Source organism: Pleurodeles waltl, chromosome 6, assembly GCF_031143425.1.
Source record: "Pleurodeles waltl isolate 20211129_DDA chromosome 6, aPleWal1.hap1.20221129, whole genome shotgun sequence".
NCBI lineage: Eukaryota > Metazoa > Chordata > Amphibia > Caudata > Salamandridae > Pleurodeles > Pleurodeles waltl.
This window is the reverse complement of record NC_090445.1, coordinates 194,022,698-194,094,786: the sequence shown is the minus strand read 5'-3', so window position 1 is coordinate 194,094,786 and position 72,089 is coordinate 194,022,698.

Sequence of the window (72,089 nt, the reverse complement as noted above, 5' to 3'; positions counted from 1 at the left end):
GGGACAGTTGAGTCCCACCAGAATGTAGTTACCCCGCCTATGGCCCATGCCCCTGGTACCACCCTTGCCGAGCCCCCACAGTTAGGAGCGTACCCCAATACCATGCTTGTGGTGCTGACTGAGATTAAGCAGTCATTAAAGCAACTCACCCATCAGAGAAATGGTGATTCAGCAGGGCAGTCAGGGTCAGGGACTGGTGCTTCAAAGGTGGGGGAGAGCGACTTGTGGGGTGACGGCCTCAGATAGCGCAGTCAGAGCTGGGGGTCAGTTCAGGGTTGCAGGCAGATCCGTCCTTGGGAGTTCTGTCCTCAGTTTCAGCCTTCTTGTTCCAGCTGGCGAATCCGGCAAATGTGGGCCAGTAAGGCAGCGGTTTGACAGCCCCATGGGCCCCTTCTCCTCCTGTGTTGTCCACCATATCAGAGTTACAGAAACAGGTTGAGGACCTGGTCAAAGCGCGCAGTGGAACTGGGATTGATTTTGGAACCTGGAAGGAGGGTCCAGATGGTACAGTCGGGAGTGTTGGTGCTACAGCATCAGGTAAATTACCAGACGGTGCAGTGAAGGATTCGGGCTCCACAATCAAATTGTGGGGTAGGCAGGACACTTTGCTCTCCAAGCCGGGAAAGATGACTTCGCATGCACCGGTTGAGGTCAAAGAGAAGATCTGGAGAGGGGAATTTGTGGATACTTTCTCACTGATTAGGCCTAAGAGGTGGGAGGGGGGGATGAAGGAAAAGGATGGTAAGGACACCTCCTCTAAAGAGAAGAAGCCTAGAGTGGAAGAGTCCATTACTAATTGGTTGTTTGGCTTTAACATTTTCATTATGGTAATGTTGAAAAGGAAGCCTGAGTTGGCTGCACCCATGATTTTTAATGCAAATAAGATTCTGAAGGCTCACCAGACATATGGCAGGACAGCTTGGTTGGACTATGATAGGGATTTTAGGTGAGCTAAGATGGAAGATCCGAATATTGGGTGGGACCAGACAGAGATCAACGTTTGGCTGGAGAGTATGAATAGCAAGACACCCCTTTAACAACCTTTTCATCCGCAAGGGGGTGGTGGAGACAAAAAAGTGTCATGCTGGACTTTCAACAGAAAATTGTGTACTCGGCCAGCAGAGTTCTGTAAATTGACACATGTGTGCTCATTCTGCGGGCACCTCTCCCATCCAGACTTTAGTTATGTTAGAAAATCTAAAGAGAGAGGAAAGGGCTCTTCTAATCCTGCCGGTCAGTAGGTCATTACCTACCCAGGTCTGGTTGGATAAGCTTCTCCCTTGGCTGAGTCTCTACTCCAATAGGAAGGCTGCTTTGTTGTTATATCAAATTTTTTCTATTGGTTTCCGCATCCCAGCTTCTGGGGTGGTGCCTGTCCCACACTGTGCCAATTTGTTGTCGGTTCAAGCGCATCCTGGGGTAGTCATTTAGAAACTGGAGAAAGAAAGCTCTCTGGCTAGGATTGCTGGTCCCTTTGTCAAAGCACCTTGGTCTAACTTCGTGTGTTCCACCTTGGGTGTGGTACAAAAAAAAAGAGCCTGGTCAGTACTAGCTGATCCATAATCTTTCCACATCAAAGGGCTTATCTGTCAATGACTCAATCGTCTCGAAGCTCTGTACAATGACTTATGCTTCTGTTGACATGGATTTAGCTAGACTATGAAAACTGGGCCTTGGGGCACTCTTGGCGAAGATGGATGTTGAATCCGCTTTCAGGCTGTTAATGGTGCACCCGGTTGATTACCATCCACTGGGTTTTCAATATGGTGGCCAGTATTTCTATGACAAGTGCCTGCCTATGGGCTGCTCAGTTTCTTGTAATTATTTTGAGCAGTTCAGCTCTATGTTGAAATGGTTATTTATTTGCAAGACTGGCCACCATGACATCATTCATTACCTTGATGACTTCCTGCATATAGGTCCACCTGACTCCCAGACTTGCTCCTACGCTTTGGGGGAGCTGATCTCTTTATTCTGAGAATTTGGGGTTTCTCTTGCACCAGACAAGACAGTGGGCCCTACCACATGTTTGTCTTTCCTGGACATTGAAATTGATACTGTGGCTGGCGAGTGCAGATTACCCAAGGAGAAAGTCCAGGCCTTCACTCAGGCTATTGATCTCACTCTTTCGAGAAAGAAGAGAACCTTGCGTCAATTACAGGTTTTAGTGGGGCAACTTAGTTTTGCACTACACATAATCCCCATGGGTCACCCTTTCTCTAGGTCAGTTGCCAGAGCAATGGTTGGCCTTACACACAAACACCATCATGTCAGACTGCACGCTGAGGTGAAGGATGACTTAATGGTTTGTCATGAATATCTCCAGCAATTCAATGGAGCAGTGGTCTGGCCTGCGCCACCCATTTCTGGTGAGTCTTTAGGCTTGTTTACTGATGTGGCTGGCAGTGTTGGTTTGGAGCCATTTTTGGGACAGGGTTGTGCAGGGCAGACTGGCTGGTTCAATGGCATGATGCAGGCCTAACCAGGAATGTGGCATTTCTGGAGTTATTTCCTATTGTGGTGGCAGTCACCATTTGGTCACCTATTTTTCAGAATAGGTCAGTTATATCCTGGTCTGACAATATGGCGGTCGTTGAGGCAATCAACAGCCAAGGAGCGTCTTGCAAACAGGTCCTGAGGTTATTGAAATATCTTGTCTTGCTTTGCTTAAAGCTAAATGTTCACTACAAGGCCAGGCGCGTACCATGGGGCTATAACCAGACAGCTGACGCTTTATCTCGCTCAAAGTTGCAGGAGTTCCAGGAGTGTCACCCACAAGCGGTAGAGCTGATGACTGAGTGTCCAACATCACTGTGGAAGATTCAAGCCCCGCATTTCAGATTTAGTGGCAGCATCCTTAGCCAGGTGTATGCAGGGTGCATACCAGAAATGCTTTGGGACTTTCAGAGCCTTGTTGCTAGGGCTGGGGGTTGTTCAACCATTTTCACATACTTCCATTTTCTTATTCTTAGCATCTTTTAGGTCATAGGGCAGGCCTGTCTCTTACGCAAGGGCACACTTGGCGGCCATCAACTTCTTCGTGAGTGAGTTGAGTCCTCTAAACCCGATTTTGAGGGTGGTCTGCAATGGGCAGATGTGCAGTTGTACCGAAACAAGCTGACCCTTAGGCTAAGGAGGTCCAAAACTGACCAGGCCGGTAAGGGAGCCATAGTAGGACTCAGGGTGGCACATGGGTTGGACCTGTGTCTGGTATTGCGTATGCAGGCATATCTGGCGGTCAGGCCAAGGGTGTAATCCTCCGCACTTTTCTTTCACGCCAAAGGAGAATGCTTGTCTCTGCACCAGTTTTTAATGGTTTTTCGCACTGCACTCACTAGCATTGTATGGACCCCAAGGGATACTGTGTGCATTCCTTCAGGATTGGGGCTGCAACTGTGGCAGCGTTAGCAGGTTTGTCGTCCTCTGAGATCAAGTAAATCGGGTGCTGGTCTTCATCTTGTTTTCAGCGCTACATCCACTCAAGTTGCTGTGATTCTCCCCTCTTGCATTGTTTGCGCTTTTGTGTGTTCTGCTGTTTATTCTCAATTTTTCTCTTTCAGTGTGCCATCCAAGGTTGTATGGGCCCTCAGTTACTTTTTTGTGCGGTGTACTGCATACCGTTTGCAACTACATCGTAGGCAGAAGCCTGTATGACGTCCTGTTTCAATGGTGTGGAGTTGGGGGCCTCAAGATCACCGAGCTATGTCAAACCGTGGAGGACATGATGGGTTGCGCGGGACTGCAGTTCCCGGATCTGATTATTATCTATAATGGTGGTAACGACACGGTGAACCTGTGGCGTAGGGCGGTCAGGGAAGCACTATTGTGGGAGTTTGGGTGGCTGGGTAGGACTTTCCCCAACGTGATTATTACATGGCTGCATATGTTACCGTGGCGTAATTGGGGTCCAGGCATGCGGGCTAGGGCCCTGAATGTGTCAGGCCAGTGCATCAATGCCGAGATGGCCAAGATTTGTCCAGTCCGAAGTCGGCTTGGGAACATCCCTCACAGGTTGATCGGGGTGACCAAATGTTTCATCAAGACGGGGTTCACTTGTCAGATCTTGGGACTGACTTGTTTATTGGTGGCATCTGGGCCTTTACTCAACAACTGTTCTCTGTTGGAGGGGGCGAAGGACTGGTATGCCCTGGTGGCACGGAAGGGAACCAATGAAGCACCCTATAACAGCGTGGGGGGAGTCCTACAACTACTGCAACTAATTCCCAAGGGCAGCATTGAAGAGGGAAGGGGAGGCAGCAATCTGAATCCTGAGAAGTGATGGATGTAAAAATGGCTGGGGCGCAAGGGCGCACCGTTAGAAGGAGAGGGCATGGGGCTCCAGCCCCAGGTCTCGGTTGTGGACCCCTGTGTGCAGCTTGGTGTTGGAGGGGTGGCCCCTGGGTGCACAGTCAAGGTTACCAGAAGGTGGGACCACCCTTCAAGGAATGCAGGGGGAGTCACTTGTGTGGTCCTTCAGGGATGGATGAAGGCCGGCTGGGCCTTGGTGCTGGAAGGCGGTTTCAGAGTGGGATCTGATCGTGGTGGGCGTGGTTCATGTAAATGTCATCAAGTCAGTACAAATGACAATTTTGTATTTCTTTTATTTAAGATTTCTGCAATTTGTAATGTAACTGAGAACTCAGATTGGATTAATCTTCTTTGTTTTGATTGGATTTGTATTCTTAGTGATAAAAATGTCATGTTTAACTGTTGTTATTTGTAAATAAACATGGCCTTCTTCCTAAAGACAAATCACGTTGCCTTGCCCTCGTTGACTCATGGATTTGGGAGGGGGTGCAGCCAGAGGATTGGGGGGCTCTGGATCCTATAAGTGCCAGTGCCCGCACCAGAAACCACCGGCTCAAATTAAGCACTGATTTCACCTTATTAATATCAGCCTGACACGGAAATGCAACAAAAAGCAACAGAAAGATGACCAGTCAAACTTTACGAAGGGCCATCCACTGGGCAGCAATATGTGTTTAGTAACTTTTGATCTGTTATAGCTAGAAGCATTTATTATTAAAATCTGAGATTGTGCCGCAGATAATGGATTATGTAGCAACTGCAGCAAATACATAATTATGGAGGAAATGCTACAAAATCGCACATTTCCAGTGACGCTAGATATAGCACCAACCCTCACACGTTTAGTGTATCATTTTCTGCTATAATTCTGAAATGGGAAAGCCAGAGATAAAAAATGTAACCACCTCACACCAAGCCATCCACATATTTGCAAAGAATAGGTTCTGCAACGATGAAAGCCTGGAAAAGTACAAAAAAGCAGTCCCATCCTGCATTTTAAAAACGTTTTATTTTTATTTGTGGTTCAATGTTTCGCCATTTGCTTTGTGACCCCTCAGAGGCCAGATACAGCCTTAGTGTTGACATCTGGCCACAATTGTATCAACATGGCTGTTATTTTTATATTAAAGGCGGTTAAAAAATTAGGAGAAATCAGCACAAGCGAGTATATTTTCCCTGACCGAATTCTAAGTCTTTAGGTAATTGTGCTACGCTGTGTACTGTTATTCTTGCGTTCTTTGCAGAGTTACATCACATGTAGTTTTCCTCACTCAAGGAAGGTCGCCACACATGAATTATTCAATCTCAGGTGTGTGTGACCTCCTGACATCTTGCCTGTTGGTTGTAGCTGGACATGGTGCAGGAACTCTTCTCAGCTGGACCCATTCACCTCATTACTGTTTGTCGCTCCCTAACATTGCGGATTACCGCATGACTTCTGGTGTGTTGATCCAGAATTCACTTCTGCAGGAGGATATCTGTCATTCTTCGTCATGTTTAAGGGCTCGTAAATGTTCACTGATCCTAGTCCTAAGGGGGCGAATCGTTCTCCCCACATAGATGCAGTCATAATTGCATATTATAATGTATACAACAAAAGTCGTGTTACAATTGATATTTGATTCAATTTTAAATAAACGGTACTGTAAATCTATGTGGATATCCGATTGTGATACATATGAGAACTTGTCGGGCACAAGTAGCTAATAAATCATTTAACTTTTATGGCATTGAACATTTACCAAGACATCCTAGCGGTGCCAATAGAGAACTGGCCCTGAAGAGAAAGGAATCGTTATGGATCATGCGTCTCAGGGCAGTCGAGGATGGTCTGAATACAGATCATGAATTGGAATACTTTTTGAGTAATTAAGATTTTGTAAAATATAGGAGTGGGGGATGGTTTTGACTATTATGGGTGATTATATATGTGATAATTACTATGTACATTTGCCCATCATTGTAGAAACTATATACCTTTTAATGTATACTAAATATGCTCACACATGTATTGTAACAAACATGGGACTATTTGAAGTAATTGATTACTTTTATCATACTTATAGTGCGTTCTATATTCTTTCTACAAATATCATTCGGGAAGTGTTAGCGAACCGAATATGTATCATTTCAATCTTAACTTTATTTTTACTAATTATGTGAGCGTGTATGAACCCAAGATGGTGGCGATACTGGCATTACGGTCAGTCCTCTTCTGTTTCCACAAAATTACATTACAACATCTTCCGGGAGGTGTTAGTAAACAGAACACTAACTTTTTCGATTGTACTGAATATGTGAGCATGTATGAACCCAAGATGGCAGCGATATTAACATCAGAGTTGGCCCTTTTTTCATTTCCAGGAACACTATTTGGGACTCATTGGTATAACTAGATATAATATGTGAACGCATAGGAGTAGGATCTATGATTTGGGATTACACTTCAAATACAGTTGAGGATTTGGATATAGATATCACACACATGTTTAGTACTTGATTTCGGTGACAATCGATCAGCGGATAACTCGCAGTGAGAATTCAAAGATGGTGGCCATTTGAGGACATATGTTTAGTCCTTTTTTGTTTTTTATGATGATATATTCATGCAGTTAGCCGTCAGTGTACTCGTGGCGTGTCCCTTTGCTACACGAGTATACATATTATATGCTGATAGTACTCTTCAGGTGAGCAAGTTTTTGTGTGACATTACGAGTAATGGGAATTTCTGGCTTAGATTCTAGTAATACCGTTTATCCCCAAGTACTTTTCATCTTTAGTGTTTTGTGATTGTGACCACTACTTTGTGGGTTTTGGATAGTGGAGGCCAATGTTACTCTATGGGCTGAATTAGGTGTGTTTAGTCTACATATTAGTAAGTACTGGGTGATTTGTTTCTTAAGCGTTTTTGTGACATGGTTGGCTGTATGAGATAGGAATAATTTATCTTTATTTTGACAGCTTATATGACATTTGGATGTGTGACAATATTTATATAACGGAGGTGACTGGACCCGATATTATATAGTTTTGGCAATTATCAGGTATAGCTCTTGGATATTGTTCTCTACTTTTTAAATTCACTTTTCATTTTCCTACTATCACCTAATGAGTTCCATGTCTTGTTCCACATATGTGCATGGTGTGTCATAAGTTCACATGGAAGGTGGTGTGCCTTATATAACACAGACAATATATGTGGATGTTGTAGTACACAGGTTGCACTACTTTGCAGCTCTCCAAGTGGTATATTGGCTATGATGTTATTTCTGTATATAGTGATGCACTTTGATATTATTTTCACTTGTGAATCAACTATAGAGGAATTTGAAAATGTTTTGGTTTCCATACCCACGGTGTTTGGTGTAGGAAAATGATATTGTTATATTTGGGATTACTGATTTTGTAAAAGGATTGTTTTCTTCTGATGATGTTTTCAGCCCTGATGAAGTTGATGAGTTACTTCCCAAGACGAAACATGTGATGTCTGAGTCAAAATTGAGAGTATCATCTGGAACATACAGAAGGACTGGAATTTTGTTTGGCTGGATTAAATTGAAAAATTGGCTGAACCACATACAAGGACTGGAGTGTGGTACTTCAAGATGCTACAATATTGAACTCAATTAGGACATGTGAATTTGGATTTTGAGTCTTTGGCCCTCATTACGAGCCTGGCGGTCTGTGACCGCCAGGCTCGCGGTTGGCGGGAGCACCGCCGACAGCCCGGCGGTGCCCCGCAGGTCATTCTGACCGCGGCGCTTTGGCCGCGGTCAGTGCAGGAAAACCGGCGGTCTCCCGCCGGTTTTCCGCTGCCCGTTGGAATCCTCCAAGGCGGCGCAGCTTGCTGCGCCACCTTGGGGATTCTGACACCCCGTACCGCCATCCTGTTCCTGGCGGTTCGCCCGCCAGGAACAGGATGGCGGTAGGGGGTGTCGCGGGGCCCCTGGGGGCCCCTGCAGTGCCCATGCCAATGGCATGGGCACTGCAGGGGCCCCCGTAAGAGGGCCCCGCTTGTATTTCACTGTCTGCATAGCAGACAGTGAAATACGCGAAGGGTGCAGTAGCACCCGTCGCACCTTCCCACTCCGCCGGCTCGATTACGAGCCGGCTTCATGGTGGGAAGGTCGTTTTCCCCTGGGCTGGCGGGCGGCCTTTCGGCGGCCGCCCGCCAGCCCAGGGGAAAACTTGGAATACCCTCCGCGGTCTCTGGACCGCGGAGCGGTATTCCTGACGCGCAACATTGACGGGCGGCCTCCGCCGCCCGTCAATGTTGGAATGAGGGCCTTTTTCTGAGTGAAACAAATATATACATATTGAGAATTTGTAATGTAAGAAAAATATGTTTTTACTATACTCTTTAAGAGTGTGCCTTAATGTGGATAGCTGGGGAAGGGTGGCTATCTGCTCGAATTGCAGGGGATAAATTAGACTTGTAAGTCCCCTCATGTTTACCAGGTTCCTGGCGGGGGTCACACGTTCTCAAGAGTAGTAGAAGTCTTTGCTCCAAGCATAGTCAAGAATCACCAACACACTGATGGATTTTTACCACTCATCATCTGCTTCTCCAAAAGGTGCGCACCTGACACCTCATAATACGATTAGAAACCCTGTTCCTGTTGCTCCTGCTGTTCCTGGAGGTCAACCTTTGGAGATGACTGCTGAACAACTTGAGGCATTAATTTGATTTGGTACCAGCTGTACTGTACAAACAACTACTTGCTTCTCCTGACCTTAGGTGGCAAGGCTTGAGAGGGAAACAGAGCCTATGGCCAAGTATGACAATATGGATGGTCCTCTAGAGGTGGATCTGTGGAAAACATGTCAGGGGTGAGGCGCTTGCTGAAGTTATAGTTCATATTCAGAGTAATCTTACATGGCATAAAAATGATCCCGGGTTCTCTACCTATGCAGCACGTGCTATAGTAACTGATGATTCCATTAGCAGATACCATCCTGCCTGTGTTCCCAGCCTTCCTCCTTTGCTGAGAATCCACACCTTGGTGCTTAAGGAAGGTTCTGAGCTGCAAAAAATGGTGGTACCATATTGGTGGCTGGCTGTACCTTCTGTTTATTGATGAGGTTTTGATGAGGGCTTCCATAACACCTTGAATGTGTATTCTCTTCTGCCAGACTGATGGAGAATGCTGCCATTTCCAGTTTCATTGATAAACAAGCATTTGCAATGCAACAGCTCTCGCAGTAGAGCTATTAGCGGTGTAAACTCCTAACCAGACTTTTCTTGCCACATTAAATGAAAAGAAAAAACGAGTGCGATCGCGCTGCGAAATAAAGAGAAAAGTAGTACAGAAACCATACGGAAAACATGGAGCCTCGTATGTTTCCAGTAGTTTACCAGTGCTCTTGAGGAGGGCTAAACACCAGAAAAGGCATGATGTATGCATGCCTTTCACGAATGAAAACAAGCAAATTTTAAAAAGCAAGCCCACAAGCCAATGAAAGTGACTGACGTAACGTGGGCGTGGTTAAAATCTCCCTAAAGAGAGATTAGAAGAGGGATAGAGCGATTTGCGCTCGCCGCTAAAAAGGTAGCATTTCTGAAGAGAATTTACTCTGCTGTGGAGTCTGTGACTTCATGATACATAGGGGATGCTCATGGTGCAGCCACAGCTCTAAGACTTTGTGACATTCTTGTCACCTAAGAGGGGAGGGGACTGAGGATATTGGAGTTCACGAACAAACAGCCTCATCTGTCATATGATGTGATATTCTTTGGCTTTAAGGCAATTGATCTGACGGTGATGTGTGACCTGTTGGAAGCAATGGTTGCACTTTCTGTCATTGAGGCTGCAAGAATAAAGAGCTTTCATCTTCATGTAGTCTTTGTGTTGCTAAAACGTCTGAATAGCACACAGAAGCAACAGTTGTCTTGTTGAAAGGCCAGTAGATGGAGGAGAAAACCAAGTAGGATGACCAACCTTCAGGCAGGTAGGAGTATCCACGATTAACAATAGTAGACACAGCTGGCACTTACAAACCCCTGACCTGATTCTGCCGGACAGGATTCTTTGTAATGAGGTTGGAGAAATTCGCTTACGAGTACCCTAGCCCCAAAGACAGGCAAAACAGTAAACAAAAAGTATCCAGCAGGGTAAACCCGCTGCCACGTTTGTGATGCTTGACACCGATGATTTCAGCTCCATAGATAGGGAAAAAGCATGAAGTGAGAGAAGAAGCAGAATTTGAAATACAGATGTTGCTCAGCCTTAACAGATTGTGAAAAGGACTGTTGCAACCCAGGTGTGGAAGCCATGAAAAATTGGGTAAGACAAAATTGTCACTTCCTATTCCGGAAAAGTAGACAACTAGGAAATGAGCCATTTTGTGCAGAGTCCATGGATCACCAAAAGTTTCAGATAAGGTGATATAAGCAAGATGTGTGTTAAGTGATATTTTACAGAGACAGAGTTAGAGGTGGGAGAGCGTGTCACTCTCCCCTACAAATAGCTTCCAAAGAGAACATACAAATGAGAGGGTCTAAGTTTGTTCAAGCCTGAACTTGCACTGTAGTGTTCTTCTCCAAACAGAGAAAAGCCAACACCAGTCTCTTGCTGGAAAGAGCAGACTGTTGGTTAGAATACCCCAATGCCCCAAGTCCATAGAGCATTGGTAGACCAACTGAGAGTGTGTTGACATACCACTGTGTCTGTGTGACAGCCTGCAGACAATATTGGATGGTGTCTTGTAAGGGTGACGCCTTGCAAAAGATACAGTAGCAGGTCCTATTAGTTGTTCACAACCTTTCCTCATCCGAGGAGCCCAGGCATGCCTTTATCTGTCAGCCTCATTAAATATGTAGGACACTTTTGATATAGACACCTGGGTGTTTGCAGTGTTAGATGTGGGCGGAAACTAGGATTATCATTGTACACTCTGGACACACACACACTGCTCTCAGCCCAGTGACAGTGTGGAAGAAATCTTTTGCCATTGTGTGATTACCCAAAACAGGTAGGGTTGGTCCCAGGAACTTTTATCCCATTGGTAAGGGCATGTTCAGGAGTCAGTCCCACCCACTAGCTCGTGCCAGGTATAAATGTGCCACCTCCAGGCTCCCACTTCAGCCTGGAGGTGGCACATTTCCGCGAGGAAGTACAGAAGAGGACTAGACCTGCTGTCTGTGACCTGAGAGGATCTCTGAAGGACTGGACCTGTTCCGTCTTGTACCCAGAACAAAGAAGTGGACACCAAGGGTCAGTTGGCTGACCTCCTATTTAAGTAACAAGAATACAACAAGCTACAAGAGGCCTTTCCAGTGGCAAATGGACTTGGACTAGACCTTGCTGTTGGCCTCTGTCTCACCCCCTGTCGTCCTGGATGGCTTTAGAAATGTATTCCTGTGGTGGATTGTGGCTTAAAGGACTGTGGGGGTCATTTTGACCCTCGCGGTCCGAGACCGCCAGGGCTAAAAGGACGGAAGCACTGCCAACAGGCTGGCGGTGCTTCCAGCCCTATTACGACCGCGGCGGTTTCCCGTTTCCCGTTTTAGCCCCGGCGGTGATAATCCGCCAGGGCAGCGCTGCAAGCAGCGCTGCCCTAGGGATTATGACACCCCTACCGCCAGCCTGTTTCTGGCGGTTTGCACCACTGGCATGGGCAGTGCAGGGGCCCCCTAACAGGGCCCCGGCCAGCTTTTCACTGTCTGCATAGCAGACACTGAAAAGCGCGACGGGTGCAACTGCACCCGTCGCACGGCTGCAACACCGCCGGCTCCATTAGGAGCCGGCTCCTATGTTGCGGCCTCATCCCCGCTGGGCCGGCGGGCGCAAACTTAGTTTGCGCCCGCCGGCCCAGCGGGAATGTCATAATGGGGGCCGCGTGAGTGCGGCCGCGTTGGCGGCCGCATGGCGGTTACCGCCGCCTGCCAAGGTCGTAATGACCCCCTATGTCAGAAGGTAAAATCTTTCACTAGGACGACCCTGGTTTGGGTATCCGACTCATGCTGCATTGCGGTCAGCCTCAAACTTTGCCTAGGTCCCGATATACTCCATCCATTCACTATCATTAGTACTTTATGTTTCTTGATACCATTTCAAATTAAAACTTTTAAAATGTATATGTTCAGTTACCCTTATTTGATATTTATCATTATGGTGTCATTTTTTTATTACACTTTAGTCTAGTTTTATAATTGGGTTTGGGATTTTTATTGTTTTTTATTTCAAGTTTATTACTGTTTTGGTACTGCATAAATGCCCTATGATAAGCCTCTCTGCTTTGTGCCATAGATTCCAGGGGATTGAACTCAGGTTACTTTGGTGACTTTGAGAGTTTACCCTGATAAAGGTTGTGGTTATTTCTTGAGGTGGGTAGCCACCCACTACAAATAATAATAGATTCTTACATAAGGTATGAGATTGCACTTCATTTTCTTCTTCTGCACAAAGTTAAAGGTGCCTCCCTCCCTAAAATCATTCTGAAGGACAGAAATTCTTTCATAAAGGACATCTTCCCAAGGCTGGCATAAAGACAGCTTAGCTGTCTCCATAGCCTCATGTTATTAAAAAAATAATAAATAAAAACTATATGTGTATATACATACGTACATAACTTGCAACAATTGTTTTGCAAACAAAAAATAGTACCTCATTGTCCATTGGAAGTAATTAGTATTACCACGGCTCTCCCAACTCGGGGGCCTCCGATATGGCGGGAAGCTGGGGGCCATCCTGAGGAAGTGAGGATTGGCCGTCTGGCCATTGTCCCAGGAGCACAAGCAGGTCTCTTGATTCCTGTTCTCCGCGGAAGTTGCGGCACTCCTGGTTTTGACACTCCCCAGACCCCGGAAGGAGCACAGATGCATGCACCTCATACGCCGAGGCCTCGGCTCTGCCTGCACCATTACCACACCCCAGCCCTTGGGAGCTGCACTGACGGAGATCTGGTTATGTGCTTGCCTGACCCTGTAGATTTCTCTGGTTTGCTTGGCTCTCCGTGATGGCCTCTGAGGGCGCAAGGGCAGGAGGTGCTGTGAGGCCTGGTTTTCAGGTTGGTGGTTGCCTGGTTCCGTGAATACAATTTGTGACCATGGTGCAAAGAGTCCCGTCTGCCCTTATGTCTGTGGGATTCGGTCTCCTTTGTGCCTTTCAGGCAGGATGGGTGTGGGTGTGAATGCACTAGTGCAAAATAGTGGTATGTGGGCTAGTGGCGGGGAGACATTGGTGTTGGTCGTTGGGTCGCTGCTTATTGTGTGGGGAATTGCCGATGGAACTGTATCGGTTCTAGAATTGCTCTGTTGTGCTGTCTTGTTTGCTTTCCCGAATTTGTGGCATTGGGGGTGCAGAGTGAGTGGCCAAGAGTTCACTTTGATTTTATCTCGGACAGGCACCCGAACTTCCCCCTTCGGCTGATGGTGCGCAAGGACAGGAGAGGTGTCACAATTTTTGTGTCCGTGTTTCAGAAAAAGTGCGAGCCGAAGTGGGTGAATCTCCCGCAAGACATGAGGATTGAAAGAAGATGCTTTCTCAGTAACAGGAGTTGGGTAATAAAACTAAAACGTGTTCGCAGAGGGCCTGCAGGATTTTTTGAGTTTGGTGATTATGATCAGAAAGACAACATGCAGTAGTACAGCGAGTGGATGTCCTGTTCAAAGGTCCCTTATAATGAAATAGAGCATTATGGGGGTCATTCCAACCCTGGCGGTCGGTGTTAAAGCGGCGGTCAAACCGGCAACAGGCTGGCGGTAAAAAAAATGCAATTCCGACCCTGGCGGAAACCGCCAACAGAGACCGCCACTTTAACACACCGCCCGCCACGGCGGGACAAACCAACAGCGCGGCGGTCACCGCCAACAGACAGGCGGGAGACAATGTACCGCCCACCCTATCACAACCCACCAATCCGCCACCTTTTCCGGGGCGGTAGCCCCGCCGATAAAAACATGGCGGAAACAGCCATTTCAAACGGAAAACGCTCACCTCCATACACCCCACGAGGAATCTGGACAGCATGGAACCCAAACTACACATCCTACCAGCCATTGTCTTCCTGCTCCTCTACCAGGAGCACGAACGCCGGCGCAGAAGACAACGTGAGTACTGCACCTACGACACAGGGGAGGGGGAGGGAAAAAATTACGGGGACACACATATGCGACACACCCACCCTCACCCTCATCCACTACAACACACACATCAATTCATAGCAACACATCACAGTTACACCCCCAAACCCCCCAGAAGAATGCAAAGGCAAAAGGAAATTATTATAAATATAGAATTATATTGTAAGACTGAGTATAAAATATATCACACATCAATAATTTTATATACATAAATTGTCCAGTCCGATATGTCTATCAGCCATTGTTCGTGGGCCACTGGGCCAAAACACATGGGCAAAGCCCACACAGGATACTTGCCTCCAACGGAGAGAACACTGCAGGGGCATCAGATAGGAAAACTACAGGCACCTCAGGGGGAAGGGAAGGGAGGGCACCTCAGCCAGATGAATCCACGACGCCAGATCCATGAGGGGCCTCCATGGCCACTGTGCAATCCTGGGGAGTGCAAAGCCACAGTCTCACAAGTCTCTACAGTGGGTGGCTTGCCCACTGTGCCATCCTGGGGAGTGCAAAGCCACAGTCTCTCAAGTCTCTACAGTGGGTGGCTTGCCCACAGCCATATCCTGGGGAGTGCAAAGCCACAGTCTCTCAAGTCTCTACAGTGGGTGGGTTGCCCACTGTGCCATCCTGGGGAGTGCAAAGCCACAGTCTCTCAAGTCTCTACAGTGGGTGGCTTGCCCACAGCCATATCCTGGGGAGTGCAAAGCCACAGTCTCTCAAGTCTCTCCAGTGGGTGGGTTGCCGCCTGTGCCATCCTGGGGAGTGCAAAGCCACAGTCTCTCAAGTGGATAACAGTCTCTACTGGTACTGGAGGGGGACTAGTGCCCAGAGTGCTTCGTGCAGCCCTGCCCGACACAGATGCGGGCCTGCCCCTTCCGCCAATGGGCCAGCGGTGCTTGAGATGAAGGGCCCAGTTCAGCGGTGCTTGAGATGAAGGGCCCAGTTCAGCGGTGCTTGAGACGGCGGTGCCCAGCGGAGCGGTGCTTGAGATGAAGGGCCCAGTTCAGCGGTGCTTGAGATGGCGGTGCCCTGTTCAGCGGTGCTTGAGATGAAGGGCCCAGTTCAGCGGTGCTTGAGATGGCGGTGCCCAGCGGAGCAGTGCTTGAGATGAAGGGCCCAGTTCAGCGGTGCTTGAGACGGCGGTGCCCTGTTCAGCGGTGCTTGAGATGAAGGGCCCAGTTCAGCGGTGCTTGAGATGAAGGGCCCAGTTCAGCGGTGCTTGAGACGGCGGTGCCCAGCGGAGCGGTGCTTGAGATGAAGGGCCCAGCGGAGCGGTGCTTGAGATGAAGGGCCCAGCGGAGCGGTGTTTGAGATGAAGGGCCCAGTTCAGCGGTGCTTGAGACGGCAGTGCCCTTTTCAGCGGTGCTTGAGATGAAGGGCCCAGTTCAGCGGTGCTTGAGACGGCAGTGCCCAGCGGAGCGATGCTTGAGATGAAGAGCCCAGTTCAGCGGTGCTTGAGACGGCGGTGCCCTGTTCAGCGGTGCTTGAGACGGCGGTGCCCAGCGGAGCAGTGCTTGAGATGAAGGGCCCAGTTCAGCGGTGCTTGAGACGGAGGTGCCCAGCAGAGCAGTGCTTGAGATGAAGGGCCCAGTTTAGCGGTGCTTGAGACGGCGGTGCCCAGCGGAGCGGTGCTTGAGATGAAGGGCCCAGCGGAGCGGTGCTTGAGATGAAGGGCCCAGCGGAGCGGTGCTTGAGATGAAGGGCCCAGTTCAGCGGTGATTGAGATGGCGGTGTCCTGTTCAGCGGTGCTTGAGACGGCGGTGCCCAGCGGAGCAGTGCTTGAAATGAAGGGCCCAGTTCAGCGGTGCTTGAGACGGCGGTGCCCAGCGGAGCAGTGCTTGAGATGAAGGGCCCAGTTCAGCGGTGCTTGAGACGGCGGTGCCCAGCGGAGCGGTGCTTGAGATGAAGGGCCCAGCGGAGCGGTGCTTGAGATGAAGGGCCCAGTTCAGCGGTGCTTGAGACGGCGGTGCCCAGCGGAGCGGTGCTTGAGATGAAGGGCCCAGTTCAGCGGTGCTTGAGACGGCGGTGCCCTGTTCAGCGGTGCTTGAGACGGCGGTGCCCAGCGGAGCAGTGCTTGAGATGAAGGGCCCTGTTCAGCGGTGCTTGAGACGGCGGTGCCCAGCGGAGCGGTGCTTGAGATGAAGGGCCCTGTTCAGCGGTGCTTGAGACGGCGGTGCCCAGCGGAGCGGTGCTTGAGATGAAGGGCCCAGTTCAGCGGTGCTTGAGACGGCGGTGCCCAGTTCAGCGGTGCTTGAGACGGCGGTGCCCAGCGGAGCGGTGCTTGAGATGAAGGGCCCAGTTCAGCGGTGCTTGAGACGGCGGTGCCCTGTTCAGCGGTGCTTGAGACGGCGGTGCCCAGCGGAGCAGTGCTTGAGATGAAGGGCCCTGTTCAGTGGTGCTTGAGACGGCGGTGCCCAGCGGAGCGGTGCTTGAGATGAAGGGCCCTGTTCAGCGGTGCTTGAGACGGCGGTGCCCAGCGGAGCAGTGCTTGAGATGAAGGGCCCTGTTCAGCGGTGCTTGAGACGGCGGTGCCCAGCGGAGCGGTGCTTGAGATGAAGGGCCCTGTTCAGCGGTGCTTGAGACGGCGGTGCCCAGCGGAGCGGTGCTTGAGATGAAGGGCCCAGTTCAGCGGTGCTTGAGACGGCGGTGCCCTGTTCAGCGGTGCTTGAGATGAAGGGCCCAGTTCAGTGGTGCTTGAGACGGCGGTGCCCTGTTCAGCGGTGCTTGAGATGAGTGTCCTGGTCAGCGGATCCGGCCCAGGCATGGATGTCACTCGCCACCTGACATGTGGCTGGCGGGGCCTTCCTGCCCATCTGTCTGGTGGCTTGCGGGGCCCTCCTGGGCTGCAGTTCTTGGCCTGTGGGTGTCCTCCTGCCCACCTGGGACGTGGCTTGCGGGGCCCTCCTGGGCTGCAGTACCTGGCCTGTGTGTGTCCTCCTGCACACCTGGGATGGGGCTGGTGGGGCCCTCCTGGCCAGCTGGCCTGCTGCCGGACTTGTCGGGCGTGCTGCCCTTCCCACCCTTCCCTGCACGCTTGTGGCCCTTTCCCACCTTTGGCGGTGTGCCAGGTGGCACCCCACTTCCTGACGGAGCCAATGTAGGGATTTTTGTCCCTGGGGTCTTTGGTCGCTCGCGCCGGGCACTGGCAATCTTAGGATGCTTTTCCGGGGTGGGCTGGCCGTGCCTTGGCTCCTAGCTGAACTGGATGCCCCTGAGGGTGGGGGACTCCACAGTCCATGGACAACAGTCTTCACAGGTCCCGGTTTTGTGGTGGTGGAGGTGCTGATTGGAGTCTTATGAGATGGAGGGGGTGGGGGAGTTGTTGGAAAGAGGTTAAGGTTTGCTAATAAAAGCAATTTGGAAAGAGAGGGACGGGTAGGTGTAGTGGGTATGGGAGTGGAGGAAGAGGATGTGGTTGTAGGAGTGTGAAGTCTGGTGTCTTTGGGTGCAGGTGCTTGGGCTGGAGGCTGTCGTGAGGTGGATGGCTGTTGGGTGGGTGACGGCCTGCGTTTGTGTAGTTTGGAGGAGGGGGTGACAGACACACTTGGAGAGGACACAGGGGACGTGTAAATGGTAGTGGGGGTGGTGACTGCACGTGTGCGGAGTGTTCTGGTGGGTGTGCTGGTGATGGACGTAGTGGCTGAAGATGTTGTGCATGCAAGTGTGAGTGGAGACGTCACAGGGAGGGAGGAGGGAGACGAGGAGAAGGGGGACGCAGTGGAGGCAGTGGCTGTTGGTATGTCTGCATGTGGATGTTGCTTGTGTGAATGCTTGTGTGATGTGTGGTGCTTATGTCTGGATGAGCTTCCCTTGGGTGTTGAGGTGTGTGCAGGCTGGTCTGTAGGTGTGTCTGGGATAGGCAGAGGTACAGGGGATTGGGTCTGGGTGGAGGAAGTTGGAGGGGGGAGGCTAGAGACAGGGACAATTGCTGCCGTCAGTGCTGAGGCCAGAGAGTTGAACGATCGCTGATGGGCAGCCTGACCCGAATGAATGCCCTCCAGGTATGCATTACTCTGGTGCACCTCTCTTTGTACACCCTGGATGGCATTCAAAAGGGTAGACTGCCCAACAATGATGGTCCTTAGGAGGTCAATGACCTCCTCACTGAGGGCAGCAGGGGTGACAGGTGCAGGGCATGAGGTGCCTGGGGTGAAGGAGATGCCCACCTTCCTGGGTGAGCGGGCAGGGGGCAAACGCTGAGGGGCTGCTGGGAGGGCGGTGGTGGTGCGCAAGGTGGCGGCTGTACCTGTTGTTGCGGGGGGCACGGATGTTGCCGCCACCACAAGGGAGCTCCCTTCAGAGGACGAGTCGCTGTCACTGACATCAGCACGAGTCCCCGCTGTGGAGCTCCCCTCGCCCTCCGTCTCACTGGTGAAATCCGAGTCAGTTGCATGGCCCGCCATGGCCATGTGAGATGCAGCTCCCTCGTGCTCCGATGCCACTTCTCCTCCGCCTGATGATGCTAATGCACACATGAACTGGAAGACCACAAAAAAGGGGGGGAGGAGAAATAAAGACATGTTGAGTGCATGGATTACCGCTACCGTTGACGGACAAGACAGACACAGAAGCCCCCTGCACTATGCCGCGCACTTGGGGTCCACTACGCAATCCGTGCTACATGGCCTACAAGCCTATGGACGACAACTGCACACATAGATGACACAGGGCCATGGATACCTGTACTTGGCAACCTACAGAGGTGGGGGGCGGGGGCACAGGGCCATGCCTTACGGAGGGGCCTAGCCTACAGAAATCGCCCTGGCCTAGGGATACCCACAGCCCTCCTCCCCCACCCAGACACCTCCACTGCGCGCAAAGTCAGCAGAATGTATTTGTACTCACCCCCTTGTGTCTGCTGTGATGTCCTTACGCGCCCATCCAAATCGGGGTAGGCCACCGCCAGGATCCGGGACATCAGGGGGGTCAAATGACGACTGGCACCCCTCCTACGTTGGGAGGCCATCCCCAGCTGAGCCTCCGCCGTCTTCCTGCTCCAGCGTCGGATGTCCTCCCACCTCTTCCGGCAGTGGGTGCCCCGTCTGTTGTGGACCCCCAGGGTCCGGACGTCCTTGGCGATGGCACGCCAAATCGCGACTTTCTGGTGCGCGCTGACCTATGTGACATGTACAGGGAGAGAAAAATTGTCATCACCTTCTGCATGCTCGATGTGAGTGGCCCCCCATCCCCACCCTTGCCATGTGGCACATGCTCTCATCTGTCGTTTGATGCATGCCTCAATCGCTCCCCTCCCCACCATCTTTCATCCACCCGACTCAACCCAGACATTGCCCACTAAGCATGGTCCCAGTGTACTTACCTGTTGGTCTGGAGGACCGTAGAGTAGCGCATACTGGGGGAGGACCCCATCCACAAGTTTCTCCAACTCCTCCGCAGTGAAGGCAGGGGCCCTTTCCCCAGTCGCATGAGCCATTGTCTCTTCCAGACCGAGGTCACAGCAGCACTTGCAGTGTAGGTCCTCTCCTGTCGAAGATCAGGTATCGAGTGATTAAGCAGAGAGAAAATGGCAGTCACGCCCGCGGCGGTGCGTACCGCGACCGCCGGCGCACATCGTCATTGGCTCCTGAACCCATAGGGTTCAATGTTAACCAATGCGGCTTAGCGCCGCAGTCTTCGACCGCCTACCGCCGCGGTGTGCCACGCCAGCGCATTGACCTCACATCCCACTGTCGCACTTCACAGGTCAGGCAGCCGCCATTTCAAGGGCCCACATGGCCTAATTACCAACTGCGTCACACATACCTAGGCCTTGCACCAACACTCATACAAACCATTCAATGCATTGGGAATCGTGTTATGTGGAAGCTGTGGTTACGTACCTGTGGGTTGCTTGACTCTGTGCTCGCTGTTGTCCTTCAGAGGCACCGTCCGCTGGGACATGTGAGGAGATGGAGGAATCTTCCCGTGTACAGACCGCTGGTGGACCTGTCGACAATGGAGGAACGACATGTCATACTGACATACAGGCTTGACCGAGCCACTATACAGGAACTGTGTGCCCAGCTGGAGCCAGACCTGATGTCACCCATCCGCCAACCCACAGGGATCCCCCCTCTAGTGCAGGTGCTGTCAGTACTCCATTTCTTAGCAAGTGGGTCATTTCAAACAACAGTGGCCATATCATCAGGGATGTCCCAGCCTATGTTTTCCAAGGTGTTGTCCAGAGTGTTGTCTGCCCTGCTGAAACACATGCAGAGCTACATCGTTTTCCCTGAGGTGGGGGTTTTGCCTACAGTGAAGGGCGATTTCTATGCCCTTGGACATATCCCCAACATCATAGGTGCCATTGATGGGACACATGTTCCTTTGGTCCCCCCCAGCAGGAGTGAACAGGTGTACAGGAACCGGAAGAGTTATCATTCCATGAATGTACAGATGGTGTGTTTGGCTGACCAGTACATCTCCCATGTTAATGCCAAGTTCCCTGGGTCAGTGCATGACGCCTACATCCTGCGGAATAGCAGCATCCCGTATGTGATGGGTCAACTCCAGAGGCACCGGGTGTGGCTATTAGGGGACTCTGGTTACCCCAACCTGTCCTGGCTACTGACCCCAGTGAGGAATCCCAGGACAAGGGCAGAGGAACGGTACAATGAGGCCCATGGGCGGACTAGGAGGGTGGTCGGGCGAACCTTTGGCCTCCTGAAGGCCAGGTTCAGGTGCCTCCATATGACAGGTGGATCCCTAATGTACTCACCAAAGAAGGTGTGCCAGATCATCGTGGCCTGCTGTATGCTTCACAACCTGCCTTTGCGCCGCCAGGTGCCTTTTCTGCAGGAGGATGGTCCGGATGGTGGTGTTGTAGCAGCTGTGGAGCCTGTGGAGAGTGAAGAGTAGGAAGCCGAAGAGGACGACATAGAGAACAGGAACACAGTAATACAGCAGTATTTTCAGTGACACACAGGTAAGAGTAGACACCGGCATATTACATTTACTTAATGACTCCTACCTCTCTACTGTCTGACTTTTTCCCCCAGTGTATGGTAACTGTGTTATGACTTTCCCTTCCGTTTTCAGAGATGTGGGCCCCACTGCGTGACATCTGCTTTGTTTCCCCATGGACTACAGCTGTGTGACAGTGGTTTGTTAGCATCACAATGTGAATGAACATATTGGCACGGTCATGTCTAATACATTTGTTCTAAATCACAGCCAGACTCCAGATTGTTTTGTGCAATAAGTGTTTTTATTCAAGTGCTCTAAATTGGATGGGTGGTTGCAAATCGGTGAGGGGTGATGGTGGAGGATTGTCCATGGCAGAGTCCAGACTATCAGTTTCACAGGTGCATTGCCCAAATGCCTGTGGGAAGTGGAGCAGGGGCAGTTTAAGGTTGGACAGGGTGACAATGTGGGACAGTGGGATGACAATCAGGGCGGTATCCTTTGCTGGCGGGGGTCTTGACATCTTACTCTGTCTTCTTCCTGGATCTCAGGGCCCGCTTGCGGGGTGGTTCTCCTTCTGCAGGGGGTGGGGTTCTGGTGGCCTGTTGGTCTTGTGTCGGGGCCTCCTGTCCACTAGCGCCGGCGGAGGTGGTAGGCAGTTCTTGGTGCATGCTAGTGTCAGGGGCCCTTTGAGGTGCCACAGTGTCCCGCAATGTCATGACTACCTCATTCAGGGCCACTACGATGGTACCCATGGCGGAACTGATGTTTCTTAGTTCCTCCCTGAACCCCATATACTGTTGCTCCTGCAGAAGCTGGATCTCCTGAAACCTGGCCAGGACCGTCGCCATCGTCTCCTGGGAGCGGTGGTATGCTCCCATGATGGAGGAGAGTGGGTTCCCTGGGCCTGTCCCCCCCCTGTCGCACAGCAGCCCTCCCAGTTCCCCTGTTTCCCTGGGCCTCTGTCCCCTGGACCGTGTGCCCACTACCACTGCCCCCAGGTCCCTGTTGTTGTTGGGGTGGTGGGTTAGCCTGGGTTCCCTGTAGTGGTGGACACACCGCTGATTGACGTGTCCTGGGGACAGAGGTATGGGCCCGCTGGGTGGGTGCTGTGCTGGTATTCCCAGAGGGGGGAAGGTCTACTGTGGCCTGTGGCTGTGTGAGGGGAACCGACTGTCCCGAGGTCCCCGATGGACTGGGCTGGTCATCTAGATCCAGGGAGACAGTGCTGCTGTCCTCACTGTGGGCCTCTTCTGGGGGTGGAGGGGACATTTGTGGACCCTCCTGCGCGGTGACGTAGCGTTCGGGTCCTGCAGGGGTATAAAAGTATGGTTATTGCTTCTGTGTGTGTCATAGCGTGCAATGGGTGGGTGCCTGTGTACCCCACTGCTGGCATTCCTTTGTGGGGGCTGTTGTGACGGTGGTTGGGGGGGGGTTGTATGTGTATGTGCAGTGGGCATGCTTAGGTGATGGGTGTCCATGCTTTGTGGACGCATGCAGGGCTAGGTGTTGGGATGGGTGGGTTGTGATGGTGAGACAGTTGCAAGGAGTAGGATGTGATGGGGTGAGGGTGAGGGTGGGGGTATGAGTTGGCATGCAGGTGGGGTGGGGTGAAGAAGTAGTTAAGATTTGCCTTACCAGAGTCCATTCCTCCGCCTACTCCTGCGAGGCCCTCAGGATGCAGGATGTTCAAGACTTGCTCCTCCCATGTTGTAAATTCGGGGGGAGGAGGTGGGGGTCCGCCGCAAGTCTTCTGCACCGCGATGTTGTGCCTGGATACCATGGAACGCACCTTCCCCCGTAGGTCGTTCCACCTCTTCCTGATGTCGTCCCTATTTCTTGGGTGCTGTCCCACAGCGTTGACCCTGTCGACTATTCTGCTCCATAGCTCCATCTTCCTGGCAATGGTGGTGTGCTGCACCTGTGCCCCGAACAGCTGTGGCTCTACTCGTACAATTTCCTCCACCATGACCCTGAGTTCATCATCAGAGAACCTGGGGTGTCTTTGCGGTGCCATGGGGTGGTGTGGGTGATGTGTGGGGTGGATTGTGTGGTGCTAAGTGTGGTGATGTGTATTGTTGTGTTGTGTGAAGTGCGTGCAAATATTGCTGGGTGACAGTGAATTGGGCGTCTGGGTGCTCGGATGTCTTTTCTCGGTGCGTGTTCACGAATCTCTAGGAGTGGAGGTTTGTGGGTGATGTGGGTGTGTATTTTATATTTAATTGGGTGTGTGGGAGTGGTGTGTGTATGTGTCTCAGGTGTGTGTATTTTGAATTGTCCAATGTGGTTGTATTTTGTAAGTGTGTGTGTATTTTGAGCGCGGCGGTGTGTACCGCCAATGGAATACCGCGGTTGAAAGACCGTCGCGTGGATTCGTGTGTCGTGATAGTGTGGGCGTATTTCTGTTGGCGTGACGGTGGAGGTTTGGTCATCGCCAGTTTCTCGCTGCCCTTTGGTATGGCGGACTTTTGTGGATGTCTGTATTTTGGCGGTTTGCCTGTTGTGGGTAAGAATGACCGTGGCGGTTTACTGCGGCCGCGGCAGTGTTATGGCGGTCTTCTGAACGGCGGTAAGCGCCTTTTACCGCCGAGGTTGGAATGACCACCTATATGTACCATGCATTTGCAAGAGATTGCAGGGGAGAATAATGCACTCCAATTCTGTTTCATAAGAATAGCTTAGTGGCTAATTATGCTAATTGTTCACTAGTCATTTTTTGAAAGATATGCTGCATGTCGATTTATCCAAATGCTGTATATAACTGCTGGGACTGGCAGCTGCAGTTCCAATGCATTTTACATTACACTTTATTCTTGTTTGACTTTGTTTTCAGCTTGCTATTATTAGCGCACATTGAAGGGCCCCGTGGAGAGATGGACGCAGTCCTGGCTGTCCACCGGAAGCTTCGGGACGGAAGGAGACGGCTGAGGACAGAATAGGCTGGGGGGGGCAAGGGGAGGGAGCTAGGGAATATTTTTAAGGAGAGTCGAGAGTGGGGATCGGCCTCTTCCGCAGCTTGTTGCGCTGCAGCAAGGTTGGAGCTGATCCCCGGGGGAATAGATTTAGCGGTAAGGGATGGGTGCGGCGCATGACGCGGCGGCCATACAAGCCGCACTTCACGTTCTAGGCGAAGCCGGCTGTAGCAACCTCCTCAGGCCTAGTGTACTCAACCAGGCCTGGGTGGGGATGCAGCGCGTGATGCGCGCTGCCACATATGGCGTTGCAGCGCAAGCTGCCACCTGCCGCTCGCCAGCCGGGGGGGAGAAACAAATCAAGGGGGGGTCAGGGACGCTGCACCACCACCCTTCCCGGGGCCCAAAATAGTTGGTGAGGCACTGGGGGAGCATGAGGCCCGGCAGGAGCAGGTGGGGTGGGACAACCAGAGGAGGTAGCTGGGGAGGCAGTGGACATTGACGCCAGGATACAGGAGCAGAGGAAGCTAGTGGTGGAGACAGAGGAGCAATGGGTGCTGCTATGTAGAGAAAGGGGTGAGGCGGAGGGGCGGGCCAGGTAGGCAAATCAAAAGTCGTGGGGGGGTCAGTGAGGTACCCAGGGGGCGTAGTTTGGGGCTCGGAAATTGGGTGTGGGTCGTTGCTGAAGAACAGAGCAGGAGGGGGGTGCGGATGGTGGTGCAGGCAGCGCGACAGGCCCACATGGCGCATATGGCCAGGTGTCACGTGGGAAGTCAACGCCAGCAACAGAGGTTGGCAGAAAGGTGGCAAAGCCAACGGGGTGCATCACGGCCCCTGGATGTTGGTCCGAAGCAATAGAGGGGGTTTCGGGGGCCTTCTCAACATTGCGGGACCGCACGAAGTACGCAGATGGCAGACACCATGGGGGCCACGGGATGGTCTGCGAACGTGACGCGGTGGATGCTGAGGGTGAGAATGATGAATGAAGTATGGACGAGGAAGATGTGGTTGAGCTGGACTATTATGAGGAGCTGGATGAATGGGAAGAAGGGGAGATACGCGACAAGGAGGTGAGTGGGGTGGGGGCGTGGCTGGAGGTCACGCAAGATGGCCATTGCTCTTTAGAGCTCCGTGAGGCTTCAGCACTTCCTGGAAAGAAGGAGATGTTTTCACATCAAAATGATTAATTTCTTCAGCAATTTTGAGCACTGGAGCTCTGCCGCTGCATAAATATGCCTTTATCTTACAGAGACATCAAGTTTTGAAGTCATTTCAGAGACTTCATGTGAGGGCCTGAAGTAATTATTTATCTGCGTCATTTGCGTCATTTGCGTTTCACTCCATAAGCCTCTGCACAAATCTAAACTTTCACAGAGATGTTTCTATTTGACTTTTAACTGCTTGCCTTGATGTCATTCTACAAATCTAATTTCCTCTGCAATGGAATATTTATTACCTTCTGACAGCAAGCTGAACTTTTGACCTCTCTCTTCAAACACATTTAGCTGAGGTTTTCAACTTTCAGTATTCACTGGCAGCTTTTGTTGTCAAGGAGCTCTTTCAAATTGCTCTCCATAACATTGTAAATGCTTTCCTTTGACGGAGGGGATTTTTCCTTTTCAGAAGGTTCCCTTAAAACTAGTCACCAATTGTTTGACTATGTACAGTAAAGTGCTTTGCTCTTGTGGTATTCTGTCATGCCTGTTATGAGAGAATAATTTAGGATTTTCTATTTATATATTTTTTATTATATTTTGCTCTGTTGTTGGAAACTTCTCGCAGCAGCTTCTCATCGTAATATAATTTCATCAACACCTCACATTGCTGGCTTCCTATTACCAAATTGCTGCTGGCTTTTATGGGGAGACCACATAATTCTCAGAGCAGACAGTCATCATCTTCCTCCAAGTCTAATAATCGTCTTCGAGTGGTGCACAAACATATAACTAAATCTTATCTACCATCAGCTTTAACAATGGATAGTACTACAGTCTTTTTAAAGGATAGCGCCTCTTCATCTCATGCTGCTGGCGCAATTGCAAAAAAAAATCTGACACCTCCTCCGTCAAGCGCCCAAAAAAGACCTTGATTCTCCCTCAAAATCACCTACACATCTTACTCTAGATGATTTCATGGAGGAATTGCGTGCATTAAAGCCCTTTATGATGGACACTAATGCCTCTTTGCAACGTATTGAGGAGCAATGGTCCCAACATGAACAACAAATTTGTACTCTGGAAAAGAGAGTCAGAAACCTTGAAGATTGTAACACTGTCAAACCTCAGATCTCCAAGGACATAGCTCAACTTAAAAGGCTTACTGAAAACTTAGAAAATAGAAATAGGAGAAATAATCTTCGCCTTTTTGGGATTCCAGAAGGTTCGGAAGGCTCTAACATGATTGCATTCCTTCAAACAGCAATACCTTCAATTCTTAGCTTGCCTTCTACTTCTCCCCTCTCTATCCAACGGGCACATCGTTTAGGTCCACAGACTTCAACTGGCCCTCGTGCACATCCTAGAGGCATTATTATTCTCTTTCTCCAATTTACTGACTTGATGCAAATACTATCGGAAGCCAAAAAGATGGGCTCTTTGCTATGGTCAGGTCATAAAGTGTTTTTCACACAAGACTTCTCTCCTGCTACAGCTGCACGTCGCAAACAGTTTTTGGACTTACGTCCACAACTCAAATCCTTGAATATTCAATATGGTCTTCTTCACCCATGCCTTTTCAAAATTACATTCAAGGACAAATCTTACTCGTTTGAGGAACCTTCAGCACTACAAACTTTTATTAACCAACACAAAACAGAAACAATGGAACTAGGAGCATCTGCAATTACTTGAAGATATAATTTAATTTGTCTTTAATGTCCTTTTTTTGGGGGGGGGGGACAGTTTAATAGTAATGGTTATGTTTGATATTTATATCCATGGTTTTCCTTCTCTGCATCTTCTTATTTTCTTATTTTTCTTTTTTTTAGATAGTGTTCTTTGTGCAATCCTCATGTTCCTTTCCCAACCGTATCCCTTTCTCACCATCCAAATTGTTCTCCTACACGTTCCACTGGTAAACTTTGATTTTTATTGTTCTTCATGTCACACTCCTTTACTGTAGTTATTACGTTATTTGGTCTCCTGAATGGTAAATTTTTCGTTTGTATGTTTTTTTTTCTTCCATGAAACTTACCTTCATATGTTTTAATATCTAATATCACTTTTCCTGTGCTGAAGCCACTCTTGCCTGTCTTTTCAGGTTCTCCGTTTCTCTCTACCTTTCGGGGTATTCACTTTCTATCTTGTCTTCTTTAGCTTTCGTGGACTTTAGTCCTTGTATTGCCACATCCATGTATATACAACTTCTGGAGGTCATCTTCCTCCTTTTCTTTTTCTTTACTATCTTGTTTCTTTCCCATTTCTTTGCTTTTGCAAAATCAATATGCCTAGTTTTTCCTTGTTACAGCAGTTGTTTATTAATACTTCTTGTTATGCAACTTAGAACTGTTACTTGGAATGTTAAGGGTCTTAAACACCCCATTAAATGTCAGCGTGTCTTATCTCACCTAGCTAGTTTGAAATGCCACATTGCTTTGTTGCAAGAGACTCATCTTAACGACTCTGAAGCAATTAAGCTTAAAAAACAATGGGTGGCGGACATTTTCTACTCCCCTTCCACCACAAACAAAAATGGGGTAATTATACTCTGTCATAAATCTCTCAAACCTACCATAATTTCACAGCATCAAGATACAGAAGGTGGCTGGGTACTTGTTAGATATACAATTGACAATATTTCTCTTACTATCCTAAATATATACGGCCCCACACATCCGTATCCACATTTTTGGAAGAATCTTTCACATATTGGGGGTCATTCCAACATTGGCGGTAAAAGCAGCTTACCGCCGTGCAGAAGACCGCCAATACACCGCCGCGACCGTGGAAATCCGCCACAGCTATTATGACCCACATCTCGGAATCCGCCGAAATTCAGACACCCACACAAGTCCGCCACACCAAAGGTCAGTGATAAACTGGTGAAAACAAAACCTCCACCGTCACGCCAACAGAAACACGCCCATGCTATCACGACCCACGAATCCACGCGACGGTCTTTCAACCGCGGTATTCCATTGGGGGTACACACCGCTGCGCTCAAAATACACACACATCTCCAAAACACCGCCACATTGGACAATTCGAAATACACACACCTGATACACATACAAACACCACTCCCACACAATCAATACTATATAAAACACACACCAACATCATCCACAAACCCCTACGACCAAAAATGTAGACGAAGGCCAGAGAGACTGCACAGCATAGACAACCCCACCACACAGAGGCACACAACACCATCACCCAAACAACATCCACGCACAAAACAACACACACCACTACACATCACCACACTCATCACCACATACACCACCCCACACATCTCCTACACCACCCCATGGCACGGCAAAGACACCCTAGGTTCTCGGAGGAGGAGTTCAGGGTCATGGTGGAGAAAATCGTACGGGAGAGCCACAGCTATTTGGATCACAGGTGCAGCACACCTCCATAGCTAGGAAGATGGAGCTATGGCGAAGAATAGTCGACAGGGTCAACGCAGTGGGACAACACCCAAGAAATCGGGAGGACATCAGGAAGAGGTGGAACGATCTACGGGGGAAGGTGCGTTCTGTGGTCTCCAGACACAACATCGCAGTACAGCGGACTGGCGGCGGACCCCCACCTCGTCCCCCACAACTAACAACATGGGAGGAGCAGGTCTTGACCATTATGCATCCTGAGGGCCTCGGAGGAGTCGGTGGAGGGATGGACTCTGGTAAGTCAAATCTTAACTATCATATCCCCCACCCTACCTGCATGCTATCACAGACCCCCACCCTCACCCCCTCCCCTATCACTCCAACTCCTCACTAATGTACTAATAACACAAACCACCCATCCCAACCCCAAGCCCTGCATGACACAACAAAGCATGGACATCCATCACTAAAGCATGCCCACTGCACATACCCATAACACCCCCCAACCATCATCACACAAGCCCCCACACAGGAATGCTAGCACCGGGGTACACGCTCACCCACCCATTGCACACCATGACACACACATATGCAATAATCATGCTTTTACACCCCTGCAGGACCACTACCCAACGTCACCAGACAGGAGGGTCCAGACATCTCCACTCCACCCACAGAAGAGGCCCACAGTGATGACAGCAGCTCTGGCCAACTGGATCCAGATGACCAGCCCAGACCGTCGTGGGCTTCGGGGCAGTCGGTTCCCCTCACACAGGCACAGCCCACCACAGACCTTCCACCCTCTGGTAACACCAGCACAGCACCCACCCAGCGGGCCCATACCTCCGTCCCCAGGACACGTCAATCAGCTGTGTATCTACCACTACAGGGAACCCAGGATAACCAATCACCCCAACAACAACAGGGACCTTGGGGCAGTGGTAGTGGGCACACGGTCCAGGGGACGGAGGCCCAGGAACACAGGGGAACTGGGAGGGCTGCTGTGCGACAGGGGGGCGGACAGGCCAAGGGAACCCACTCTCCACGAGGCCCTCTCCTCCATCATGGGAGCCTACCACCACTCCCAGGAGACGATGGCCATGGTCCTGGCCAAGTTTCAGGAGACCCAGCGCCTGCAGGAGGAACAGTATTTGGGGTTCAGGGAGGAACTCAGAACCATAAGCTCCGCCCTGGGCACCATCGTAGGGGTGCTGAAGGAGATACTGAACACCAGGAGGGACACCGTGGCACTCCAAGGGGCCCCTGACACTAACATGGACGATGAACTGCCCACCACCTCCGCCGGCGCTAGTGGACAGGAGGCACCGCCACAGGACCACCACACCAGCACCCCACCCCCTGCAGACGGAGAACCACCCCGCAAGCGGTCCCTGAGATCCAGGAACAGAACAGAGCACGATGGCAAGACCCCCGCCAAGAAATGAGACCACCCTGATTGTCATCCCACTGTCCCACTTTGTAACCCTGTCCATATTGGAACTGCCCCAGCTCCACTTCCTATGCCCAGATGGGCAGTGCACCTGTGAGACTAATAGACTGGACTCTGCCATGGACATTCCTCCACCATCACCCCTCACCATTTTACCACCCCCCTCCAATATTTAGCACTTCAATAAACACCCTTGAAGCACAAAACAATCTGGAGTCAGTCTGTGATTTTGAAAATGTGTATTAGCAATGACAGTGACAAACTGCGTTCTCAAATGTAATGTCTACATACCTATGTCACACATCACAAGTCCATGAGGAATGTAAGCAGATGACACACGTTGGTAACCACACCTGTGAAACCGTAATGGAAATGTACAACTCAGTTACCATATACTGGTTGAAATTGACAGACAGGATAGAGTTAGAAGTGTGAAAGTACTTGTAGTAGGCAGGAATGTGTCCTCACCTGTGTGTCACTGGAAATATTGCTGGCTAACCGAGTCCCTGTTGTCAATGTCTTCTTCCTCTGCTTCCTCCTCATCACTGTCCACAGGCTCCACAGCTGCCACAACACCGTCATCTGGACCATCCTCCTGCAGAAAAGGCACCTGGCGTCGCAAAGCCAGATTGTGAAGCATACAGCAGGCAATGATGATCTGGCACACCTTCCTTGGTGAGTAGAATAGTGAACCACCTGTCATATGGAGGCACCTGAACCTGGCCTTCAGGAGGCCGAAGGTGCGTTCGATCACCCTCCTAGTCCGCCCATGGGCCTCATTGTAGCGTTCCTCTGCCCTGGTCCTGGGATTCCTCACTGGGGTCAGTAGCCATGACAGGTTGGGGTAACCAGAGTCCCCTAATAGCCACACACGGTGCCTCTGGAGTTGACCCATCACATAAGGGATGCTGCTATTCCGCAGGATGTAGGCGTCATGCACTGAGCCAGGGAACATAGCATTTACCTGGGAGATGTACTGGTCTGCCAAACATACCAGCTGTACATTCATCGAATGATAACTCTTCAGGTTCCTGTACACCTGTTCACTCCTGTGGGGGGGGACCAGAGCTACATGGGTCCCATCAATGGCACCTATGATGTTGGGGATATGTCCAAGGGCATAAAAGTAACCTTTAAGTGTAGCCAAATCCTCCACCTGAGGGAAAACGATGTAGCTCTGCATGTGTTTCAGCAGGGCAGATAACACTCTGGACAACACGTTGGAAAACATAGGCTGGGACATCCCTGATGCCATGGCCACTGTTGTTTGAGAAGACCCACTTGCAAGGAAATGGAGCACTGATAGCACCTGCACTTGAGGGGGGATCCCTGTGGGATGGCGGATAGCTGACATCAGGTCAGGCTCCAACTGGGTACACAGTTCCTGGATTGTGGCACGGTCAAACCTGTAGGTGATGATTAAATGTCGCTCCTCCATTGTCAACAGGTCCACCAGCGGTCGGTACACAGGAGGATTCCGCCATCTCCTCACATGTCCCAGCTGACGGTGCCTAGGAAGGACAACAGCGACCACAGAGTCAAACAACTCAGAGGTATATATCCACAGTCTACACAGAACACGAAAGATAATCCAAAAAGTTGTCTGTATGTGTGTTGAGTCCAGGCCTAGGTATGTGTGAAGCAGTTGAAAATAAGGCCATGTGGGCCCCTGAAATGGCGGCTGCCTGACCTCTAAACTGGGACAATGGGATGTGAGGTAACTGCGCTGGCGTTGTACACCGTCGCGGTAGGCGGTCGAAGACCGCAGCGCAATGCTGCATTGGTTAACTTTGGACCCTATGGGTCCCAGGAGCCAATGACGAAGTGCGCCGGCGGTGATGATACGCACCGCAGCGGACGTGACCGCCACTTTCTATCTGTTGAATCACTCGATACCTGATCTTCGACAGGAGAGGACCTACACTGCAAGTGCTGCTGTGACCTCGGTCTGGAAGAGACAATGACTTGTGCGTCTGGGGAAAGGGCCCCTGCCTTCACTGCACAGGAGTTGGAGAAGCTCGTGGATGGGTTCCTCCCCCAGTACATGCTACTCTACGGTCCTCCAGACCAACAGGTGAGTACACAGGGAGCAAGTTGTATGGGCTATGCCTGTGTGGAGAGGGCTGGTTGTAAGAAGGAAGGGGGCACAGTTCTGCGTGCATGAAGGACTGTGAATGCATGTGCCACATGGCAAGAGTAGGGATGTGGGCCACTCACTTTGACGGTGCAGTTGGTAATGACTTCTCTTCTTCCCCTGTACATGTCATGTAGGTCAGCGCCCACCAGAAGAAGGACATTTGGCGTGCCATCGCCAAGGACGTCCGGGCCCTGGGGGTCCACCAGAGACGGAGCACCCACTGCCGTAAAAGATGGGAGGACATTCGCCGCTGGAGCAAGAAGACGGCGGAGGCTCAGCTGGGGATGGCCTCCCAACGTGGGAGGGGTGCCCGTCGCACCATGACCCCCCTGATGTTCCGGGTCCTGGCGGTGGCCTACCCTGAGTTGGATGGGCGCTTGAGCACATCACAGCAGACACAAGGGGGTGAGTACAACATCATTCTGCGGACTTTGCGCGCAGTGAAGGTGTCTGGGTGGGGGAGAAGGGCTGTGGGTTTCCCTAGGCCAGGGCGAGTTCTGTAGGCTAGGCCCCTCCGTAATGCAGGCCATGTGGCACTCCACCCCACCTCTGTAGAGTGCCCCTGTGTCATCTATGTGTGCAGATGTCGTCCATAGCCTTGTAGGCCATTTCCCAGGAATTGCATCTGTAGAGCCTAACAGCGCGACGTAGTGCAGGGGGCTGCTGTGTCTGTATTGTCCACCAACGGTAGCGGTAAGCCATGCACTCAACCTGTCTTTCTTCTGTCGTTCCCCCCCCCCTTTGTGCTCTCCCTGTTCTTGTGTGCATCAGCATCATCAGGCGGAGGTACAGTGGCACCAGAGCACGAGGGAGCTGCATCCCACATGGCCATGGAGGGCCACACCACGGACACAGAATACACCAGTGGGACGGAGGGCGAGGGGAGCACCACGGCGGTCACAGGATCAGCAACCAGCGACACGGACTCGTCCTCCGATGGGAGCTCCCTTGTGGTAGCGGCCCTCCCAGCAGCCCCTCAGCCTTCGCCCCGTGCTCGCTCACCTAGGAGGGTGGGCATCACCTTCGCCCCAGGCACCTCAGCCCCTGCCCCTGTCACCTCTGCTGCCCTCAGTGAGGAGGCCATTGACCTCCTCAGGTCACTCACTGTTGGGCAGTCTACCATTTTGAATGCCATCCAGGGTGTAGAAAGGGAATTGCAACACACAAATGCATTCCTGGAGGGCATTCATTCTGGTCAGGCTGCCCTTCATCGAACCCTGCAATCTCTTGCCTCAGCACTGATGGCAGCCATTGTCCCTGTCTCTAGCCTCCCCCCTCCAACTTCCTCCACCCAGTCCCAATTCCCTGTACCCCAGCCTATCCCAAGCACACCATCAGACCAGCCTGCACACACCTCAACACACAAGGGAAGCTCAGGCAAACATAAGCACCACACATCCCACAGGCACTCATGCAAGCATCACACACATACAGACACAGCAACATCCACTGCCTCCACTGTGTCCCCCTCCTCGTCGTCTCCCTCCTCCCTCCCAGTGTCGTCTACACTCTCACCTGCATGCACTACCACTACAGCCACTAGGTCCCGCACCAGCATACCCACCACCACACCCCGCTCACCTGCACTCATCACCCCCACTACCATTTACACATCCCCTGTGTCCTCTCCCAGTGTGTCTGTGACGCCCCCTCCCAAAGTACACAAACGCAGGCACACACCCACCCAACAGCCATCCACCTCACGACAGCCTCCAGCGCATGCACCTGCACCCAAAGCCACAAAGGTTACACCTCCTACAACCACCTCCTCTTCCTCCACTCCCAGACCCCCTCCAGCTACCCGTTCCAGTGTTCCTAAGAAACTTTTCCTGAGCAAGCTTGACCTCTTTCCCACCACCCCCGCCTCCAATTCATAGGTCCCGTACTAGCACCTCAGCCAAAAAATCACTGGTACCAGTGGTGCCTGTTAGAGGTATGTGGAGTGCACCGGTGACCAGGGCAGCCAGTGTGACACGGAGCCACAGCACAGCCAGTCCACCCCCTGTGAAGCACCAGAAGTTGGACAGTACCCGGCGGGAGAGGGGGAAGACCCCAGCCGGCAAAGCTGCTCACAAGGGTCCCGGGGTAAGTGTCGACTCAGCTGTGACTTCTCCCAAGGTGGGGAAGGGGCAGAAGAAATCTCCAAAGTCTGGGAAGAGCAGCATGGCGGAGAAGACCGCCATCATCCCCGCTGCCCAGGAGGCCACCGCCAGCCCCATCGTCACTTACCAGGAAGCCACCGCTAGAGTCAGTGCCCAGGAGGGCAGCCCCATCGTCACTGGCCAGGAGGCCACCACCGGAGTCAGTGCCCAGGAGGGCAGCCCCATCATCTCTGGCCAGGAGGCCACCGCCAGAGTCAGTGCCCAGGAGGGCCCCGGCAGCCACAGCCCCGCTGGGCAATGAAGGACCACCATGGCAAGCACCGCGGAACATGGCAAGTACCGCTGAACAGGTCAGAAACTGCAAAGTCAAGCACCGCTGAACAGGGCAAGCACCGCTGAACAGGGCACAGACCGCCATGGCAAGCACCGCTGAACAGGGCAAGCACCGCCAACTCAAGCACCGCTGAACAGGGCAAAGACCGCCATGGCAAGCACCGCTGAACATGGCAAGCACCGCTGAACAGGTCAGAAACTGCAAAGTCAAGCACCGCTGAACAGGGCAAGCACCGCCAACTCAAGCACCGCTAGCCCATGTGCAGCAGGGGCAGTGACGGAACTTGGACCGCCACGGGGAGAATGATGCACTCTGGGCACCAGTCCCCCTCCAGAACCAGTGGAGAACAGCATCCACTCCGTCTGTCCTTACCAGGATGAAGCACTCTGGGCACCAGTCCCCCTCCAGAACCAGTGGAGAAGAGCATCCACTCCGTCTGTCCTTACCAGGATGAAGCACTCTGGGCACCAGTCCCCCTCCAGAACCAGTGGAGAAAAGCATCCACTCCGTCTGTCTTTAACAGGAATGATGCACTCTGGGCACCACTCCCCCTCCTGAACCAGTGGAGACTGTTATCCACTTGAGAGACTGTGGCTTTGCACTCCCCAGGATTGAACAGTGGGCAAACCACCCACTGTAGAGACTTGAGAGACTGTGGCTTTGCACTCCCCAGGATTGGACAGTGGGCAAACCACCCACTGTAGAGACTTGAGAGACTGTGGCTTTGCACTCCCCAGGATTGAACAGTGGGCAAACCACCCACTGTAGAGACTTGAGAAACTGTGGCTTTGCACTCCCCAGGATTGAACAGTGGGCAAACCACCCACTGTAGAGACTTGAGAGACTGTGGCTTTGCACTCCCCAGGATGGTACAGTGGGCAACCCACCCACTGTAGAGACTTGGAAGACTATGGCTTTCCACTCCCCAGGATTGAACAGTGGGCAAACCACCCACTGTAGAGTCTTGAGAGACTGTGGCTTTGCACTCCCCAGGATACATCAATGGGCATGGAGCCCCCTCGTGGATCTGGCGTGGTGCAGTCATCCGGCTGAGGTGCCCCCCTTCCCTTCCCCCTGAGGTGCCTGTTGTATTTCTATCTGATGCCCCAGCAGTGTTCTCTCCGTTTTGATCAGGTATCTGATGTGGGCCTCGCCCATGTATTTTGGGCCCAGTGGTCCACGGACATTGAATGGTGCATTACCTGCACTACTAATCGTGATGTATATTTTGTTGAATGTGTATATTTATTTGTATATATTTGGTTACTGTATTTTGATATATTACAATGGTTGCACTCATTTCCTTTTGTCTTTGCATTCTTCCGGGGGGTTTGTGGGTTGTTACTGTAATGTTTGGATATGCATTGGTGTGTGTGTTGTAGTGGGTGAGGGTCGGGGTGGGGGTGGGGGTGTTGCGTGTGTGTGTCCCTGACTTTTGCCTCCCCCTCCCCTATGTCGTAGGTGCAGTACTCACCGTTGTCTTCGGCGCCGGCGTTGATGATGGTCATACAGGAGCAGGAAGACTATCGCAGGGAGTATTTGGCGTTCCGGTTCCAAGATGTCCTCCTTCCTCGTGGAGTGTGTAGAGGTGAGCATTTTCCCTTTGAAATGGCTGTTTCCGCCGTGTTTTAAAGGTAGCGGATTGGTAGGTTGTGATACTGTGGGCGGTACTTTGTCTTCCGCCTGTCTGTTGGTGGTGACCGCCGTGCTGTTTGTCTGTACCACCGTGGCGGTCGGAGTGTTAAAGTGGATGTCTTTGTTGGCGGTTTCCGCCAAGGTCATAATTCCCATATTTTTCCCGCCGGCCTGTTTGCGGTCTTACCGCCGCTTTAACACCGTCCGCCAGGGTTGTAATGACCCCCTTTGTCTCTGAACATTCCTCAAACAATTTACTAATAGGTGGTGACTGCAACCAAATTCTCGATCCATTTTTGAACAGACGTTCCACCTCACGTTTCATTCCACATGCCTCCCACAAAGCTTTTAAAAACTTTATTTTACAGCATTCTCTCTCTGATTCCTGGAGAATATGCAATCCTGACCTCTTGGAATACTCTTATTATTCTCCTACCCACCATTCCCATTCTAGGCTTGATTATATCTTTCTGAGTAAAGCTTTATTGCAACATATGGTCAACTCTGAAATCGGTGCTATTTTGATCTCAGATCACGCACCTGTGATTACTGACCTTGATCTTTTTCTTAATGACTCTAAAATATCTTCATGGAGGTTTAATAACTCTCTACTTTCAGATGCTACTTTTATCGCTTCCTACAGCAAGTTTATAGAAGAATACTTCCACATCAACGATAGTGATCAACTATCATTTCATTTTGTGTGGGATGCTTTCAAAGCAAACTCTAGGGGTTTCATCATAAGTTACGCTCACTCAAAAAAAAAGTCTGCTCAACAAAAATCAACTTCCATCCTTGAAAATATAAAGTCCCTAGAACATGAATACTATACTCACAAAACTAGTAAATCACATCTTGAAGAACTAGTCTCAGCTAAAATGGAGTTTAACCAATATACCACTGAACAAGCATGCGGCACCCTCCTGAAAATAAATGCCAGATATTATGGTGGTAACAATAAAGCTGGTTTTCTTCTAGCTCGATATTTGAAACAAAGAAAAGAAAAAACAGCTATTAAATCTATCACAGATAACAATGGTGTTAAACACTTTAGAGATAAAGATATAGCATCCTGTTTCGCTTCTTACTATAAGGACCTGTATACTCCAGAACACATACCAACAGTTGAATCTCTCAACCAATATTTCTCTAATCTCAAACCAAGAGACCCATTGCAGATTGACCTCTCATCTTTAGACCAACCCCTACAACTTACCGAACTATATACAGCTTTACAATCTCTCCCCAAGGGTAAGGCTCCAGGCCCAGATGGCTTCACAGTAGAATTATTAATTCAGTTTGCTAAGTCTCTCTTCCCCAAACTCTTTCAATTACTTAATCACTTTATAATGTCAGGTTCTGCATCTGGCTCATTTATGGAGGCCATGATTTGTCTTATTCCCAAAAAAGATCGGGATGCGACTGACTGTAAAAACTATAGACCCATATCTTTAATTAATACTGATTGTAAACTCTATGCCAAAGTTTTAGCTCTCCGTTTACTCCCATATATACCTGACCTTATTGATTCTCATCAATCTGGTTTTATCCCTAATAGAAATGTAGCAGATAATTCCCGTACTTTTTAAAATATTATTAACAAGGAATCTAAACTTAAGATTCCTCTGGCAGCTTTATCATTGGATGCGGAAAAGGCCTTCGATAGGGTCTACTGGGGTTTCTTGTCGAAGGCATTGGAATGGCATGGTCTAGGTACTAAATTCCAACATTTTATATCCATTCTTTATTCCTCACCATGTTCCTCGGTTATAACAAATGGTATCCAATCTCCTTTTTTCCCTCTTAAAAGGGGTACTCGTCAGGGATGCCCATTATCTCCTTTATTATTTATTTTGGCTCTTGAACCTTTTCTATACCAATTAAAAATGTCTGAACAATTTACGGGGTTTCAAATTAATAATGCACACATCAAATTTATGGCATATGCTGATGATATTCTTTTGTTAATGTCTCACCCTGACACTTCTCTTCCTGCATTCCGGCATGAGCTCAACTTATATTCTGATGTATCTGGCTATAAACTTAATATAGACAAAACAGTGGTCTTATCACTTAATGCTCATTGCACTGGCTCTGTATTCCTTGATGCAGGATTATCTTGGAATTCTTCTAAGATTAAATGCCTGGGGGTATGGTACTGCACTACTCTCAAGGATACATTAAAGACTAATTTAGAAATCTTATCTGCAAAGCTTGTGAATCTCACACAGAAATGGGGGGTCATTACAACCCTGGCGGACGGTGGTAAAGCTGCGGTAATACCGCCAACAGGACGGTGGAAAAAAAAGGGAATTATGACCCTGGCGGAAACCGCCAACAAAGACAGCCACTTTAACACACCGCCCGCCACGGCGGTACAGACAAGCAGCGCGGCGGTCACCGCCAACAGACAGGTGGAAGACAATGTACCGCCCATAGTATCACAACCCGCCAATCCGCCACCTTTTCCGGGGCGGATTCACCGTGGATAAAAACACGGCGGAAACAGTTACTGCAATGGGAAAACGCTCACCTCAACACATCCCACGAGGAACGAGGACTCCATGGAGCCGGAACTCCAAATACTCCCTGCGCTTGTCTTTCTGCTCCTCTACGACCACCATCTACGTAGGCGCCGAAGACAAGGGTGAGTACTGCACCTACGACATGGGGGAAGGGGGAGGCAAAAGTTAGGGGGACACCAACGAAACACCCCCACCCTCGCATATTACAACATACACACCAATGCATCCACAAAAATCACAGTAACAACCCACAATCCCCCCGGAAGAATGCAAAGACAAAGCGAAATCCGTTCAAACATTGTAATGTATCAATATACATGTCTTGCAAAAATATACAGATATATATGAAAATCAGGCAGAAATATATACATTACGAGAAGTAGTGCACATATGTACATATCAATGTCCGTGCACCACTAGTCCGAAAATGCATGGGCGAGGCCCACAAAAGATACCTGACCACAATCGGAGAGAACACTGCCGGGGCATCAGATAGAAATACTACAGGCACCTCAGGGGGAAGGGAAAGGGGGGGCACCTCAGCCGGATGACTGCAAAGCCAGATCCACGACGGGGCTCCATGCCCACTGTGCCATCCTGGGGAGTGCAAAGCCACAGTCTCTCAAGTCTATACAGTGGGTGGTTTGCCCACTGTGCCATCCTGAGGAGTGCAAAGCCACAGTCTCTCAAGTTCATACAGTGGGTAGTTTGCCCACTGTGCCATCCTGGGGAGTGCAAAGCCACAGTCTCTCAAGTCTATACAGTGGGTGGTTTGCCCACTGTGCCATCCTGGGGAGTGCAAAGCCACAGTCTCTCAAGTCTAACAAGTGGGTGCTTTGCCATGGCGGTCTTTGCCCTGGTCAGTGGTGCTTTACCATGGTGGTCTTTGTCCTGTTCAGTGGTGCTTTACCATGGCGGTTCTGGACTCTTCAGCGGTGCTTTGCCATGGCGGTCTTTGCCCTGTTCAGCAGTGCTTTACCATGGCGGTTCTGGACTGTTCAGCGGTGCTTTGCCATGGCGGTCTTTGCCCTGTTCAGCGGTGCTTTGCCATGGCGGTCTTTGCCCGGTTCAGCGATGCTTTACCATGGCGGTTCTGGACTGTTCAGTGGTGCTTTGCCATGGCGGTCTTTGCCCTGTTCAGCGGTGCTTTGCCATGGCGGTCTTTGCCCTGTTCAGCGGTGATTTACCATGGCGGTTCTGGACTGTTCAGCGGTGCTTTTCCATGGCGGTCTTTGCCCTGTTCAGCTGTGCTTTGCCATGGCGGTCTTTGCCTTGTTCAGCGGTGCTTTACCATGGCGGTTCTGGACTGTTCGGCGGTGCTTTGCCTTGGCGGTCTTTGCCCTGTTCAGCAGTGCTTTGCCATGGCGGTCTTTGCCCTGTTCAGCGGTGCTTTGCCATGGCGGTCTTTGCCCTGTTTAGCGGTGCTTTACCATGGCGGTTCTGGACTGTTCAGCGGTGCTTTGCCATGGCGGTTCTGGTACGGACATTGGTATGTGGCATGACGTTCCCTAGACTGGGCATTGGTGTGTGGCATGACGTTCCCTCATAGCCCACCTGGGCTGTGGCAGCCGGGGCCCTCCTGGGCACTGACTCCGGCAGTGGCGGTGGTCTCCTGACCAGTGACGATACTTGGGCCCTCCTGGGCACTGACTCCGGCGGTGGTCTCCTGACCAGTGACGATACTTGGGCCCTCCTGGGCACTGACTCTGGCGGTGGTCTCCTGACCAGTGACGATACTTGGGCCCTCCTGGGCTATGACTCCGGCGGTGGTCTCCTGACCAGTGACGATACTTGGGCCCTCCTGGGCAATGACTCCGGCGGTGGTCTCCTGACCCGTGACAATACTTGGGCCCTCCTGGGCAATGACTCCGGCGGTGGTCTCCTGACCAGTGACGATACTTGGGCCCTCCTGGGCACTGACTCTGGCGGTGGTCTCCTGACCAGGGACGATACTTGGGCCCTCCTGGGCACTGACTCTGGCGGTGGTCTCCTGACCAGTGACGATACTTGGGCCCTCCTGGGCACTGACTCCGGCGGTGGTCTCCTGACTAGTGACGATACTTGACCCTCCTGGGCACTGACTCCGGCGGTGGTCTCCTGACCAGTGACGACGGTGCTGGCGGTGGCGTCCCGACCGCCGGGAATGATGCCGCCCTTCTCTGCCGAGATACTCACAACAGGCTGGGCAGACTTCCTCTGGCCCTTCTCCACCTTTGGTGGAGTCACAGCTGACTCTCCAGTCCCCTTGGAGCCCATGTGAGTTGTTTTCCCATCAGGAGTCTTCACACGGTCTCGTCGTCCACTCTCCAATTTCAGAGCCTTTACAGGGGGTGGGCTGCCAGTGCCTTGGCTCCGGGTCACACTGCCTGCCCTGGTGGCCGGTGCACTCCACATACCTTGCACAGGCACCACTGGTATTGGAGGCTTTTTGGCTGAGGCGCTACGACGGGACTGATGAATTGGGGGGGGCAAAAAGGTCAACTTTACACAGGGACAGTTTCTGACGAACACTGGGATGGGTAGTTGGAGGGTGTCTGGGAGTGGAGGAAGAGGAGGTGGTTGTAGGAGGTGTCACTTTAGGTGTTTTGGGTGCAGGTGCAGGTACTGGAGGCTGTCGTGAGGTGGATGGATGTTGGGTGTGTGGTTGCCGGCGTTTGTGTACTTTGGGAGGGGGCATCACAGACACACTGGGAGAGGACACAGGGGACGTGTCAATGGGAGTGGAGGTGGTGAGTGCAGATGAGCGGCTTGGGGTGCTGGGTGTCCTTGTGCGATTCATAGTGACTGTAGATGTGGTGGATGCAGGTGTGTGTGTAGACGAGACTGGGAGGGAGGAGGGAGAAGAGGAGGAGGGGGACACAGTGGAGGCAGTGGATGTTGCTGTGTCTGTATGTGGGTGATGCTTGCATGAGTGCCTGTGGGTTGTGTGGTGCCTATGTTTGCTTGAGCTACTTGTGTGTGCTGACTTGTGTGTATGCTGGTCTGTAGATGTGCTTGGGATGGGCTGGGGTACAGAGGATTGGGTCTGGGTGGAGGAGGTTGGAGGGGGGAGGCTAGACACAGGGACAATGGCTGCCATCAGTGCTGAGGCCAGAGATTGCAGGGTTCGCTGAAGGACAGCCTGATCAGAATGAATGCCCTCCAGGAATGCATTACCATGTTGCAACTCTCGTTCTACACCCTGGATGGCATTCACAATGGTAGACTGCCCAACAGTGAGTGACCTGAGGAGGTCAATGGCCTCCTCAATGAGGGCAGCAGGGGTGACTGGGGCAGGGCCTGAGGTGCCTGGGGCGAAGGTGATGCCCACCCTCCTGGGTGAGCGGGCACGGGGCGAACGCTGAGGGGCTGCTGGGAGGGCGGTGCTGGTAGGGGAGGTGGCGGCTGTACCTGTAGAAGTGGGGCGCACAGATGGTGCCGCCACCACAAGGGAGCCCCCATCGGCGGACGAGTCCGTGTCGCTGGTTGGTGATCCGGTGGCCGACGTGAAGCTCCCCTCGCCCTCCGTCCCACTGGTGCATTCAGAGTCCGTGGTGTGGCCCTCCAAGGCCATGTGGGATGCAGCTCCCTCGTGCTCCGGTGCCACTGTACCTCCGCCTGATGATGCTGATGTACAAAAGACCAGGGAGAGCAGAAAAGGGGGGGGGGGGACAGAAGAAAGACAGGTTGAGTGCATGGCATACCGCTACCGTTGGCGGACAATACAGACACAGCAGCCCCCTGCACTACGCCGTGCTCCTGCCCTCTGCATATGGAATTTCTGGGATATGGCCTACATGGCAATGGTGGACATCTGCACACATGGATGCCACAGGGGCAACTATACCTCGACTTGCACTATACTGAGGTGTGGTAGAGTGCCACATGGGCTGCATTACAGAGGGGCCTAGTCTTCGTGTTTCAGGCTGGCCTAGGTACACCCACAGGCCTCCTCCCCCACCCAGGCCCCTCTACTGCACGCAAAGTCCGCAGAATGAGGTTGTACTCACCCCCTTGTGTCTGCTGTGATGCCCTCAAGCGCCCATCCAACTCCCGGTAGGCCACCGCCAGGATCCGGAACATCAGGGGGGTCATGGTGCGACGGGCACCCCTCCCACGTTGGGAGGCCATCCCCAGCTGAGCCTCCGCCGTCTTCTTGCTGCAGCGGCGAATGTCCTGCCATCTTTTACGGCAGTGGGTGCCCCGTCTCTTGTGGGCCCCCAGGGTCCGGACCTCCTTGGCGATGGCACGCCAAATGTCCCTCTTCTGGTGGACGCTGACCTACATGACATGCACAAGGGAAAAGGAACAGTCATTACCAACTGCACCGTCAATGTGAGTGGCCCCCTCCCTACTCTGGCCATGTGGCCCATTCATTCACATGCATTAATGTTCTATGAACTCTGCCCCCTTCCCTCTTCCAACCAGCCCTCTCCACCCAGGCCTAGCCCATACAACGTGCTCCCTGTGTACTAACCTGTTGGTCTGGAGGACCGTAGAGTAGCGTGTACTGGGGGAGGACCCCGTCTACCAGTTTCTCCAACTCCTGAGCAGTGAAGGCAGGGGCCCTTTCCCCAGACGCAGCAGCCATCGTCGCTTCCAGACCGAGGTCACAGCAGCACTTGCAGTGTAGGTCCTCTCCTGTCGAAGGTCAGGTATCTAGTGATTGAACAGATAGAAAATGGCGGTGACGTCCGCGGCGGTGACGTCCGCGGCGGTGCGCATCATCACTGCCGGCGCACCTGTTCATTGGCTCCTGGGACCCATAGGGTCCAATGTTAACCAATGCAGCATTGCGCCTACCACCACGGTGTGCAACGCCAGCGCTGTTACCCCACAATCCCATTGTCCCAGTTTAGAGGTCAGGCAGCCGCCATTTCAGGGGCCCACATGGCGTCATTTACTTCTGCATCACACATAGCTAGGCCTACACTCAACACACATACAGGAAGGGTTTTGTGATTGGTGTAGTCTTGTGTGTAACTGTGGGTACATACCTGGAGGAAAAATGACTGATTCGTCGCTGTTGTCCTTCGTAGGCACCGTCAGCTGGGACATGTGAGAAGATGTCAGAATCCTCCGGTGTACCGACCGCTGGTGGACCTGTTGACAATGGAAGAGCGACATTTCATCGTCACCTACCGGTTTGACCGTGCCACAATCCAGGAACTATGTACCCAGTTGGAGCCAGACCTGATGTCACCAATCCGCTTCCCACTGGAATCCCCCAAGACGTGCAGGTGCTGTCAGTGCTCCATTTCCTTGCAAGTGGGTCATTCCAGACAACAGTGGCCATGGCATCAGGGATGTCCCAGCCTATGTTTTCCAACGTTTTGTCCAGAGTGTTGTCTGCCCTGCTGAAACACGTAAGGAGATACATCATTTTCCCTGAGGTAGAAGATTTGCCTACAGTTAAAGGTGACTTCTATGCCCTTGGACATATCCCCAACGTCATAGGTGCCATTGATGGGACCCATGTAGCTCTGGTCCCCCCCACAGGAGTGAACAGGTGTACAGAAACAGGAAGAGTTATCATTCCATGAATGTTCAGATGGTCTGTTTGGCAGACCAGTACATCTCCCAGGTAAATGCTATGTTCCCTGGCTCACTGCATGACGCCTACATCCTGCGGAATAGCAGCATCCCTGATATGATGGCTCAGCTCCAGAGGCACCGTGTATGGCTATTGGGGGACTCTGGTTACCCCAACCTGTCCTGGCTACTGACCCCAGTGAGGAATCCCAGGACCAGGGCAGAGGAATGGTACAATGAGGCCCATGGGCGAACTAGGAGGGTGATCGAACGCACCTTCGGCCTCCTGAAGGCCAGATTCAGGTGCCGCCATATGACAGGTGGTTCCCTATACTACTCACCAAGGAAGGTGTGCCAGATCATCATCGCCTGCTCGATCCTTCACAATCTTGCATTGCGACGCCAGGTGCCTTTTCTGCAGGAGGATGGTCCAGATGACGGTGTTGTGGCAGGTGTGGAGCCTGTGGACAGTGATGAGGAGGAAGCTGAGGAAGAAGACAACGACAACAGGGAGTCAGTCATACAGCAATATTTCCAGTGAGACACAGGTGAGAACATTTTTATTTTTACCATTACATTAACTTTCACACGTCTACCTCTATCCTGTCTGTCGATTTCAACCAGTATTTGGTTACTGAGTTGTACCTTTCCATTACGGTTTCACAGGTGTGGTTACCAACGTGTGTCATCTGCTTGCATCCTTCAAGGACTTGTGATGTGGGACATAGGTATGTTGGCTTTACAATGGGAAACGCATTATGACTCTGTCATTGATAATACATATTTATAATATCACAGACTGACTCCAAATTGTTTTGTGTTTCAAGGGTGTTTATTGAAGTGCTCAGAAATGGGAGGGGGTTGTAAAATGAGGATGGGTGATGGCGGAGGAATGTCCATGACAGAGTCCAGTCTATTAGTCTCACAGGTGCATTGCCCATATGGGCATAGGAAGTGGAGCTGGGTCAGTTCAAGTATGGACAGGGTAACAAAGTGGGTCAGTGGGAGGACAATCAGGGTGGTCTCATTTCCTGGCGGGGGTCTTGCCATCTTGCTCTGTCCTGTTCCTGGATCTCAGGGACCGCTTGCGGGGTGGTTCTCCGTCTGCAGGGGGTGGGGTGCTGGTGTGGTGGTCCTGTGGCGTCCTGTCCACTAGCGCCGGCGGAGGTGGTGGGCAGTTCATCGTCCTGGCTAGTGTCAGGGGCCCCTTGGAGTGCCACAGTGTCCCTCAAGGTCTGCTGTATGTCCTTCAGCACCCCTACGATGGTGCCCAGGGTGGAGCTGATGGTCCTGAGCTCCTCCCTGAAGCCCAAATACTGTTCCTCCTGCAGGCGCTGGGTCTCCTGAAACTTGACCAGGACCATCGCCATCGTCTCCTGGGAGTGGTGGTATGCTCCCATGATGGAGGATAGGGCCTCGTGGAGAGTGGGTTCCCTTGGCCTGTCCGCCCCCTGTCGCACAGCAGCCCTCCCAGTTCCCCTGTGTTCCTGTGCCTCCGTCCCCTGGACTGTGTGCCCACAACCACTGCCCCCAGGTCCCTGTTGTTGTTGGGGTGGTGGGTTATCCTGGGTTCCCTGTAGTGGTGGACACACCGCTGATTGACCTGTCCTGGGTAGGGAGGTTTGGGCCCGCTGGGTGGGTGCTGTGCTGATGTTACTAGAGGGTGGAAGGTCAGTGTTGGGCTGTGCCTGTGCAAGGGGAACCGACTGTCCCGAGGCCCACGATGGTCCGGGCTGGTCATCAGGCTCCAGTAGGGCAGAGCTGCTATCGTCACTGTGGGCCTCTTCTGGGGGTGGAGTGGTGTTGTCTGGACCCTCTGGTGTGGTGACGGTCCTTCGGGTTCCTGCAGGGGCATAAGAGCATGATTAATGCATTTATGTGTGTGTGATGGTGTGCAATGGGTGGGTTTCTGTGTACCCCAGTGCAGGCATTCCTGTGTGGGGGCTTGTGTGATGATGGTTAGGGGGTTGTTCTGGCTATGTGCAGTGGGCATGCTTTAGTGCTGGGTGTCCATGTGTAGTTGTGTCATGCAGGGCTTGGTGTTGGGATGGGTGGTTTGTGTTCTTAGTACATTAGTGAGGATTTTGGGTGATAGGGGAGGGGATGAGGGTGGGGGCGTGTGATGGCATGCAGGTAGGGTGGGGGATATGATAGTTAAGATTTGACTTACCAGTGTCCCATCCTCCACCGACTCCTCAGAGGCCCTCTGGATGCATGATGGTCAAGACTTGCTCCTCCCATGTTGTTAGTTGTGGGGGAGGAGGTGGGGGTCCGCCGCCAGTCCGCTGAACCGCTATGTTGTGCCTGGAGACCGTTGAACGCACCTTCCCCCGTAGGTCGTTCCACCTCTTCCTGATGTCCTCCCTATTTCTTGGGTGCTGTCCCACAGCGTTGACCCTGTCGACGATTCTTCGCCATAGCTCCATCTTCCTGGCTATGGAGGTGTGCTGTACCTGTGAGCCAAATAGCTGTGGCTCTACCCGGATGATTTCCTCCACCATGACCCTGAGCTCCTCCTCGGAGAAGCAGGGGTGTCTTTGGCGTGACATGGGGTGGTGTGTGTGATGTGTGGGGCGGTGTGAGTGTTGATGTGTGTGGTGATGTGTAGTGGTGTGTGGTGTTTTGTGCGTGGATGTGGTGTGGGTGATGGTGTTATGTGCCTCTATATGGTGGTGTTGTCTTGGCTGTGCTGTCTCTCTGGCCTTCGTCCGTGAATTTTGGTCGTAGGGGTTTGTGGGTGATGTGGGTGTGTGTTTTATATTGTGTTGGGTGTGTGGGAGTGTTGTTTGTATGTGTATCAGGTGTGTGTATTTGGAATTGTCCAATGTGGTGGTGTTTTGGAGATGTGTGTGTATTTTGAGCGCAGCGGTGTGTACCGCCAATGGAATACCGCGGTTGAAAGACCGCCGTGTGGATTCGTGGGTCGTAATAGCATGGGCGTGTTTCTGTTGGGGTGGAGGTGGAGGTTTTGTTTTCGCCACTTTAACTCTGACCTTTGGTGTGGCGGAGTTGTGTGGGTGTCTGTATTTCGGCGAATTTCGAGATGTGTGTCATAATAGCTGTGGCGGACTACCGCCGCCGCGGCGGTGTATTGACGGTCTTCTGCACGGCGGTAAGCGCCTTTTACCGCCAATGTTGTAATGACCCCCATGGTCTCCGTTATATCTCACGTGGTGGGGCCGCTTGGACACCATTAAGATGATGCTTCTCCCTATCATTAACTTCTTCCTTATGATGCTTCCTATTAAGATACCTAAACTATTTTTTAGTTCAATTGATAAAATTCTATCCAAGTTCCTGTTGAACGGTAAACAATCCCGAATCTCTCTCTCGAAATTAAAACTTCCTAAAGTACAAGGTGGAGTTAATTTTCCTGACTTTTTAACTTATCACAAATCTTTTGGCATTAAGCAAATACATCCCTATTTATCTACACTCAATGATGCCCCTCAAAAGCTATGGTTCACTTTGGAAGAAACATTTATTTCTCCCTTTTCCCATAAACACATTATATGTATGTCTAACCCCCCCAAAATTCTGGTTGCCCAGCACTATCTCACATTCAGTCAACTTACTGAAACTTTTTTTATTTCGCATCTTACCCCCATTAATCAATTCTTCAACAGTCCTATTTGGCACAATAGTTTGCTTAGGAAGGCTTGGATGAATAAAGGTATTCCATTTCCCAATTATATCATAAAGACTCTCTCATCCCTTTTCCTACTCTCTCAGCAATTTATAATCTTCCTATTCGCATGAAATCCCAATATATCATTCTTTCTTCTCTAGTCCAAGAGGCCCTCAATAAACTTATACATCATAATCATTCTTCTCTTGCATCATCTCCATACCCGATCGTAACTTCTGATTATCCTAGGGCAGCTGGAATTTATAAACTTTTAAGAACGTCTGTTTTACCTAGACTCAAATCACCAATTGAGACATTGTGGGAATCAGATCTTGGTGTTGTTTGGCCAACTTGTTTATGGGATAGAATATGGTATAAGATACATTCCACTGCACGCACTGCAAGCCTCACACAGACCCTATATTTTTTTTAATAATAGACTTTTCTACACTCCTGTACGCCTTTACAAACTCAAACTTGCACAAAATGACAATTGTTGGCGCTGCCACACTCAGCAGGGTACTGACTTTCACATGTTTTTTTCTTGTCCATCCCTATCTACTTTTTGGTCCTCAATATGGTCTCGCATTTCAGCAATAGCTCAGATCTCCTTACCAATGTCATATGAATTACTGTTTTTGGGTGGCATACACGATATCTGGAGTTCATTCAGGCCTCTTGGAAAATTGGTGGACCTTTTGCTTTCTATTGCAATCTCTATTATTACTTCTAACTGGAAATCTTCAGAGAACATTACTCTCAGACAGTGGTGGAATTCTGTATGTTATCATCATAGACTTGACAGCTACAAGCTTGATTCAACAGGAACTTTCTTCAAACGTCATCAGCTATGGTTGCCATTAAGTAACTATCTCTCACGCACTGTGAAGGACATTGATTTTTCTCCTCCTTTTTAAAAAATGGCAATATATTTCCTGTTTTTCTTCATATATTTACTTATTTCATCTTACATTCACTGTAACTAATGTCTATTACCTCTCTCTCCACATGGCTATCACTTGATTCCTTTTTCTATCCCTATAGCTCTTCTCCCTCTCCCTCTCTCTTTCTTCTTTCTTTATTCAGACTTGGAGTCTTTGATACTATACTGCTGTATATGCCTAATTCATTTACATGTTTAATATGCATTTATAAGTACAATATTCTTTATGCATATATATTCACAACTGCATATCTCTGTCCTGGCAATGTTAAGTTAATGTTCTTGTATTTGACTCAATAAAAAACATCTTAAAAAAAAAAAGGAGGTGAGTGGGGACCGGGGAGGAGAACGGGGCGCAGGAGCTGCACAACCCCCTCTTCTTTTCCTGTTTTACAGGCATCAAAGACCTGCGCTGGAGCACGGGAGGTGTCGTGCACGGGAGGCGGCGGGCCCAAGGCCTTGTTGGAGGAGAGTACTCGGGCTCATGGAGTACAAGGTAAGGGAGACTGGTGGTCACTGTGGGGTGAGTGGAGGGGCAAGGCTGGTGTGGCCCGATATAAGTCTATTGGAGTGGGGGATGATTCAGTACATGGCACACCTAGTACCAGTGCGGTATCTGCGAGTGATAAAGAGCAAGAGGCAGAGAAGGTTGTGACACCACAGGGAGTGATGGGGAAACTGTGGTGAGTGGGGACAAAGATAGTGACGTTAAAGAAGGGGATAGCCATAAGAAGCGGCTCCTCTACACAGGTTTAGCGATGCCACTGGGGTCTCACGTGGCGGAGAAGACGAAGGCTCAGATCTGGAAGCATGAGTATGTTGACGTATTTCGGCTCCTACATAGAGACATTCAGGCCAAAGAAGGCTCTAAGGAGGAAGAGTAGGAACTGGCTCATAGTCTTAGGGTACCTATTACTATGGATAATTGGACCTCGGCATTCCTGATATACAGTATTTACTGTGAAAAACATGCAGTCAGAGCCATGGCCATGTTTAAGTACATGGACATTATTTGCAAGGCCCAAATGCATTTTGGAGGTTTTGCATGGTTGAGCTATGATGAGGAGTTCTGGGCTAGAGTGAGTGTTAATCCTGAAAAACCGTGGGGAGACGTGGACCCGGAGCTATGGATGCAGTGGATGGCTTCTTCACAGTCTGCTGCGTCCACCCATACAGCTAGTGGCCTTCCGGTGGTTTGTAGGCCTTTTCAGCAGCGTCCCGCTCCAGCCGGGATGGGTCAGGTACAAAGAGCACCATTGCTTAACTCAGGAGCATGCTGGAACTTCAACAAGGGGTTTTGCTCTAGGCACCCTTGCAAATTCAAGCATGAATGTTCCAAATGTGGGGGGAGGCATCCAGTCACACAATGTATTTCCTTAGACAGTCCGGTTGAGTAGTGGAAATCTTCCTGGGGCAGAGGAGAGCAAGGCGCTCCTGGGCCAAAGGGCACCTACTCCAATTAAGTTGGGTAGGTTACTGCCCTGCGCATGTACCCAGATACGGACATGGCGCCCATATTGGAATGGGGCTTTAGACAGGGTTTTCGGTTAGGGTACCAAGGGCCGTGGATGAAGAGATGGGGCTGAGAACTTGCAGTCGGTATTGGCCATGCCTGAAGTGGTAGCAACAAAATTGGCCAAGGAGGTGGCAGTGGGTAGAATTGCGGGCCCCTTTTAAGGTGGCCCATGGATGATCTTATGGTCTCACCTTTGGGTGTGGTCCCCAAGAAATCTAAGGGGGAGTTTCATTTGATACACCATTTGTCATGGCCAGAAGGGGCATCAGTCAATGATTTTCTTTCACCAGAAGATACCAAGGTGGTGTATGCCTCCGTGGATGACACTATCCGGCTCATAAGGGGATATATCAATGGCGCGGGGTTGGCCAAGAGTGACATCAAGGCAGCTTTCGGCTACTCCCTATTCACCCTGAGGATTTCTCTTTGCTGGGGATGCAGTTGGGAGGGGCTATTTACGTGGACAGAGTGCTGCCCATGGGGTGCGCAATTTCTTGTGCATTGTTTGAGACTTTCAGTACCTTCTTATAGTGGGTTTTTTGTGCAGGTGAATGGGCATCAGACAGTGTCACACTATCTGGATGACTTTCTTTTTGTGGGTGCACTACATTCGGGAGTGTGTGGGAAGACCTTGCAGTGTTTTGAGAGCTTGGCGCAGGAATTTGGGGTGCCTCTGGCCCTGGAAAAGACAGAGGGCCCTACCTGCGTGTTGACCTTTCTGAGGGAGGGCATCAGGGTGTGGGAGCTTTTCCTGACACAGTTTAATGGGGTTTCCATGGCTTTTTAGGAAGAGGACATGGTATGGCAGGTGCAGATTTTTTCAGGCCCGGCAGGGGCCTCTGGTTTTGACCTTTTTTGGGATGGACGGTAGTGTGTGGAACCTTGGCCAGAACATTGGTTAAACCAAGACAAGAGCATTGCGTTTCCGGAATTCTTCTGAACTATTGCTGGCTTTGGTAGTGTGGGGTGACGAGCTGGCAAACAGGATCATAATGTTTTGTGTTGATAACTTGACAGTGGTTGATCTGGTGAACAGACAGAGAGCAAGGGAACGTAGGGTGCTGAGCCTTTTGTGAAGATTCATGCTGCACTGTTTGTCTTTGAACATTATATTTAAGGCTGCACACATTCCTGGGGTCAACAATTCTATCACAGATTCCCTGTCTAGTTCGCAGTGGCAGCGTTTCCATGCATTGGCACCAGGCGCAGAAGAGCACAAGACTGTGGTCCCAGCAGACATTTGGGAGTGGGGGGCGTGATAGTCATGAGACTGGTGGAGATGTCGCTAGCTGAATCTACTCTGAGGAGTTGCCGCCTAGCATGGTTGGAATTTCAGGATTTTGAGGTGGATGGAGAGTGTTTCTGGTGGCAAGGGATGGGTGTGCTTGAAGCGCGAGTGGTGTGTTTTGTGCTATTCCTGATTCACAAGGGTTTGTCGCCAGCCATGATTGGGGGCAAGTTGGCGGGTCTGTCTTTTTATGGGGAGTTGTTTTTTGGCAGGCACCCTGCAAAGGACGACATTTTGGCAAAAATGTTGAAAGGGTGGGGTAGGGCACGATCAGGGTCAGGTGGTGTGGTGCATGAGGCTATTACGTTTGACCTGTTGGTACAACTGTTACATGTGTTGCCAGTTTGTTGTGTGGATGTGTATGAAGTAGCACTTTTTCTTTTGTGTATGATATGGATGTTTTTCGGGGCTTTCTGAGCGTCTGAGTTGCTAGGCGTACGTAAAGATTGTGGAATATGAAAGGAGGATGTGCGGAGGCAGGGTGTGCGTTTGGGCATCTGATTGAGGTGATCAAAAGCAGACCAGTTGGGGAAAGGGAAGTGGATATGGTTGGATAGAGGGGGGAGGGGGAAGCATGTCCGGTACAAGAATGGGACTCTTTCCAGACGCACGTTTTTGAGCAAGGAAGGGGTGTTTTCTGTCATAAGAACGGGAAGAAGCTTACAGCTTTCCAGTTGTTGGCTGTGATGAGAATGGCTTTGAGGCGTATTGGAAGGCAGCCGGGTAATTTTGGAACTAATTCATTCCGGATTGGTGCGGCTGCTGAGGTGGCTCATTTAGGTTGGGACTGGGACTGAATCAGGTGCATTGGAAGATGGCGGTTAAAGTGTTGCGAGAGATATGTGAGGGCTTGAAAGGGAGTATTTTCAATGAACTGGACAGTTTATGCCGTGGGGGGGGTATTTTCTTTCCTACACTGACATATGTTTATCCTTCCAGGTTGTGTGTACGGCCCGGAGAAAGCAAAAGCGGTGACATGGCTGGTTGGACATTTGTTTATTCACTGGGCAGCAAAATATGCCGAAAGGCAAGTCTATGGACGATTGCTGGGACTTCCGAATAGCAGACATGAGGTTTTGTGGTGGGGGAAGAGCGGTATGAGGTGGGGCAATTTGCTTCCTTTTATAACTGCAATGTTCTCGACATGGGTTTGTCCTGATGTTTTGGTATTGCACCTAGGGGAAAATTATCTGGTTCTATTATTGGGGCTCCCCCTACTGCAACACGTGCAGAGGGATCTGGCATTACTGAAGCACAATATGCATAGGACTTGTGTGGTATGGACAAAGTTTGTGCCCAGAAGGAAATGGAGAAGAGCCTTGAAGCACAGGAGAAAGCTCAGTCGGGCTATGCGGGTGTTCTGTGGGATACAGGACATCAAACATTTGTCAGAAATGGGGAATGTGCATTACATGGTGGAATTGCTTTTTTTGCTGACTAATTTGTGGGGAGAGAAGCTGTGGCGGAGTGAGCCTGTTTGATTTCTTTGAGTTGCAGTGGGTTCGCTGGTGGGGCAGCAAAATGCCTAAAGGGTTTATGCTGGGTGGCAGTAGACGGGGAGGGTCAGATGCGGGCCTGGCTACCCTTCTACCGGAGAAAAAGAAGCAGGTGAAGGATGACAGAGTGGGGGATGCCTGTTTCAGGCAGGAGACGAATGCAAAAGTGTGATGCTTGTGAGAATGGAAGGGGATGCTGGGTGAACAGAGAAAAGTGGGGATGGAAGACAGGGGAGTTCAAAAGAAGAAAGTGTTCAATCAAAGTTCCAGTTATGTTAATGTTATGTTATGAAGCAAGCCTGTCCTAATAAATGGCCTTTTACACTATTGAGACAGGTGTTGCGTGTTTATGTCCCGATGAGCCATTTGGCAGTTTGTTGAACGTATTTGAAGGTTCGGTTTGAGAGTCTTGGTAAAAAGTGCGAGAAATGCTGGCTAGTTTAAGTAATAAAAAGGGGCTTTTGGCAACGGCTCACCCACATTGGGGGAGCCGCACATATGGCGGTCTTCTCTGGGTGGCACAATGCACCACTGTGCCCCAGTAAAGTGGCCAGCGATTGGGCAGCAGCGCAGTCGCGACCCAGAGGCACTTGGAGTGCTTCCCAGTCGCCCATTCTCAGTTTGTGCGCAGGCCCTGCCCCAAAAGGGGCCGTGGGGCAGTGAGCAGGTCTTTCACCTCGCTCGCCACCTCACTCACAAGCTTGGCGCCACTCTCTCCCCAAGGACCACAAGGGATTTTCTTTGTACTGGCCGGCAGATGGCCGTCCATCACCCTCAAACCTTTGGGAGCCGTGCGGGCTGAGAGTTGTTATTCTCGCCCGATTCGGGATTGATACCGGTTATGTATCCTGGCGGGTCCCCTGCGCACAGGTGTACCCCGGTAGGGGATTTAGGTGGGCGGGGTCCTCCCCTAAGGATGGACCCACCACAGGTCTAAAAGATGGGGAAGGCTGATTCTGGACCAGGAGACACCATTGGGTCCAGTCATGATCTCACTCATGGGCATAAATTGTGATACTCAGCAACATGTTTAGATACTGCTAGGAAACCTGGGGCCAGATGTAGCAACTAAACATTTTGCGACTTGCAAATAGCGAGTCATAGCGACTCGCTATTTGCAACTCGCAAAATGTTATGCAGTACGGTGTCTCAGACACCGACTGCGACTCGCTATGGGGTGGCAATGACCCACCTCATGAATATTCATGAGGTGGGTCGCAAATTGCGGCCCCATAGCGAGTCAAGGCACTTGCAAACATGGAGGCCTGCTGTAGTCAGCAGACCTCCGTGTTCGTGACTGCTTTACATAAAGCAGTTTTTTTTTTTTAAGTGTAGCCCGTTTTCCTTAAAGGAAAACGAGCTGCACTTAAAAAAAAAAACGAAACCTTTAGTTTCGGTTTTTTTTCAGGGCAGGCAGTGGTCCCTTGGACCACTACCTGCCCTGAAAAAAATGTTTGGGGTCCATTCACAATTTGCGAGTGGGTTACCATCCACTTGAAGTGGATGGTAACTGCGATACGATTTGCGACCGCGGTCGCAAATGGTATTGCATCCCACTCAGACTCGCAAATAGGAAGGGAACACCCCTTCCTATTTGCGAGTCGGAAATGCATATTGCGAGTCGGTCCCGACTCGCAATATGCATTTCTGAATAGCAAAGTGGCTTTTGCACCTCGCAAACGGCGATTTTCGCCGTTTGCGAGGCGCAAACACTTTGCTACATCTGGCCCCAGATGTATTAGCATTTCTGTTAAGGCTAGTCATCAAACTATGTAAATAAAGCCATAAATATTGAGAGTTACTTGATATAAATATTTGAGGTGATGTGTGAACTTTACTGCAAAATGTTGTATGTTTAATAAAAATAGGGCAGGGGGTTATGAAAACTAACCCACAAATGTGAGTATTTTTTGCTTGCCAAATGTGGGAAGCAATTGGATGTGTTGGAGAGAGCGGATTTATGGTCGGGGAGGGAGGTCTCCGCGATACTGGGCCATATTATTTTTAGGAAAACACTAGCTTGTTGTGACAAAAGCAAGTGGTGTTTTAATGACCAGGTAGCAAAGCAAGCTTTGTTTATAGACCAGCAGCAAGGGAGAGCTCTCCTCAGAATTATAAAGAGGACGCGCGGATGCTGACTCCATGCCATGCGGAAAAGGAAGGGTTTGCAAAACAAAGAGGGGTGCCTTCTCCTGAAAGAAGGGATATTTTAAGGGCCACAAACAGCACCACAAATAAAAGTAAGGTGTCTTTGTTTTGTTGGTTGTAGAAAGCTAGTCTTCCTCCTCAGTAAGGAACATTAACATTGATGTGGCTCCAGTATTTCTGGTTACTGGAGAGTTTGGCTGTCCCGCTCATTGCAAAGGGCAGCCTGGTTAGACACAACAGTTTTACAGACCTATGTATGTGGTCTATGCCCGAGTGACTTGAGACAGTAGCTCTGTCATCTCCTTGGAATCCTATAAGGTAAGGAAAAGTAGTTAACGGGTTGCTGACTATCATTTTTTCAGTCTGTCTTGCCTCTGCCCTACAATGGTATTAAATGGACTAGCAGTTAAGTTCACTTGCAACTGCTAATGCAGTAACACTTGAACAGGGGATGGAAGTTCCACAATAATCAGTCCAGTCAAGGTATAGAAGGAGCTGTAACCCAGATGCAAGGCCTTCTGTGTTTGGTGTCACAGGCCCCTCTAAGGCAGGGGTTCAAGCCCCAGAGGAGGTGGCAAGTTCATCTTAGAAGCATAACTCAGCTGGTCTACACTTAAGAAGACAGGGACAGGGTGAATATAGTAAATCACATATACTGGGAGCTTCTCCAACTCGTGGTTCAGTTATGTGCACAGCTATGTATTCATATTTGGAGTGTGTAAAGCGGCACAACTTTTTGTAATCCCAAAAATTCGGTTTGCAAACCTCTGACTGATGTCTCTGTCTCCCCTAATTTTCAGTTGTGGTGCAGAGATCTCCTCACATGTAGGTATATGATTCAGTAGTGAATGTGGGGAAGACAAGGGTGAGTGGTTGGGAAATGGGGACTAATTAATAAAAAAAGGGTGATGTTCAGGAAGATTGAAGACAGGGTAATGGGAAGGACATGCTAACATAAAGCATGTGCTCGCAGAAGAGTAAGACAATTGCAACTCACAAGAACAGATTTAAATCTAATACAGTAGTTCTACTGAGGGCTGCAGGGACACAGCGGCCAGTAGCGTAGCAAAGATGCCATGTGTTTTGGTGTCAGGAAAAAGAAGCCTCCACACCCTACTGGGGGGCTGTGATGGCTGGGTTTTGATAGGGCTTAGTACCTGTTACTCCAATGGTAACAACCCCAGGTAATACCAGTGGAGGAATGTTGCACTTTTTATGCACGGATTAAGCCACCAATGTGAGATTACAATTTGGGTTATCGACCACTGCTGATATACTGAGTTGGCAGTCAGTAGACACCTTTTCTTTATCCCACATCAACAACGGTACTATCTCTTGTAATGATGTTTAAGGTGTGTGGGGTCCGAATGTCAAGCGCTCTTCCTATCGGTCCAGCACATTTTGTCTTTCGAAATTGACACCTCTATGCAAAAAACAGTAGCGTCGCCCGTAAGAATGTTGAAGGATCAGGCTAAGGTAGCGCATGATCAGCGAGTCACCTTATCCGAATGACGAATGCTCTTCCTATCGCTCCAGCGTATTTCATTTGTCTTCCAGTATGGAAAAAACGGTTCACTTAGTGGTTGTGTCTACACCATATAGTAGTAAATAGTCTTTCTTCGTGTTCTGATACTCCTCTAGGAGGAAGCAATGAGTTAAGTGTTTCCCTCAGGGTTATGACCTTGGGATATTTGTACTGCTTGCTATATTTTACAAATAAGCTGTTGTGTGCAGGGACATAGGCTGCTCATTTACTTTAACGCAGAGTGGTTGCATTAAGGATGCATAACATAGAGGGGGTCATTCTGACCCTGGCGGCCGGTGACCGCCAGGGTCACCGACCACGGGAGCACCGCCAACAGGCTGGCGGTGCTCCCAAGGGCATTCTGACCGCGGCGGTTCAGCCGCGGCCAGAAAGGGTAAACCGGCGGTCTCCCGCCGGTTTACCACTGCCCTACAGAATCCTCCATGGCGGCGGAGCGCGCTCTGCCGCCATGGGGATTCTGACACCCCCTACCGCCATCCTGTTCCTGGCGGGTCTCCCGCCAGGAACAGGATGGCGGTAGGGGGTGCCGCGGGGCCCCCGTAAGAGGGCCCCACAAAGTATTTCAGTGTCTGCCATGCAGACACTGAAATACACGACGGGTGCCACTGCACCCGTCGCACCCCTGCAACTCCGCCGGCTCCATTCGGAGCCGGCATCCTCATTGCAGGGGCATTTCCGCTGGGCCGGCGGGCGCTCTTTTGGAGAGCGCCCGCCGGCCCAGCGGAAATGTAAGAATGGCCGCCGCGGTCTTTTGACCGCTGTGTGGTCATTTGTCGGCGGGACTATGGCGGGCGGCCTCCGCCGCCCGCCATAGTCAGAATCAGGGCCAGAGTGTCTTGAATGCTAATATGGTGATAGAGCATATCTTCTTGTTATTGTGAGTGGACTGATTCATGGATCTCTGCGCAGTACAGCCATGTTTCGTACAATTACACGCATCACAGGTTTCAGGAAAACAACTGGGCTGGTGAATGGTTTTCACCAAAGGTTTCCCTCTTGGGTGCTCAGATGGAAGAAAAGCTTTCCTGGTGGAAAGGGCGCTAAGGGGCTGGCAAAGATTGGTGAGGTGCAGGCAGGATTACAGGCATCCCATCATGGCCGGCCTTAAGGGGGTATGCAGGTCAGCAGCTGAGGTTCACCTGTTATGGCTGCCTTCTGTCTGGCGTTTCTATTGAAGCACTCAGGGTGAGGGAGCTGTTGTGCAGATGTCAGGTATTGAAGGACGAAATGGCTCCTTGGCGTTCACTATTACACGTTCTAAGAACTAACACATATTGAGTGCCATCCTCTGGGGAATCTTGAGGCCTTTATGGCACACCGGACACAAGGAGCAGTTGGTGCCCCCCCCCCCACCTTTTTTCGGTGATTGAGGACAGGATGCCACTCATAAGGTCCAATGTGCCAGCAGGTTTAGATTCTGCAGAGAGTTGTGTTAATTTTGGATTGGAGCAGTCACTGCAGCAGCAGGCATGAAGCTGGCGGGACAAGCAGTTCAAAGGTTAGGGAGGTGGATGCCTGACAGTTTTCAAGCACCATGTGAGATTGAACATGGTATAAATGTCTAGCCATTCATTTTTCCCATCCTTATGGTATCCTCCTGTCAAAGCAGGTGGAGGTCGCTCCTTTTCCTACCTCGCAGCAAACGCCTGGAACACCCTCCCTATCCACATCAGACAAACCAACCCCCTCCTCAGCTTCACGAAGGAACTGAAGACATGGCTTTTTTAAGAACCACCTCACTGGTAAATGCTACGCATCCCCACCCCCCAGCGCCTTGAGACCCTAACGGGTGAGTAGTTGTGCTATACAATCACTGATTGATTGATTGATAAGGTGATGTGGATACTTCATTGCCTCCTGTCAACGCAGGAACAAGAGGTGTCACAGATGTGCTTCTGTTGGGCCACTCTTACGTGAGGTGTGCACAGGTTTTTTGGGACAGGTGATTAAGCGACGCAGGCAAGGGAGGCCGGATATCAACTGACATTCTGGGATCAAGGAGGGCTGCACTTGGCTAACTTGAAAACTGCATTGGGCAGAATGTGGCCCGGATACTTACACTTTTAGGGGTGTTAAAAGTGCATTTGGGAGGCAATGACTTGCCTTAGCTAGGGTGAAAAGACCTAGTTGAATTGGTGGTCTCTGGCATGTGTTGGCTTTCAAAGAAGAGTGCAAAGGCAATAAACACAAAGTCCAACATTGCCCTTGAGGATGAATTGGAGATGTGGTAAGTCGGCTGGGGCCCTCAATGAGTATGTGAAATGGTTGCATAGGAAGGTTGATAAGTAAGCTAGTTATCATCTATACATCATGTGTACATCAAGGGTGAGCAGGTCTTTCTTACAGGATGGTAAGAAAGGTAATGCAAGGTTTCTGGAGAACTTGGTGGCCTGGCATGGCCAACCCGCACTGTACAGGGGGGCAGATAGTAGGGGAACTATGCTGGCCTGTTGCAGGTGAGGTCATGATTGGTTGTGACCTCTACAGCATCCTCTTATACCAAATTAACATTGGCATCACTGGAGCCTCGAAGGGCTGCTGGCAGCAAGCAGAAAAAGAGGTTGCAGTGGTGCAGGCGGTTAGGCGCTTGCTGATACTCTGTCCTTACCTGTCAACCACCCACGCTGGCGCAGTTGGCGCAAATTAGCACAGGCCCTTGGGGCTAGGAATTTGGGTGTAGGGGCAACCCGAGGTAGGTATCCTAAGGGCAGCCAAACCCCCTGCGCAAGAGTTCTCGGGGCTGCACAAGAACAAACTATTTAGGAGACTCCCATGTACTAGAGTCTCTGTTAAGGCTAGGCCTCACTAATAAACGAAATGTAAATAATGTGGTTGCAGTACTAAACTGTTGATGTCTAAAAATGATTGTGTGTTTGTAAAATAAATACAGCTAGGGTTCTTATGATCCCTGACCCAAAAGAGCTGGTCTCAGGCTTGGTCATTGACATTGATGGTTTGGAAGGGATAGGTATCCATGGGCCATTGGGACTCCCTAGCCATATTGAGGGGGGGGGAACAAGTAAGCTGTTTTGTAATCCTGATTACTCAGAACAAACATGCCAAAGCCTTTGCCTACATGAAATGGGATGTGAGGACATATATAAGAAATCCTCACCACACTCCAAGATCGGCCTTTGATGGTCACTGCGCATTGCAAGGGTGCAAGGAACCCTATGTTGCATTCAAAAACAAACTCCCTCAAAACAAAAGAGGAAACACGCACTCCAGGTATGCTGAGGAAATTCAATCAATTTATTAAATCAATTGTGAAAGAAAATCCTAAGCTTTTCAGCCATACAGCCTTGCTTACTGGTAGCGGGTTTCAAAAACAGACTCTACTTAAATTATCCTTTGCAAGAGTTGTTTTTTTTGTTTTCTCTATTGTGCTGTAGTTATGTGGTAGTTATGTAGACATTATTATTTTTTCACCACACACAAGGTGGGTTTGGCAACTTACAGAGTAGAGCAGCCCCCTCTCTCGGCAAGTTAAGCACAACTTGCAGACAAATTACGACAACTGCAGGTCATGAGTGTAGCTGGGAGGGCCGGCTCCACTGTTCATCCTTCCAGTGTCAATCAAAAGTGGGTGAATACACTAGGCAATGGCATGCCTTTTATGTAAAGCACTTCAAACAGAAAATAAACTATGAAAGCACTATTTACAAATTGCCCTGTATCATACCATACTGAGTGGTTTTAATTAAGAACCAGTGTGCAGTTCAGAACTTGGTCAAAGCCTGCACCTGAAAGGTTCTTGGCACATGCCAGTTTAGCAAGTCGGGATGCCCATCAAATTCAGTCTCAAAACGTGAATCCCAAATGCATATTAGTCCCCAGAGACACATAGATATTTTGGGCAACAACCCAGCCTTATCATGTCGATTAATGCTTTGAAATTCAGGGGACAGATATGTATGTAATGGGAACTCTTTGTGCGCAGATGGGGGGCGGGGAAGGTGATTATTATTAGATGTGTCATTTAAGCTATGCTGAGAGGGGGTTCTCTGTGCCATGAACCATCTGATAGCAGAGGTGTGGCAGACAGTTTAATGTGGTCTGGAGGTGCCCTCGATGTTATCAGATGGTAGAGCACATGGGATGCTGGTTGTGGGGATGGCAAAGATGGCACTTGCTCAAGCCATCTGCAATAATAATATAGAGTAAGTGTCACTGAGGTACAAGGTAGGGAATGTGGAGGGACAACAGTTGTTATATTATAGGGATGGGGCTTTCTTTATCATGCCCTTCGGACCATGTTCTGCCACATGGCATTCCCTGCTTCAGTACTGCGTTAGAGAGGAGCGGCTCTTATGGGGTATGGTGTCATGGAGCTGCAGTACAGGATATGCTGTACCAGGCAGAGGGTACCATGTCTCTGCGTAAGGAAATAATTTTTAAAAAGCCACACTTTTTTAAAATTATCCAAAATGCCACTTATCTTTCTCTTGGCACGTAAAAGCTTGCTCAAAAGTGAAACTTAAAACATTTCTTAAAGCATGTTACATATTTTTTCCTCTTAAATTCCTTTTTTTCAATGCAGTCTTCTAAAGCAATAAAACAGAGGCTCGACCTGTGTGATTTCGGATAAGCCCCTTCGATAGTGTTTTAAGTAGCATCAAAGGTAAGTATGCACAAAATGATGATCAGAAAAGCAAAAATGCATTTAGGACCACAAGTCAGTGCCGGGCAGGATACTGTTTAAATCACACTCACATGCAGAGCCTCACAAAGCCGAACAGTGAATATATGACCAGTAGATGGCAGTAAATAGCGTGTTTCTATTTGTCCTCGAAGTGCTATTTCCCTCAGGAAATAGACTATGAATATAGACAGACTGTGCTTTTTTAAATAAAGAAAAACATTCTAATTACATCGCAGACTGAGTACTTTCAGAGGAACCTTTAGAACAAGCAATGGAGCAGGAGGTGCGGGAAGGATGACAGCAACAACAGGGGAGGGAGGGAGCAGGAGAAAAGATGCAATAAAATACTGGCATTGAAGCTGAACTCGTCCCCACAGTGTAACACAAGCGTGAAAAAAAGAAAAAAATAGTCCTCCAAATGAACAGATAAGGTTCCAAAATCGTAAAGATACAGTACTTGGTCCCTGCTCCGTGGGAGGAAACAAAAGACAAAACGGAGGGAAAAAGAGGAAAGAGTGACCACTAGAAAGCAAGGATTTCTAAAGGACACTGAAAGAAACAAATGAAAATCAGTGGGCAGGCTTTAAGACCACATAGAAGTATATGCTAAAGTATATACAACAGGTCTCATAAGCTTGACTTAAAATTGAAGTGCACTCCACTGTATGCTATCTACCCTACATCACTCCACTGTACACCACTCCACTCTATGCCACTCCACTGTACACGATTCCACTCTACACCACTCCACACCTTTCCACTGTATATTATTCCACTGTATGCAACTAGATTCTATGTCACTCCACTGTATGCTATTGCACTATACCCTACTCCACTATACGTCACCCCACTCTACAGTTCTCCACTCCACTCTATTCTATTCCAGTGTATGCCACTCCATTCCACAACACTCCACTGTACACTACTCCACTCTACGCCAATCTACTCAAGGCTATTCCACTGTATGCAACTCAATTCTACGCCACTCCACTCTATGATATTCCACTGTATGCCACTCCTCTGTATGCTACTCCATTCTACACCACTCCATTGACCACCACTACACACTATACTACTCCACTCTACACAATTACAGTGTACGGCACTCCACTCAATGCCACTATACTGTACACTACCCCACTCTACGCCAATCTAGTCTACACTATTCCATTGTATGCACCTCCCCTCTATGCTGCTCTTTTCTATGCTATTTCACTCTACCCCACTCTACTGTACGGCCCTCCAGTATACACTACTCCAGTCTACACTGTTCAGCTCTACGCTACTGTCCTTTACACCACTCCAGTCTATGCTATTCCACTGTATGCCACTCCAGTCTACACCACTCCACTCTATGCTGTTCCACTGTATGACACTACACTTTATGCTATTCCACTGTACCTCACTCCACTGTATGCTATTCCACTCTACCCCACAACACTGTACGCCACTCCAGTCCAGGACACTCCACTGTAAGCTACTGCACTATACCTACTCTACTCTATTCCAATCTACACTACTCAACTGTATGCCACTCAACACTACACTAGTCCACTGTATTTAATTTCACTGTATGAGATAACACTGTATGCCACTCCACTTTATACTGTTTCAGTGTATGCCACTCCACTCTATGCCACTCCACTTTACACCACTCCACTGTATGCAATGACAGTCTATGCCACAAAACTGTATGCCATGACACTGTATGCCACAATACTCTATGATATGACACCCTACAACACGACACTCCATGACATTACACTCTACACCATTCCAGTCTATGCTACTCGAGTATACTCCACTCTACGAACCTCAACTCCACTGTACAGCACTCTACTCCCCTCCACTATACCAAACTCTAATTCACTCTATTCCACTCATTGTACAACACTGTGTTCCAGTCTATGTCACTATACAGCACTGTAGTCCACTCTGCCACTCTACCAGACTGCACTTGACTCCACCAGAATTTATTCCACTCTACTCTATAAAACACTACTCCACTACACTTGATACTACTCCACTACTCAACTAGATGCCACTCCACTCTATGCCACTCCACTGTACCACACTCTACTCTACCTTACTCCACTATTCAACACTGTATTCCTCTCTATGCCACTTCATTCTACTAACCTACATGACTCTATGCCACTCGGCTCTACAATACTCTATACCAATAAATATTGCCGCAGGATCCTTAGGTCCTCCTTCTTGTCAGGCTAAAGGCTGTTATGGTTATGCTTTTGTGTGAGACCTGCCATTGCCCTGGCTATGGACCTGGAAAAGGGGTGACCCATGAGGATAATGCGAAGAGCAAAATTGAATTGACTCACTAAAACTTGAAGTTGATGTAAAGTTACTTTTTTAAGAGTGAGAATCGAGTCTGGCTGAAGGCCCAGACCTTGTTAAGAGTCAGTCTGCATCCCCCAGCAATGGCATCAATCTCAATACCCAAGAAGTACTGGTAAATATATTAGGTGTCGCCTATGGGATTAATAATAAGAGGTGTGGGAGCACTGTATGAGTGCAGGGAGAATGGTGTGAGTGCTCTCTGTGCAAGCAGAGTAGTGTATGAGTGAAGGTTGAAAAGTGTCTGAGTGCAGGGTGAAAGTGCCTCAATGCATGGTGATTAATGTGTGTTCAGTGCAGAATGAGAACTGTGTGAGTGCACAGGGTGAGAAGAAATGTTAGCCTGTACAATGTAAGAGGTGTGTGAGTATATGTCAATAGTATAAGTGCAGAATGAGCGGTTTGAGTTCAGGTGAGAGGTCTGGGTGTAGGGTAGGAGGAATGTGATTGCTGGGTGAGAAGTATGTCAATTGTGTGTGAGTGCAGAGTCAGCACTGTGTGAGTGGTGGGTGAGCAGTATCTGACTGCCAGTGCAATGTTAGGGTGACTGTGTAAAGTAAATGGTGGGTGAGTGTGCAGGCTGAGTGTTGTCTGAGAAAGGTGAAAGGTATGTAAGTGTTGTGCAGCAGAATACATTTTTGTAGTACGAAAAGATTACCTCTTTCATGAAAATCTAATGAAAACAAAACACAATTGTTTCCTCCAATTCACTCTCTCCAAATTTCCAAGTTTATGAAATTGTGAAACATGAGCACTTTCTTAAACGCCAAAAACAGGGAGAAATATTTGCTTCAAATGGTGAAATATTCAACCAGCTGCAGACTTTCTCCCTTGTTGGAATAGACCATTATTTAGAATGGCTGCTCTGAGCCACTCCTTAGAGACTATTAGAACCATACCCTACTGTTGCATAACTGTTCTTAGCTGGCAGCATGGCACATTGAGTTACGGGCTTACTGCTCAGATATCACTACCTTACAACAGTACACACTGTAACCAAACACAGAACATGCACCCAACCCATCCTGAATATGAAACTACCTTGCTGTTAAACCATCCAACAACACTTTCTACTGTCAGCTGCTTATGAGACATACACATTTGCCAGGCATTGATCACCTAAAACAAATGATGCAAAAACAAAGCAAGTTATTACAGCCTTAGTCCTCATCCACAAATAAACCACACAAATCACCAACATTGTCATACTTAACCCTGACCACAAACTTACACAAAAGTGACTCAGACTGCACTCTGTGTTGGACCCTGCCAATTACACATCACATTAACCACATGCTGTGACCTTCTGTTCATTGGTTCTGGTAAGTCTGGCCCAGCCCTTGATAGAGCGGAACGTGGTAACAATTTACCTGCGTTCGGATGCTCTTTAGGTCGATGAATCTTTTGACTAAGTGGGAACTCTCTGTACTCTTAATCAATCAACTTCATCAAATCGATAATCAATAACGAACATAAGCAACACCTTGAACAACATAACACTTAACAATTAATCCAGAATACATTTCGGCGAACCCTGACCTTTCAGCCAGGAATAACCACACCAGTTTATTGCAAAGTTAGTGAATTTATTTCCCTATATTAACAAAGCTAGCACAATATAGATGTGTCTCAACACCAAATGATAAACATAAATGAACATTAATAGCTGTCCATATCGTCGAAACAAGTGTAATCTATGGAGCATTTGAATCACAAGGCATTCGATAATGGCTATGCAAAGCACTAATACGATAATCTGTAATGGGCTAATTGCGTACATTTAGTCAGCATAACAAGACCTCAAATTGCATCGTGCGACATATGGAATCCTCGTCTAACCTCAAATTAGCATCAGCATGTGGGACTTCATGCAAAAACAATTTGGCAACATCAATTTAGAAAACTCCTACCTAGGGTCCTTATCAAAATCAGCAGTTGGTTACCTAAAAGAAACACAATGCAATTTTACAATTTCCTTTCATATTTACCAATTCCAATCAGCAATCAATGAAGTCTTCGTCTCACAGGTACCGTTTCTCGATCCGCATGGGACGGAACAAAGGGGCAGGGGTGAACGGGGCAATTGCCTCACGGCGGCAAAGTAAGGCTACTACTTCATGCAAAGGGGCAAATCAAAGTTAAAGTCTCTAGGGCAAGAATCATTAAAGTCTCTTTCTCTCGATTAGAGAAAGCATCAAAGTCTCTCAAAATGGCGTCGCAGCAAAATGGGTCATAGTAGCTACGAAGTCAAAATGGCGGGATGTCCGAAGATAGAGAGAGCTTCCCTCTCGTGCACCTGGTTTTTATAGACAACAGTTCAAGTCCTGTAGGGTCTCCATTGGTGGGTTCATAGGTTAGCTTCAAATTGACCAATCAAAAACGACAGTTCTCAAGCTTTTACTTAAGCATACATTATCCTTGGAGATGGGTACGCAAGTTGCAACATTGTTTCTCCATTAGCTTACTCTCAGAGCTTCCATTGTCCGCACCTGCAAGCCGACCTTGAATTAAGAGAAAATATGCCAGGCTGGCACCAACTTTAAGATAAGCATGTGAACAGTCTCTGTGGAAAAGTACAGCTTCAAGCAGAAATACACGTTTAATAGCACAGTGGAAAAAATACGAACATTTAAACCGTGAGACCAGGCAACTAGGCCAAAGCCTCCGCTAAAGTAATGCTAAGCTAAGGCATTTCAAATAAGCAAATCGTAGCACACGTTTATGATTATGTCGGATTAGTGCAATTCTAATACACCACGTTATATAAAGCACGCGTATAAATGATGGCAAACTACTCTGAGGGCACATTTTGTCCCCGTACAATCTTTATTAATTCGGTTAATGTCACACATGATTTTGTCAGCACTACGTTTATGCGTTAATAAATCAAAACCTTCATTTTCTGCTTCATCAATCCCTCCTCTGATGACTACTTGTCATCACACAAATTTAGCCCACAAATTTTATCCCATTAAAATTCTGTCAGCTCCCTTTTCCTTTTAGTTCCCCTAGTTTGCGCTTTGTATTCTTCTGCCATTCTTTTCATTAATTTCTCCTCCTTTCTTCTTTTAATTTTCTCCATAATCATTATTATTCCCCTTTTTATTCCCCAAATTCCAAATACACAAATTATTACTATTAATATTCCTTCTATTATTTTCAATAATATTCCATTCCAAATTCCCCCAATCCAATGTCCCACTGAAGCAAGTCCCTTTCCAACCTTTTCCCACACTCCTGGTTCTTTCAGTTCTTTCAAATCTGCACTTTCTTTTGTTAGATTAGCAAGCATAGTTTTAATCTTCACACTATTATCAGGTATATAGGTGCAGCAGTGACGTGCACCAATCATTTTGCAAACGCCTCCATCCTTTGCTAAAAGAATGTCTAAAGCAAGCCTATTTTGAAGAGTCATAGCTCTTTCCGCTGCAAGTTCAGCATCCATCAGGATTATAGCACCTGAAAACTTTGTCAACATGTTATCCACTATAGTAGACAACTTTCTTATTTTGATGGAATTCAACACAACTCCCAATGAAGGAATCATGGCTCCAAATATATCGCCTACCACAGCAGCTGCGGTCTCTCTTTTCTGGATACGATGGGATCCAGGTGTCTTTTGAATCATCGATACGTCATCCAGCTGATAAACCTTTGGAAACACTATACCCAAATAACATCTTCCCCACCATCCCTTTGGAAGACGATAATAGGCATTATGCCCACAAATGTAATACACCCCTGGAATGACGGGGTCAAGTCCGTCCATCATGAATGTCCATTTAGCCTTAAAAATAAACGTATGTTTGCATTCACTCGCTCCTACAAAAATATTGTCATAGTAAGATTCACCTCGATATATACAAAATTTCCCTACATGCCAAGCATCTAAAGCAATTTTCCCTTGTGTCTTTATAGCAGCAAAGTCATAGTTATCTACTGAAGTCCTCTTATGTAGTTCTCTTTCTAATTTCGCCTTCATTTGAGCCCTTCTATCATCTGTGCGATCTAAAAAGCTTATTTCTACAGCAGAGACGGAGCAAGTAAGATTCTCCCTATGAGCATGAGCCGTTTCAAAAGGTTGCATTGGCTCGAAAAAGTCCCTCATGATTTTGTAATCCCAATATTTTGCAGTCTCTCTTAGCTGCGCTATTATGGGAACATAAGCAAAGGTAACATCATAATTTGAGAAAAAATACTGTATGTTAGATTGACCATAAAACCTAGACATTACTATACTACATGTAATCCCATATGTAAGAGGCATATGGTGATAGGTCACCCCTTCCTTTACTGATGTCGGTATCTGTGTACACACATAACAATCTTTCGCATCCATAGTCTCAACATATTCTGTTAGTAAGCGATAGAAAACGTTATACGAAAGCTCTTTCTTATCATGCAAGAGCCTCTCGTCCATTGCTAATCTTTTCAATGGTGTTAGTTCAGTGACAGTAACAGGAGCAATAGTAGAAGCAGTAATAGTCTCACTCTCACCCTTTCCATGCATCCCAAACACAATTGCCATTATTATTATCACACATGTAATTACCAAGCCTATACACACATTTTTACAAAACTTCTTTCTATTGTTTGGCGCCATGATCTGTATAGAATCAGAGAGCTAGAAGCACTTATAAATGAAACTACTTAGCAATTCAGTCACAAAGCTGAGCGAGCACAATGTTCACACCGTCTTCTTCAAAAGGCCAATCACTTATCTGTTAGCAGCATTTGTCTCAATTCGGTTTAGCAATGTCTCAACTGGTTGTTTTATTCACGTTAGATTGCAGCAAGCAATACCATTTACTTCCGTTTCAATCAACAGAGTCTATGAAACTTTTCTTTTCTATTGGTATCTCTTCTTCTTCTTCGTTCTCGATGCTTAGAGATACAAACTCATCAGTCCAATCATCATTGACTGCATATGCCCATTCAGGACCGGAATACCTCTTGTTTGGTATCCTTTTCCTTTTCAATTTTGCTTCTCTCTTTGATTCTGCTTCGCTGGCACTCTCCTCCTTCGCCAAGTCTTTTTCTTCACTTGACGATTGTTCCACGACGGTCACTTCCTTTCTTTTCTCTTTCACTTTCGGCCTTCCTCCTTCATTCAAACCTTCTTTACCCTTTTCTTTTATCGGTGAGATACTTAATCTTCTTTTTGCACCCTGTCCATTTGATGGACCTGCGATCTTTTCTGTAGAGGTTTGAGCTTTTTCGTTCTGCTCTTCTTTGTCCCCACCTTCAGGGGAATCAGTCACGTTTTCCTTCTCTTTTTCTGTATCGTCTGTTTCTGGGAAAGCCCCCTTCTGCTCAGGCTCTCCTGCCTTCTCACTCTCTTCGAGCCCTTCGTCGCCGTTACTTTCTTCAGGCTCTGTATCACTTTCAGCTGCTTCAGGTTCCTTGTCACCTTCAGCTGCTTCAGGCTTTTTGCTACCCTCAGCGGCTTCAGGCTCTTTGTCACCTGCAGCTTCTTCGTCGCTGTCTGAACTTTCTCCTTGGTCTTCCCCAAGCGAGTCGGACTCTTCGTTCTCCAATAATATCTCCTTTTCTTCTGCTGTTGCTTGTTCGCTTTCAGTTCGCTTTTGTTCTGTCTCAGCACTCGGCACCGTTTTATCAGGCACTGGTAGTTTCAGCGCTTCAACTTCCTCATCTGTGGGACACAGCACCTTCTTTGTGTGACTGGCGTGAATCCAGTTGGGAACCCCCGCGCACTTCACAGCAGTAGTTGTTGTCAGGATCACTTGGAAAGGGCCTTTCCAACGGGGTTCCAGACACGACTTCCTCACGTGCTTCTTTATCACGACCCAGTCACCTGCTTTCAGTGCGTGTCCTGGACCTTGAATCGGTGGCAAGGTGGTCGCTTCCACCTGGTGAGAGAAAGAGCGAACCACGTCAGCCAGACCTTTGCAGTAGTCTAACACCATATCATCTGTAATATTCAAAAGCATGTTTGCGGGAACTGCAGGAAGTCTCATAGCCCTGCCCATGAGAATTTCGTGCGGAGACAATCCAGTTTTTCTATCCGGAGTGTTTCTCATTGACATTAGCACTAAGGGCAATGCGTCAGGCCATTTCAAATTTGTCGATGCACATATTTTTGCCATTCTCGATTTCAGCGTACCATTCATCTGCTCCACCAGTCCTGATGCCTCAGGGCGATAGCTACAGTGCAGCTTTTGCTCAATGTTCAGTGCTTCGCAAAGTAACCTCATCACCTCGTTATTGAAGTGACTTCCCCTATCTGATTCTAAAGAGATCGGGAATCCGAAACGTGGTATCAACTCCCTCAATAATAGCTTGGCAACTGTAAGACTGTCATTTCTACGTGTGGGGTATGCCTCAATCCAATGACTAAAAATGCACACAATCACCAACACATATTTTAAACCTCCATGCACAGGCATCTCAATGAAGTCCATCTGCATACGACTAAAAGGACCACTTGCCCTACCAATGTGGCTCGCGTTCACAACTGTTCCCTTTCCTGGGTTCATCTGTTGGCAAGTGACACATCGATGGCAAACTGCTTCTGCAGCTTGACGAAATCTGGGGTTAAACCAATCAGTTTTGAACAATCTTATCATGGCATCTCTTCCTAGGTGAGCTTGCCCATGATAGAACCGCGCAAGCTGTGATAAGAGACTATTTGGCAGAACAAATTTTCCCTCATGTGAAACCCATAGCTCGTCTTGTCTCTTTATACATTGTGATCTAATCCAGGAATCTCTTTCATCCTCCCTGACATTATTCTGTAGTGCTTTTAGTTCTTCTATTGTATCTACGACTTTCAAGGCAAATGCTTCAGCTGGTTCGAGTTCTGGTTCACTTATTGTATTCCAATCATCCCTTAACAATATACAGTTCAAGGCACAAAATCTTGCGACTTGATCTGCATAGGCGTTTCCCAGAGACACATAGTCCTGTCCTTTCGTGTGAGCACTGCACTTTACCACTGCAACTTCAGCTGGCACTTGAATGGCATGTAACAATTCCCTTATTCTCTCCCCATTTTTCACTGGGGATCCTGAAGAGGTCAGGAAACCTCTCTGTGACCACAGTTGTCCAAAGTCATGCACAATCCCAAACCCGTATTGGCTATCAGTGTAAATGGTGACTTTCATCAATGCAGACAATTGACATGCTCTAGTAAGGGCTACAAGTTCTGCTACTTGTGCAGAATAGACTCCTTGGAGCCATCCCGCTTCCAAGACCCCTGTTACAGTACATACAGCATATCCTGCTTTCAAAATTCCCACCCCATCTCTTAGACATGAACCATCAACAAAAAGAATTTGGTCATTTTCATCAAGTTTTGTATCCTTGATGTCCGGTCGGGGTTTTGTGCAAAATTCAGTCACCTGAAGGCAGTCATGCTCGACGTCTTCAGCGTTCTCAATTTCAGCATTTTCTCCAGGAAGCAAGGTAGCTGGATTCAACGTGGTGCACCTTTTCAGCTGCACATTCGGTGAGCCCAGAATAGTCGTTTCATACCTTGTGAGTCTTGCTCCAGTCATGTGCTGCGTTCGGGAGCGGGTCAAAAGTATCTCAACTGAGTGAGGGACCATGACTGATACTGGGTGTCCCATCACTATTCCTTCACTCTGAGTGAGGCTGATACCAACTGCTGCTACGGCGCGCAAACACCCTGGGAGTGCTGCTGCAACCGGATCCAGAGTAGCTGAAAAATACGCTACTGGTCTGTTCACGCCACCATGGGCTTGAGTCAAGACAGACAAAGAACATGCATCACGTTCATGACAAAACAATGTGAAAGCTTCGTGTAATCAGGCATACCTAAAGCTGGAGCCCTGCACATGCACTCCTTTAATTCAACAAAAGCATCCATCTCATCCCCTTTCAGTTCGATCTGATCCAAGGCATCCTTCTGGGTCAATTTCAGTAAAGGCTTTGCTAGAGACGAGAAGTTGGGGATCCACTGGCGACAATATCCCACCATTCCCAAAAACTTCCTCACCTCCTTCCTTGTCTTTGGTGGACTCATTTGAAGTACACTGGTAATTCTTTCCTTCATTATTTTCCGTGACCCTTTCTCTATCTGGTGACCCAAGTATTT